Source organism: Colossoma macropomum, unplaced genomic scaffold, assembly GCF_904425465.1.
Source record: "Colossoma macropomum unplaced genomic scaffold, Colossoma_macropomum, whole genome shotgun sequence".
Classification (NCBI taxonomy): domain Eukaryota; kingdom Metazoa; phylum Chordata; class Actinopteri; order Characiformes; family Serrasalmidae; genus Colossoma; species Colossoma macropomum.
This window is the reverse complement of record NW_023494788.1, coordinates 33,135,200-33,207,288: the sequence shown is the minus strand read 5'-3', so window position 1 is coordinate 33,207,288 and position 72,089 is coordinate 33,135,200.

Below are 72,089 nucleotides of genomic sequence, written 5' to 3'. Positions count from 1 at the left end.
TTGCCTTCAAATGTACTTAAGTATCGAAAGTAAAAGTACTAAAAGATTAATTATGAATTTAATGTCCTATTATCATTTTTGTAACAAGACTCTTGCTTTATTAACTCATTTTAGGTGAAAATACTCTAGTGTCACTCTTGGTGAACCAATCTTTGTAATAGAATGTCATTAATTAGTCCGTCTATTAAAATTATCATAAGCACAAAACACTGAAGGCAAACAATTTCCATTAGCTAGAACTAAGTGGCTATGAAATAACTTTTTGCAAACAAGTAAAGTTTCAGTTTAAGATTATTTGCAACTTAGTTACAAGTTTAGGTTTAATGAAAACTTTAAACACAGGTTCAAAATGTGTTTTCCTTTACTATATTGCATCTGTAGGTCTCTGTTCATAAACATAAACTAACAAAAACAAATTTACTATAAAATGAAATAGTGTTTGTATAAATTCTGAGAAAAGGCACATGCCAGTCACAACTGCATATGTGTACATATTTCTATATTTACACAAATTTAGGTTAGTTCCATCATTTACGTAGAAATAGGCACTCCCAAAATTTTACGCTGCTGCACTGACGTTGAACCGTATGCTTGCACTGGGTAGGTGTGTCCAACAGGTCAAAACAAGCTCAAAACAAAGTGTGTACCCTGATTGGTGTTCTTGCTTCACGCTTCTTTTGTTTTGACATGTTACGTTTTTATGCACACATAATCCGAAAGGAACAACAGATTTCGCATAAAGTAGTGTAGTAAAAAGTAAGATATTTGACTTTGAAATGCAGTGGAGTGAAAGTAAAAAGTCGCCCAATATGGAAATACTTTAGTAAAGTACAGATACACGAAAAAACTACTTAAGTACAGTAACGAATTACATTTACCTAGTTACTGTACACTACTGCTCGCTATAAACACTACATTACATCACAGCACACCAAGTACCCATCAGCCCCTCCCCTGAACCCCCCCTGACATCATACTGACCATGACGTCACTGTGGAATGAAGGCCTAGAGAGAGAGAGGCAGGTTAGTAGAGCGCTATCACTGTAATTTGGTTCTAACATTAACTGCTAGAACCTTCACTGTGTTACATCACTACACTGTACTACAGTAATGTTAATTTCTGCTAGCACTCTACAGGATATGCAATGTTAAGTTAGTGCTGAGCTAACAGTGGTGTACACTAACTTTCCCACATTGGTAAAACTCGACTGATGGAGCTCTAGTTTAAACTCTATTGATAGCCATTATAATGTGTCATCAATGTTTCCATAGGTTCTTATTGACAGCGTATTTATAGAAAGTGTTATCCCAAAGAGTCAAAAGGAAAAAAGAGAGATGACAGTGAAAAAGCAGGCAAGAAATAGAAAGAGAGAAAAAGAGAAAGAAGAGACATTTTCCATCCAAAAAAAAAAGGTAAAGCCAGTCTGCTGACGTAGGTGAGCGTACATGATGACAGTGTGACGAAAAGGCCATTTCAAAACACTAACATTAGGAGGTTCATTTCTTAGGTGAAATGTCTCTCGTCTGATTGGAAAGCTGCAGGGAAAGAGAGAGAGAGACAGACAGACAGACAGAGAGACCTTTCCTACTTCCATAAATAAAATATTCCTGCTCACTCTCGTCCTGTTGAGCAGCCAAATGGTAATTCAATTTGCAAGAGCACCTCCGTTATTTATTCATCTATTTATTTCTTTATTTTTTTTATGATGTGACACGTCCATTTAATTCCCAGAGTCAAAGTTTTAGAGCAGGCCGTGAGCCGACGAGTGCATTTGTAATCGTGAATAATTCGGAGCTCAAGTGCGAGCTGTCAGGTGGGTATATACGGACAGCTCAGGCTAATATGAATCAGCTTCATTATTAAAGAATGAGAGCAAGTGTTTGAAGACAGAATCCGAAACAGAGAGCATGATGGAGAACCACAGAGAGATGAAGTGATCAGAGCTGGAGATGTAGAATCTCTGCTAACAAGTAACGTAGCAGTGCCAAATTCAGATGGCAATATTTAAAAGAGACAGTCTCTTTTTGAAAGACAACTATGAAGAGCATAAAACAGACAGGGTTAATGTTTTATACAGAAAGCTTGGGATTCACTTTGTAAATAACTTCTGTTGACCCATTTGCCACAGCTAAGATAAAGCTAATGGATCTCAATAGTCTGCAAATGGGGTTTTCAATGTTATGTTAGCACCAAGCTAAGATGCAGAGTAGCCTTCAAAAATTAGCGAGTGCTTGACTACAGTTACAAGCTAACCGTGATAAATATTTATGTTTTATAGTAGCTTTGTTCCTTAAGCACAAACATTGGAAGCTCATATTTAACATACTCTTTACTTCAGGCTTGTAACATTTTGGAAGTTGGCTCCTTCAGCAAATATTTAAACCTCCACGTTGGCTCCCCACTGTCATTTGGGGATTTTGCTTTGCCTTCCTGTCCAGAACAGTTCCCCTTAACTGCCATTTTTAATGACCTTTTTGATGGTGGAAATTGGAAGTGATATTTGATATTTTTAGCCTTCCTCTGCTTTGTAGACATCAACAGCTTTCTTATTTGCACATGCCACAATTACAATATTTTCTATTTTTTAACTTAATCAAATATAAAATAATTGCATCAACAATTGAAGTTTTCTTGGATAATTCGCTGCAGAAGATGTGTTTACTTCTTTTTTCCTATATTTTGGGTCACATGTTCACTAAAAATACACAGTAGACTGATACAAGTTCAGGGCTGTCATAGCCTACTCTAAATCAAAACATCAATCAACAGCCTATAGCACTCATCTGTCACTAAAATTGTATGCTTATACTGCATATACTTTGTATGTATAAATGTACATATTGTATATAAATGTACGAATGCTTATATTGTATTTAAATGCTTGTCCTGTATATTAATCTATATGAATAAATGCTTTCACTGTATGTAAACATATTTGTGTAAATGCTTATACTGTATATAAATGTATATGTATAAATGCCTATGTTGCATATAAATATATATGTGCATATGGACAAATGCTTTTACTGTACATAAACGTATATGTATAAATGCCTATGCTGCGTAATGTATAAATGCTTTTACTGAATATAAATGTATATGTATAAATGTTTTTACTTTATTTAAATGTATATTTATAAATGCTTGTACTGTATATGTATATGTATAAATGCATATGCTGTACATAAATGTATATGTATAAACACCTATACTGCATATTAATGAATATGCATAAATGCTTTTACCTGATCCCTTTGCATAACCTCACCCTGATATTGAAAAAATGTCCCTGCAGCAGTAACAGGCCCTTCAAATGTACCTGCACTGCTGTAGCACCCATGTTAAAAGTCTGGTGCCCCTACTTACTGTACAAAGTTCACTCTCTTTTAAAGGTTTCACTATTTCCTTTAATTCACAGCCACTGTGTGAAGTTTAATATGTTGTGACAGCTACTAAGGAATTTCAAGATGCAGAGTAACCTTTGCCAATTAGAGAGTGCTTGGCTACAGTTCCCTGCCAAAATTTTCAGTAAAATATATCTCGCCATAAATTCCCCACTGAATAATCGTGAAATGGCCGAGCAGTGGAAGAAGAGTCACCAGTAGACCTGAGCAACTGATGACAGATATGAGAGGAGCCCGATTCATCCTTTTCTCTGAGTGGTAAGGGAGTTAAATTGAAATGGTTCTCAGTGGTCTGCAGGGAGGGGGACTGTGAAGTGACCGAGAGGCTTATGGGAGGGATGAAGGGAACGAGGGAACAGGATTAAAAAAGCCAAGAGCATTATTAATAAGGCACAGGCCTTACTCCAGTCCCCTTGAGCTCTACCTCCATCTCTGTCTTTCTTTCTTCTTTCCCCTATCTCTCCTCCTCTGTTTTTTACCCATATTATTGTGATAAAATGAGAAATATTCATATTCCCTGCTGTTTTAAAATCATTTACACAAATGGTCCTAGCAGAACTGAACAGTGTCTCTGCAGATTAGAGTTTGAAATAGTCCCTGTGTCCACTGTGGGTTAAAGCTGGTGCTTAAACCAAAGTCCCAAAGTGCCTGATCTTTTTCTGCAGTGTGGCTCACATTAGCTTCAAATGGTTCTAGATTTCTTGGTAGAAAACACAGCTAGTGTTGATAATCCTTAATGCTGCTACATCACAGTGATCTAATCCTCATCACAGGTCAAATTAATTAATAAAGACAGTCTGATTCAAACCACACAACTGCAACTGAAAGTGCCATATCTACACACACCAAGCACTTTATGAGGGACACCTTTATACCTACTCATTAATGACGCAATTATCTAATCAGCCAATCATGTGGCAGCAGTGCAAAGTATAAAATCATGCAGATACGGGCAGCAGCTTCAGGTAATGTTCACATCAACCATCAGAATGGAGGAAGTGATTTTGACTGTGTCATAATTGTTGAAGGGCTGGTTTAAGTGTTTCTATAACTGCTGATCTCCTAGATTTTCACACACATCATCTGTACAGTTACTCAGAAAGGAGCAATAAAGAAAAAGCATATAGTGAGCAGCTGGTCTGTGGACAGAAACACGTTGATGAGAGAGGTCAGCAGAGGATGGACAGGCTGATTCATGCTGATAGAAAGGCTACAGTAACTTATAAAACCACTCTGTACAGTTGGAGAGAAGAAAAGCATGTCAGAACACAAAACATGTCCAACCTTGAGGAGGATGGGCTACAACAGCAGAAGACCATGTCAGGTTCCACTTCAGTCAGCCAAGAACAGAAATCTGAGGCTGCAGTAGGCACAGGCTTACCAAAACTGGACAGTTGAAGACTTGAAAAATGTAGCTTGGTCTGATGAATCTCAATTTCTGCTGAGGGTCACAGGTGGCAGGTTTAGAATTTAATGCCGCAGCTTACTTGAGGGTTGTTGCTGACCATGTGCATCCCTTCATGGCCACAATTTACCATCTTCTAATGGTTGCTTCCAACATGATGACGCACCATGTCACACAGCAAAAGTCATCTCAACCTGGTTTTGTGAACATGACAGCGAGTTCAGTGTTCTCCAGTGGTTCTGAATCCAGTAGAACTCCTTTGGGATGTGGTAGCACAGGAGATTTGCTCCAATAAAGTGCACCTGTAAAATCGTCAGGAATTGCATGATGCAGTCACATCAGCATGGACCAGAATCTCAAAGGAATGTTCTCAACATCTTGTAGAATCCATGCCATGAAGAACTGAGGCTGTTTCGAGAACCTAGGGAGGCCCAATCCAGTATTACCTTAAAAACGTGCTCGGAAAGTCTGAACAAACAAATGGTTTAAAGCAGAGATTGCCAAATCTGGACGTTGTACCCAGTTTCTGTTCTGGATTTTGCTATCACTGGTAGGTATGACTCATCAATCCATGACTGGAAACTGTAATCAAGGTCCAGATCTGAAAGCCTCTGATTTAAACAATCAAGGCTGTTTACAGAAAACATATATGAATATCTAGAACATTGATACCTTACAAAGTAATTGAAACAGGTCAGTAGTATTGACTTTATGAATTATGAAACATGTTTGATGTACAAACCCCAATGTATATACACCACTGTCTGCTTTTCAAAGTGGAGTTCTACTGAAGTGAAAAATGGCCTGATCAAAAGAAAATTTCAGAGGAGCTGAGACAAAAAGGTGTTGAAGCTCATTAGACGAGTTTTTCCAAAGACTTGGAACTCCATCAGTCCACAGTCAGGTGATAAAGTATGTGCTCACAAGCCTTCAAAAAGCAATACTTGTTGGGAGGTTAGCTTGGATCATGGAGAAAGACACCGTGTTCTGAAAAACCATGCCCATCACAACCTTGCACTGTTCTGTGGACAGACGAGAGTCTGTAATGTGTGTGTACACAGGCATGTGCACGGTTGTGGTGTTTTTCTGCTGAGCAGTGTGACAAGATTTGCATGAGAAATTACGTGACCACACAAGCTAGAGAGAACATGTAATGCTATGGAGGACAGACACAGGTACTAAGCCAAGGCCAGTTCAGATTTGTACCCACACTGAGCTGCACCACACTGTCCAGTGGAAAAATTTATTAGACTGCAGGGGGAGTTTGATCTCCTGCCCTTTCGCCCTCAGACTGTACAAGTGCCCTTTTGGTCAGCATCCATAATACTTGTGTTTTATATGGTCATTCTTCATTCTTCAGCTTAGTCTTGCCCCAGGAACAGAGCTTGTTAGTCCAAGAAACTGGACCAAACCAAGACCGGTAGGAATGATTAGTCAGTTTATAGTCCCAATCAGACCAGCACATTCAGACTTACTCAGAATATGAAACAACCCCTTCATGACATCTGTGTTCGTATATGTGTCATGTTCCTTTTCCTTGTCCATCTAAACATAAAAATGTTAAACATGGGTGAAGCCTCTTCCTCTTTCCAGTAGTGTGTGATCACCTGTTGTCACTCATGACATGTTTTTTTTGGACATGTTTTGGCCCTCATGTGATGCTTTTATTTTTTTATTATTATTATCATCATATTTTTTTTAGAAGCAACATCATGTGGTGTCCATGTAGCTAGTTAACTGTTATTTTTTTTATTGCAACCGTGAGTAATCATGTGACATCATGTGGTCAAAGAAACAGTTCCTTCATTTATTTCTTTTACCCGACAGAAGAGAGCGCAGCTCACTCCTGGGTTCTAGCAGTTCACTCTTCTGAGGTTTGTGAATTCACAGTGTTTCACCTCAATGAACTCTGAAGTTGAAAATTGACAAGTGTATTAAAAATAACCGCTACCAGAAGTGAATTCATCTTTCTGCGGTCCCATGCCTTTTTCACCAATGTGACCACAGCATAAAGTGAAATTTCACCAATGTTTCATAATTTAAATATAATTATGCTCCATTCTGGAGAAACTTACCGAGTCAGAATTGTTCACAGTGGTGCTGATAGGAACCAGACGTCCACCGCTAAAAGCTCCGTCACAGAAAGTTATTACATGAAACGGTTACATATTGGAGGCCTGATGCCTGAAACAGTTTTATGACAGTTTTGAGAGAAACATATTTTTAAGAAATCTATTCATGGCAGGGAGGTACATGCAGGGTGTTATATGGCAAAACAATCCTCAGAAAATGTTTTGTTTTCTGTTTACTACTATTAACATTACATATAAAAGTTCAGAAGACATGTAGGTATAGTGGTCATTTTGAATAGTAAATAAAATGTCTGTATTTGTGTTGTAGACATTGTAACCCCTGGTTATTAAAATCATTGTCTTAAGTAATTTTAGCAGTCGTTCATAAATAAATAAATAAATAAATATACGTTTTTTTCTCCATAGATGACCACACTACATATGTCTGGTTTTACTCATGTTATTGCTGCACATGTTCTGGTGTTAAGCATGTCACAGTAAAAATATTAGTCACATATGGATAAAGCAGTGTAATGTGTGTGGTGTGATGTGCTGTAGATTGCCTGGAGGTTTATGTGTAATCATTGTCCATTGACTGGTGCTGGAATGCTGTAGAGCCTTTTGTTAATGCATTCTGAGAAGAGAAAAGGCTTCTGCACTCATCTCTTGTCTGCTTGGACCCATTGATTTTGCCACAGGTGCAAACTAATAACTGTAATCTACATTCTGTGGTAGAGTGAGTGTGTGTGCGTGTGTGCGCGCGCGCGTGTGTGTGTGTGTGTGTGTGTGCACGTCCCATCTTCATTTTCTGCAGTCACCTGTCGGAGAAATCCTTTATCTGCCTGTAAGGAAATCAATACCTCAATGTCAGCTCGGATTTTCATTTGACATGGACAAACTAACAAGCTGCCACTAGAGAAGCGTTTCAAAAGAAATGTGACGCGGTGGACTGTGAGAATTACAGAAGGCTGCACTTACACGCCCATCCACTCAACCACCCATGCACTGGTCATCTGAGGTGTCATGCCTATTTGAAGTGAAGGGGCACATGACCACCCTAACTGTTAAAATGCAACGTGTTGTTTTTAAGGAGTAATTACAAAGCAACAAAAAGTATTGCACTTATTATTTGTGTTCAAGATCCACATTTGTATTTATTTAACTTGAAGGCCTTTCAGGTCATGAATCTTTGTAGATTCTTTGGGTGTTTTGTATCAGTTTAGTTACAACCTTTTGAATGTATTGTTATTCTGAATAAGTGAATAAATGCACGTATATGTTATTAAAACTTATTTAGCAGCCATACTGGTTTCCCTCCACTTCAAATCATTTAGCCCCTCTCAGCAACCTTTGGCGCCCCTGCTGGTTACTGCCGTGAGTGACCGTTCTATTTTATTCGCAGGCTAAGAAGCCATGAAGCCCAGAGGCTGCTTTACATCTCTAAAGCACACTGACCCTGTGGTGTCCTGCGTCTCCAGGCTTCAGGGCACATTAACCACACTGTCACTCTCTTCAGGCCCAAGACAGTAAACCTTCCGCATCGACTGACTGATGACCCGAGAGCTGTTTGGTTTGTGGCCCTCGACAGGTTAAGGTCAGGCTTTGGAAGATCAACGGTGGTCCCAGAGCAGCTTCTGGGAGATCTAAACGTCACATCATGGAGTGTAATCCAGGAGCCAAAGAGCAACAGAGACGCTTCTTCTGTGATACTGGAGGGTCCCGGGGGTTCCGCGGACTCTGACTGGGCTTTGACAGATGAGCCCTCAACTCATCTCAGCCATGGGCTTTACTTTAAGTCCTTTTGTTTCTCTCTCCTCTGAGAATCATACATCGTCCTATTTCTCTCTCTCTCTCTCTCTCTCTCTCTCTTTCCCTCTCTCTCTCTCTCTCTCTCTCTCTCTCTCTCTCTCTCTCTCTCTATCTATCTATCTCTCCCTGTCTGTCTCTCTCTATGTCTCTCACTCTTTCTATGATTGATATCTACACTGTCCTGTCTCGCTCCTGCTTAGCTAATGTTATCACATCTATCTCTCTCTTTTATCCTTCTCTTTTCCCCTGTCTCTCCTGACTTCTTCACCTATCTCTCTCTTTCATCTCTCTCTTCTCCTTTTCCCTGTCATTCCCTCTCTCAAACTATCTCTGTCTATATCTCACCTCTCCTTTACTTCTCTCTTTCTCTACTTCTCTCTCTGTTCCCTCTCTCACTTTTGCTGTTGGTCTCTTTTCTTTTTATGTCTTTCTTCTCTCTTTCTTTCTTTTCTCTCACCTTTCTTTTTCTTTCACTGTCATTCTCTCTCTCTCTCTCTCTCTCTCTCTCTCTCTCTCTCTCTCTTTCAATTCTCAACCTTTTATCCTCTCTTTCTCTCTCTTTCTCTCTCTCTCTCTCTCTCTCTCTCTCTCTCTCTCTCTCTCTCTCTCTCTCTCTCCTGTGACTGATATCTACACTTTTCTGTCTCTCTCTAGCTGATGTTAAATGCATGTCTTCCCACTGACACGGCCTGAGGGGCGGGTCGATATTTCGGTGCGTCTCTGAGACAGGCTTTGACCCCATCTTTAACCCCCACTATCCTCACTGTCCCCTGGGCAGGCCTGGCCGAGGTTCCTCTGTCCCCGTGGAGTTCCGGAGGTCCAGCTTCAGGCCCAACAGCTTCAGGGCAGAGAAGAGAGTGGAAAAAAAGACGAAACAAAAAGAAAAAAAAGATTTCACACAGCTAGATACGAAAAAGTAGTTCTGAAACTAAACTACTTTAATACTAAATCAAAGCATTAACTTATTAAAGACAGTTGCTTGGTAACTATAGCCTACCATTAACAAACTACACTGCTTGGTGGAAGACTTTTATTGCAATTAATGCTAATAAGTTCAATTACTTATTTAATATCGTTATAAATTGTTTTATATATATATATATATACATATATATATATATATATATATATATATATATATATATATATATATATATTTATAAATTAAAACGTATTATATTGTTTCATATTGTAGCCTCCTGCTACTACACCAAGAGACTCTGGAGAGAATAAAGAGCAGTTCTTGCAGCAGAATGATGGCCACTCCTGCATTTCGTCTTTGCTGACATTACAATATTGCATATTGTTTATTTTATAAAGGCAATAAGCTACTCATGGTTGTGCTTTACGGAGAACTTACCATGCATGTGAGGTACAAGGAGTTTATGGAGTTTTGGTGATGTATTTTTGCAGAATAGGTTTGGGGTATTTGGGTGACTATTGAGTTCTAGTGCTTGTTAGCAATGTCAACCTCAGTTTTCCAGTTCTAAACTAAAGAAAAAAGATCTGGACTCCAAGTATGTCTCAGCTGATTGAATATATCTGGAGTAAGTTGAAAATTGTGTAAATTCAATTTATAAAATTAAACTTCTCTTCCCTGTAATGTAACCTAAACCATTTTGGTTTTCTGATCTCATAGCCGACATATAAAACCACATAAAATGCCACCACCCTTCTCAACCCCCCTCCTTTAAATACTGAATGTCCAGTTTTACTCCCCAAACTTAGCAACTGTTGCTAAACAAATGCACCTGTGATGAGCTTCCAGAAGTGTACAATACTGTACAACATTGAGATTACTTGTAAATCAGCTATTTTAACTCTTTTCAGCTATGAACACTGATGCAACAATCAGCTTCAGCTCAACCTGTTCATCAAATCTGTCTGCTAATTTGTCTTCCAGCAGCTTTTGGTGTATCCCTGGAATGCAGCCAAATCATGGTGACATTTGCACATCCTACACCATCCTATAGTAGACGAACAAGGCTCCTCCTTCATTTGCATATTGGGAAACTGTTAACACTTTGCATAATGCCTAAGAACACCCCTTAAAGGGGAATTACACTGATTTTACTAAATTTCTGCATAAATTGTTAAGGTGTAATTAAGATGTAAACCAGATGTCTGATATGTTTAATGCCTTTAAAAGCTACCTCACAAAATGTTATTACACAAAATAGTTATGAATAAGTCTTGCATGTATTTCTGATTTACCTTCTTATCATTAAACATAGCATTAAATGTAAAAACTCAGAGGACTCGTGTATGTTCACAGGTTTTGGATAGTAAATAAAATGTCTATATTTGTGTTGTAGTCATGGACCCCTGGTTCCTATCACCACCACTGTAAAGAAGTCTGAACCATTTCACACCAAACCACACTGAATCACTCTCTTTACATCTTAATGACTGAATTTTGCAGAGATTTCAAGAAATCAGTGCAGTTACCCTTTAACTGCAGTAAAATCACTGTAACACATGGCCTCTCAGGGCTTATAGTTTTAATATAGATGACTACCTTCAGATGTGCATAGTGAAAGATACAGTGGTCAGTAGAAATTGAGGCACATACACACACACTAACACACACACACACACACACAAACACTAACACACACACACAAAAACACACACAAGAACAGAATTTAATTAATAAATGAGTACGGAGAAGCCTGGAGAGAGAGAGAGAGAGAGGGGCACTGACTCTCTTTTAAACCACTAATGGTATCTTCTGGCTTTATTAGCTGAGATTTAATCTCTGAATGAGCTGCTGGTTAGCTCAGAAAATTAACACACACTGACACAGTGGGCCAACTTAGGGTGAGAGAGGTAGAGAGAGATGAGAGAGTGAGCAAGGAAGGAAGGATAGAGAGAGAGAGAGAGGGGAGAGAAAAATAGAAAGAGAGCGTGAAAGAGAGAGAGAGAGAGAGAGAGAGAGAGAGAGAGAGAGACCCTACTGCCTAACACTATCACAATTCTTCAGGTTTTTCTCTCCTTTTGCTTTTATGAATTTATAAACGCATAAACACACCCGCTCTCACAAACAGAATGTTGGCCCGTTGCCCAGGGCTTAACGGACGGCACACAACACAAATGCTGATATATGCAGCATATCTGCCTCATTTTTTACCTCACAGATCATATTTCATATTCTGCAGTTAGGAGTAATTTGATTGGAGGAGCCTCTGTACTCTGTCACTGAATAACGCAGAAAGTCTTCAGCAGAATTCACACAAGCGCTCCAACTTGGCTTAAAGCAAAACATATTTCAAGATCATGTGGATGTAACAGGATGCAAGACACTGCAAACCTAACTGACCCGACGCTTCACAATGTTTTACATTTAACAGCAGGCAGGAAACGGCCCACACGCTCACAGAGTGAGACTGAAAGCACCAGGGACAAATTCCCTGACCACTCACGGACCCTAGCCTGTCCACACGCCGCACCTATTGAGTGATGTGTGATATGTGTAGGCGACAGTGATCCGTGTCGATATTCTGACAAGTCGAGGTCGAACAGGAGCCAGATCACAGAGAGGAGACTGTGTTTGTATGTGTACATGTTTTCATACACGTACAGAGACCACCTTCCATTTAGTTAAGTTCTGGTCAAACTGCCGTTAACCACAAGCTACACACCAAAAATATTCTAACTTTTTGTAGATGCTACATTAGTCTTTTATCCATCCAGGTACACTGGTCATAATACATGAAAGTTTAAGTGCAACCTGATCTTTTTTGTTTTGTTGTTTTTTTCTAGAGTACTGTATCATCAGCATACAGCTGAATGTTAGACTGAGTAAAAGCACTCTGCATATCATTAATATATAAACTAAGCAAAAGATGTCCTAAAATAGAGCCACGAGGTACCCCAACATCATAGGTTAGGCAAGGGTATGTTTCATTACCATCTTTACAGAGTTCTGCCTTCAAGATATGATTTAATCCAAGAAATCTGGAGAAAAGTTAAAGGTAGTTCATTTCTTGATCAAACCCTCATGATTAACTATCAAAGGCTTTCCCAAAGCTGAACACAGCTCCAAAAAAGCCTCCTTTATTCATATATATAAAGCACATTATGTATATAAGCACAATTATTATTATGTGTATATTCTCATAGATGCATGTGGATTGCATATGTGACTCCATGTCCTGATACTGTAGTAAAAAAAACCTATGTGTGTACATTACAGAGACCACCATGTCATTACTACCCTGACGGAAACCCAGCGCTTCCCCACACCTCCCTCCCCACTGAGGTCACTCCTGAGGTGGACAGTGCTCAGATCAATAGCAGCCTCCTCTCTCTCTCTGAAGTCGAGCACACCCTCAGCTGTTCTCTTCATGCGCTCCTGTTTTTGCTGCTCTTATTTCCTCCTCTGCTCTGGTTGAGATGCGTCTCTTTTCGCTGCTGCTGATAGAGACTGCCTCGCGGAGCGCGCTGAGGCTGTGTGTTCTCCATTCGCTCCCAGCTTATTTATCTTCTGTAATGGCTTTATAACTGGATATGCCTCTTAGAAGAGTCTACACCCTCTGCTCTCCAATTCTCCATCGCTTCATCCCTCTTCTACTCTTCCCTTAATCCCACCCCCTCCGTCCGTTTCTGAACTCATCTTCAGTGGAACCGCTTGAGGAACGGTTTCTGATACCACAGTGCCACCTAGTGGTGGACAGTGAAAAGAGAGAGAGAGAGTGAGAGACATTCAAACAAGGTGAATAAATAGACTGACAATAGGACAAGCTGGTAGCGGTCAATTTAAAGGCTTGTCCATGTGCCGGACACTGCAAGTGTCCAGAGTGTGGATTTTTCCATCCTTTTTACAAACACATTTGGATAGAAATGACAGTGTGGTGTGTTTGAAGGAAAGTAGGGTTTGTTCAGAGTCTGTTTGTGTTTCCTCTTCCAATAAGAACAGACGTCTTTTTTGTTAAAATGTAAACGCATCTGTTTATGTTTTCATGCCCCCACAGTCCATTCCCCAACTCCCTCTCTCTCTCCTCTCTCTCTCTCTCTCTCTCTTTCTCTCTCTCTCTCTCTCTCTCTCTCTTTCTCTCTCTCTCCCTTTCTCACTCCCTCATCAGTCACAGTTAAATGTTAGAGATGGTGGGTGATGGACGAGCCTGTCAGATTCCTTCAAAGCTCCCCAGCCCATGGGAGATGGCTAGAGCATAAACAGATGAAAAGGGTGGGTGAGAGAGAGAGAGAGAGAGAGAGAGAGAGAGAGAGAGAGAGAGAGAAAGGGAGAGAGAGAGAGAGAGAGAGAGAGAGAGAGAGAGAGAGAGTGAGAAAGAGAGGGGTGAGTAAAGGGTTTCCCCTCAGACAGCTGCTGACTGAGTCATCTTTGCATCTTCATCCACAACGTGTGAAATGCTAACAGATAAGTGTGTGTGTTGGAGAGAGAGGGTGAGCGAGAGAGTGAAAGAGAGAAACACAAACAAAAAGAGAGAGAGAAAGAGAGCAAGAGAATGAGAACAACAGAAAGAAAGAGATAAAGAATAAAAAAGAACAACAGAGACAGAGAGAGAGAGAGAGAGAGAGAGAGAGAGAGAGAGAGAGAGAAAGAGAGAGAGAGAGAGAGAGAAAGAGATTTGAAGAGAATGAGAGATAGAATAGAATGAGAAAAGCAAGGTGAGAAGAATAATGAGAGAAAAAAGATGGATACATAGAGAATTAGAAAAGGATGAGAGAGAAAGAGAATGAAGGAGGGAGAGAGAAAGGAGGAAAAAACAATAGCAGAGAGAATGAGATATGAGAGAAAGGTATAAGACAGAACAAGTGAAAGATGTAAAGAGGACGAGAGAGAAAGACAATAAGACAATGAGAGAAAAGGAGAACGAGAGAGAGAGAGAGAGAGACGAGAGAGAGAGAGAAAGAGAGAGGGAGGGAGACAAAAGGAGAATGAAAGAGAGTGAGAGAGAGAGAGAAAGAGAGAGAAAGAGAGAATTATCTAAGCCAACTCAAGCCACACAGAATGACAATCATTAAATCTGCTAATGGGCAGAACAGAGAGGGGCTTTTCACTCCATCTCGCTTTAGTGCCTGAAAAACGAACCTACACAGCCAACAATGCGCACCTGTACTGAGACTCTGAGTCCACTAGGAAACAACAGCTTCATATCCATCAACATTCACCGAACCTGCCACTGCACATGCTAATTAACACAGCGCTGAACAGGGCAAAATCCCATCATCCCCAGCACAGCTCACCACAGCTTACAGCTACACCGACCATGTCCTGCAGATTAAATCCAGTTATTTAACCACTATTCATGATGCTTTGGATTAAAAATACACATATAAAATAGCCCCCCCCACACCTCAACCCTCACCCTCACTCCCACCCTCACCCTCAGTAACTGCTCAGTTAACCTCTTCAGTTTTGCACTGGAGATACAAGGCTAATATAGCTAACAACCCTGCTTAAAAAACGGTTCTGCTTTCTAATGGGGATTGGCTCAATGGTTTCCAACAGAGACCACTAGTTACAAGAAAAAAAGTACAGCCTATGGGGTGTGGAGAGAGTGGTGCAGTAAGGCATTAGATGTTAGTTTTGTATTTGTTTACCGCTGCTGTTGGAAGAAAACCGGAATACCTCCATTTTTCAGTTTTTGACATAATTTGAAAATGCCTCTTGCCCTTTATATTCTTTGTACATTTTATGAAGAATAGACGAAAAAAAAAATGGCCCAAAATTACTTAGAAAAAAGTGATTCCGTTGACATTAAAACTAAAGTAGGTTTTTGTCCTTCTCCTGTAAAGTTATCATTTTGGGGATAATATTAGTTGTATAATATTAGTTGTGACTGGTTGACTCTACAGCAGTATTTGTGTAGTAACTTTTATACTGACATTAGGACTGTGAGACACTTTTAAGGAAGTTCAGGCCAACTGACTTTTTAACACTGACACTGTTTAATAATTATTTTATTTAGCTGGTTGAGTTTTGATCATTGGACTACATGACAGCAAAGAGCAGTCAAAACTGTGTGAGGTTCATGTAAGAGAGTTCAGACCTATGAGAGTTATTAAGACTTATCAAAAAGGACAGCTAATTGTTCTAATAAAGACTAAATGTTATCTCTAAAATTAATACCATGGCGTATGTTGGGAAACCAGTAAATTTGTGAAGGTAGAATGATATTTAAATCTACACCAGTTGAAAATCTGTGTAGCTGTAACATCAGGCAGGCCAGGGTCGCTTTATTTCATCACTGTGAAATTCAAATGACAGTTATTCATGACTATGGACTTTAGATAGTAATCTTAAGAAGAGCCCGACTCCCTAAAAGTTAATAATATGAAACTAATTTTAGTTGTCGAGTAGAGAGAGTCAGGATTTGACCTGCAGACTTTGAAGAGTTTTTATGTATACCCAAAAAGGGCTACACTTACAAAGTAAAATACAGTGTAAAATTGAAAATAAACTTTGTGTTAACCGTCTAGACCCCACAGCATTCTCTGCTGGCCGCACTGCTGCCCTCTTAATATAACAGTGACGGGCGGTTACATTATATACGTTTTATAAAATGGATAGTTCTGGTCCTAAAATCTGATTGGCTGAGCCGTGTTCAGAACCGTTATAAAATCCATGATATACCATGGATGTGACCGCCTCACAACAACTAAACTCTGTATAACTGCACCACGGCACGGAAAAACCCCTTGTGCTGTTAATGGATTAATCTTTGACTCTAATGCCAATCGCACAGAGCATTGAGTATACTGATGAAGTAAGAACCCATTTTTGTTTAAACTGAGGGGTTGAAAACTTAAATAGCCTACCCTGGTCAGCTAGATAACAGGCTAAAAGATAGCAAACATGCTAAACAACTCCAACATTAATATCACAGACTTGAATTAAAGTACTCACGATATGATTAACTTTAAAATGGCAATATAAAAGTCTAAAGAATGTCACCTGAATGTCTTACATGCTTCAAAAGTCCGTTCATCAAACCCAGGCTTAGTTCCAAGCAGCTCTGTACTTCCTAGCTAAATAGTGTGCTGAGTATCATTACGTTTAGAAATTCTAGCTTCTGCTGTCAAATAGTGCACTGCTTGTCGAGCATGAATGTGTAAGAATCCCAAAAGACCGTTTATTAGCGATATTTTGCATTGTTGGGGTGCAGGAGTACTTAGAACTAAAGTACTTAGAAACTAAACATTTTTGCATTAAACAGTGCTGTGTTACATATGTTCACTGTTACACAAAAAAAGTTTTAAAAATCATAAAATGTCTGCAGAATACAGTGATTGGTGAATGTTCTTCTCCTCATGCAGCGGTCAATGGCTGCTTAGCAACGATACCATACTCTGAAGGAACTACATTTATTGGTGGAAAACTTGTTTATGTCGATTATTATTAATAATAACTTAAATAATTATCTAAAACATTGTGTATTTTAATATATTTTATGTTGGTGACCATTTCCTAAAAGCAATAAGCCATGAGAGGCAGTGCGATTTTATTGCGGGTTTTAGGTATTCCACTTCACGTCATGCCAAAGAACACCCTTCCCTGATAAAATTGCAGTAACCCATGTCCGCTCGTGGCTTATTGCTTTATTAGATCATTCCATTTTTAGATCTTTAACTAAAATATTCCATTTTTTAATTTGCAGCAAACAGTTTTACTCATTATGAAGAATCCCCCAATGATGCTGAGACACAGCATTCGAAAGAGCGTTAAAGCTCCTTATCAGACACGGAGACAAAAGAGCCCAACAGATAGCAGCGAAGATATACAAGCAGGCTCTGAATCTATATCTTTTTAAACGTTTATTTAGTTGTGTTTTCATAGCTGTTTACTGAGCAGTTTATGGTTGACTGAGCACAAGGTCATATACTATCAGTGAAATCTTATTCAGTATCGATGACTTTAAGGCTTTATTCAGTGTTGGGAAATGATGTTGAACCAGAGTTCTGCCAGAAAGACTCAGGAGACAGGAGTGAATGAAGATAATGTTTTTAAGTTAGAGATAACAATTCAGTAGAAATTAAAGAGTCTTTAGCATAGGCCCCGTCCTCAGTCCAGGTCTTGGAGCATTGAGACCCACGCTGATTCCATAGAGATGGCAGTGGTGGAGCCTTTCCCCAGACAACCAGACATGTTGTAACATGACATGTTTTTCCATTTTATATTGATACAGATATAAAGTTGAATGATTCCTGGTTAGTAAACCTACAAAAACTTACCAGGCTAAACTTCATAAGAATATACTGTAATAGTAAAATGCATCAATACACAAGTCAGACTTTCTGCCAGGGGATCCACAAAAATGTCTACTACAGTCCGAACCCTGTGCTTAACATTGTTTGTTGAAGTCAGTTTGTTTCATATCTCTGTTTCTTAATTATTGGAATTATTATTTTTATTATTTTTAGTGCAATTACAGTGGCAGCAATACCTTTTGAGTCCTGAGCTCACAGCTGTGTGTTGGTTTTGATTTTAAATTAAAGGAGTAAGATGGGACATTTAGAATGAAATCAGCTTGTAATTTTATTTTTTCTAAAGATTGATGATTAAATATTTGTTTAAAACAGTAATCAATAAGCCCTCTAACTCTGAAAAGTGTCAGGAATCCACAGAGTGTTGAAGGATTATGTTGAAGTCTAAAGGGTTTTTTAAAATGATGACATCAGTCCTAATATGTAAGAAAACAGCAATGATGTTTTATTTTTTGTGTTCTTGCACATTTAATGAGAGTTCAATACAATTTTCCATTGTTTAGAATTTTTTTTTTCTGGAAGGTTCTGGTGAACAGTGTTCAGAGTGGCTTAGTAAGTTTCCTAAACTGGTGGCAAACAGAACCGAGAACAGCAGAGCTGTGTTTTTTGTGACATGCGTGTGGAATCTGTGAAGTGTCTCACTCAAGGCGAAGCGCCGCTGATAAACGGAGCGCATGACAGATTTCAAAGGCGTGAATAAGGCAGAGGGGTGACATACATCTGACTTATGGTGTCAGAGATGACAAATTTAGACTAAAAATACACACTCAGTTCTCCTTTAGTCTGCCTGTGTTAGCTAATTTCATTTGAACATGAGAGCATTTGACTAAAGGCTCTTATGAGAACGCACTCATCACAGCATGCCTGCATGGAACAGCTTTTTAAGAGAAATGACTGAGTTGTTCGAGAATTGAAAAAGTATAGTCATCTGCTCTGAATTGAAACATTGGGTGTTAAAATGTGGTGTGAAATCATTTGAGGAAACCTTTTCTCATCTCTTGCAAAAGGCAGATATATTGCTTCGTAATTGCGTTCCCCGAGTTCATCCTTATGGATCTGTGGTGGCTGTCTAAAGCTGCAGTCTCAGTGTAAAACTGAACTTACAATAGTCCACAACAAACTATAGAACACAGGATGGTTTTCTCTGTGCAATCAGAGCTGTACTGTATGCAGAATCTGCCTGCTTTAACATTTTACTCTTTACAGACACTCACACTGGCTGTGTTTACATGCAAAGATTTTTGCCAGTCTGATTCTGATTATACATTAAGACTAAGGTGTTTATATGTACGGCGAGAGACACATAAGCTGGACACCCGTCCCACCACTGTCTTTTTGTCTCCTCTGCAGACCAGTTCCTGCTCCCGCCATGTTGAATGTTATAAACTTTTGCTATGACATGAACACACATGCGCAGAACGTACTTACACATTCCGATTGGGAATGTAATCAGATATAAGTGTTTACATTGTTACTGTTCTTCTATTTAATGGATTATTTACAGGATTACCCACCTCGTTCATTCGGATAGAAATTGTATTCCAAATGGCCTCTATCAAACTAGTCTATTCTGATTTAGGTGTTTACATGGACGTGTTCTATTCTGATTGAGCTATTAGTCAGATTATTAACGGATTATTAGGCTGCATGTAAACATGGCTATTGTTCCTGCAGTGTGATCTGCTGTTAATGACGACAGAGCGATGAAATAATAGTGAAGATATGCATTTGATCAAGATGGATTCCAGTGTGTACCTGAGAAACCTGACTGTATAAATTTAAATGGGTAAACCAATCATAAAGAAGCAGATATAAAGTGAGGCATAATATTATTATTATCATTGCTTTCATTGTGATTAATGTAGATGTTAAGCATCTGTGTTTTCTACTTAAAATTTTTTTAATGAGGCAAATGTAAGAGTAACAGAGTGGATCCTCTTGTCTGTAATTTGGTCTACTTTAGCCACTGCAGTGTAAAACCAATGAAACCAAATGAAAAAGATTCAGTATCACAAAAAGCCCAAATCTGGAGCAGATGTCAGATGGCATTCTTCAGAGATGTTAGCTAGCAATGTTTGCTATCTAAAGCTGAACCCAGCACAGGATCAAAACATTTTTGTGTTGCCCCACCACTTTGGGAAGTGTGGCACCATCATTCCACAACAACAACACTGTATTGCTTTTTTTTTTATTGTGGAGCTAGTAACTTCTCAATTTGCACGCCTGTTATTTAACTAGCATGAACTAAACATGCAAATACAAAATCACATAATTAGCGTGTAGTCATGCAAACACTGTAAATGTCAAAAACACTATAAACGTCATAATCACTATAAAGTCCTGCAGTTGGTCCACTATAACAGAGTCTGACCGCCCCCATGAGAAGCGCTGACTCGTGTCTGTATCAGGTCTGCAGAGAGCGTGTTATGAGAAAAAAAAAAGAAAAATTGTCAAGATGGCTGCACAAGCGACCAAAGAAACCCACTAATGTGAGAATTTTCTCCGTTAAAAATGACAATAACCATTGTATTATCTTAATGTCATTTCAATATATTATGATCCAAATGCTAGTAGTGCTGATATCTCAGTAGCTTGCTAGCAAAATCTCTGGTTCTATTTAAGGTGAAACAGGAAAATCAAACAAGAAGCTGGTGAATATCTGACATCAGCTTCTTATCACTGAAGAATTAAGGGTGGGCCATAATAAATTATTGCCCCCCTCTTTGAAGGCATATAATTCCTTAGAAAGGCCTTGGAGCTTATATTGACTGTTTGGTCTCCTTTTTTCAGGAAGAAGAGACCACGTGGCCCAACCACTTGCTTTCTTTGGTCAAAGTTGAATTGTGAATGTGAATTCATGGGGTCAAAGTTGATGTGAATGAGCTTGGCAAAGACGGAAGCAGATTTCTGCCCCATTCAAATGAATGAAATGGGCTTCTTCGTCAGGCAAATTTGATCTGGACACAGCTTAAAGCATTTCTGCCTGAGATGTCCACATGGAAGGACAGAAATCTGCAGTACAGCTGTCACTGAAACGTAGCATGGAGCTGCTCTGACAGGGAGATCGAGGGATGGGTGTCTTTCATTTTGTGCGAGTGCTTCAAAGGCACGTTGGTGCAAGTCCGTCAGTTCAGAAGAGAAGAAAGCGGTGTGAATAAAAAGAAAGCAGGAGAGGTGAGGGGTCATGGATGAACTCTTTCACTCTTCCTCTCTCTGCGTGTTGTGTGCAGCACCTGTTACATACATATTCCAGCTAGAAGCCATGTTGGCTCTTATAAAAGGTTCATGGAGTCTCAGGGTTTAGTCTGGGGTCAGCAAGTAGCCATTTGTTTGAGGGCTGTGATTATTTAACAGGCTGACCATGACTTGTTTCATACGAGACAGCAGGCACACATGGACATGCAATCAATTCCCTTCTTTCTCTCTTTTGCGTATCAGATGGCAATGCATCATCTATTTAACCCTCTATTGCTCACATCATGAGAGTGATTTTGAGAGTCTTTCTTGCATAAAGTGAAGCTGATTAATAAAATCAAGAACATCACATTTTTTTTAAATAATGTGTGCAGGGGTCCTTTTGGGGTTTGTTGCTTTAAGGCAACATTGTGCAATAAAGGAAAGAAATGATAGAAGAAACAGTCTTATGAGAAACAATTTTTTTACCTACAGATTTGGGACAAAACCGATTAACTACTTAATTTGTTGATCTTTAAATGCTATGAATACTATGAATAATATAAATAAAAAAATAAATTTTAGTGTATTTTCAAAAAATGAATCATTGTGAAGTAATGTTTCGATTTCTTGCACACCAAACAATTATGTTAAACCACAAATAACAGTTAAAATAATATTATTATTCATAAATATACTCACCAGGAGATAAAAGTTCATGGGTTTATTCAAACTAATCCATTCATTAGTAACACTTTAATGTCATTAAACTTGCATCATGTCATTATAATGGAAAATGGGTTTGTTACCCTGAGGCGACATTGTGCAATAGAGGGTTAAAAATATTCTTGAAAAAGCACAGAAAAAGCCTTTGTATGTATTTGAAGCTCATTTCTGCTCTTAGTCTGCTAAATCCAAGGCCAGTCTTGTAAAACACCCCTGAACTCATGGGTCCTTTTTTTGACAACTGCTCTAATATACTTTGATTTATGACCACCACCATAAACCCATGTTTAAACTTTTAGGTTCTCAACTGTTTTTTCCTTCCTGCTCGCTCCTCCAAGGTTGAGTGAGCTTGCGAGCGTAACGCTACCACTTCCCCTCTGACTGTAATTGCTTATTTCAGAGTTTCAAGGATGCTGTTCCAGCTGCAAACGTCTGGTGTCCAAAGCAAGTTCCCATCGAGGTCACCATTCTCTTCTTTATTCAGAATATCACTCATATTCAGGGATGGCCTCTGTGTGTGGCCCCAAAACCCTACATGTGCATGAACTTACAGAGAAGAGGTGATAACAATGTAGATTTGGAAGGTTTTTCATCATTTGGTGAATGGAATTAGTACAATAAGGAACACAATAGATGGAGGATATTAGAGGTCATTTTAATATTTTGGTTTTGGCATCTGATTGAGGTTTTGTCTACATGAAAATGCTGAATGCTATTTTTAAAGATTGCCTCTATTGCATTGTAAACCAATGAGTTCCAAAGATAATGTATATATATTTTTTTAGTGTCCACATAAAGTACATTTGCAAAGTATTTGTAGCATGCTTCTAGCATTTATGAAGGAATATTTGTATTTTGGTAGACCAGAGAACCCAGTGACATTTAGAGAAAAAAAAATGGACAAAATGTATCGTTTTTTTTGTGGAATATGGTTGTTTATAACAGGGTGAGGAGGGGGCATTTTTTCACATTTCCCAAATGCAATGTGTGTGTGTTACTACCAGAAACCAAAACACCACAAGCCAATTATGCTAAAACAAATCCTTCAAATCAAACACTACAAATAAAACACCCTACACTAAACACTCTAAACCAAAAGTCTTAAACCAAAAGCTCCAAACCTGACCTATTATCAAATCACCTAAAACTCAACACAAATAAACGAAACATCTGAAACCCACTGCCCTAAGCCAAAAACCCCAAACCAAAAGCTCCAAACCAAACACCCTAAACCAAAAATCCAAAACCCACCACCTTAAACAGCCCAAACCTAAAGCTCCAAACAAAACACCCCAACACAAAACACCACAAATCAGACATCCTAAATCAAACAACATACCCTAAAGCACACATCTGAAACCAAGGATCCCAAATTAAACACCCTAAACACCCCAAGCAAAAGAACATAAACTAGATACCCCAAACCAAAAGCCATGTTTGAAGGACTTTTAAACATCATAACCTAAACACCCTAAACCAAATGCCTCAAACCAAATATAACAAAACAAACATCCTCAACCAAACATCCTAAACCAAAAACCCAAAACCCACCACCTTAAACACCCCATACCTAAAGCTCCAAACAAAACACCATAAACTAAACACCCTAAACCAATTATCCAAAATCCAGCACCTTAATCCAATACTCCAAATCAAACACCCCAAAACAAAACACTACAAACCAAACATCCAAAACCAAACATGCTAAGTCAAACAAAATACCCTAAAGCCACACCTGAAACCAAAGATCCCAAACTAAACACCCTAAACACCCCAAACAAAAGAACACAAACTAAATACCCCAAACCAAAAGCCATGTTTAAAGAACTTCAAACAGGACTTCAAACATTATGAACTAAACATCCTCAACTCATCATTCCCAACCAAACTCTCTAAACTATACGCCCCAAACGAAACATCACAAGCCAAGCGTCTAAGACACCCCAGGCCACAGTACTTCACCACAGGCTACAGAGATATCACAGCTTCTACAGTAAGAGAACACCGCCGGGAGAACAGATATATCCCTGTACACATCACTAAGTCTGGCTTAAAATTATGTGTATGCATACCCAAAGTTTCTGTACCTCCCTGTGTCAGAAACATTATTACCCATAAACCCTGCTCATCTTTCAGGTAACTCCTTCAGCAGGAGGCAGGCTGCTGTGATTAGATCAGCCTGAATCTGCTCTGTTCTGCTTTAGGAAGACTCAAAGAGCTCTATCACTTAAAGAGCCTAAACCACAGCACGCTATCGCACCAGAGGATGGAACAAGGAGTAGCAGTGAGACTGAGGCGTAAAAAGAGAGAGAGAGAGACCAAACCCATCGCAGTGCCCCGAGGAGCCGTTTTTCCGATGATAACAGAAACACAAACACATTTGTAATTGTTTCCACGGCGCTACCTTGTCCCGAAGGCCTGATGAAGAAAATCAGCATAAAAGATAATTAAAAAGTTGAAAACAGAGCAGAGCGCTCGCCTACTATTCTCACTCGATCTCTCTCTCTCTCGCACTATCTCTCTCTCCCCTGCAGTCACGTATATGGAAGCAGCGTTTCAGCAGCTGGGATCGCAAACCTGAATTCAAGCGCTTTGATGAATGGCATTTGGAAAGCGCGTCGGGATAGACTGCCTGTGTTTTAAAAATGCAATAAATTACGGGCCGTTCTCCGCCTTGTTCTAATGAAGAATCTGGGCTGCGCGTTATTACCTGAGCTCCGAGGGCTGTAATTTCATACAGCGAATTACATTGTTTGTGTATGTTTATAGAGCCCCTAATGTATTCTAATGAAAACCGAGGCATAACACAAAAATGTGCCAACACCTGATCTGGAGTAACAACGTTTAGTCTTTTTTTTTTTTATCTCTGGGAAGAGAAGAAGCCTCCTCGCTTTGTGCCCATTTTATGTGATTATAAAGTTGCAATGAAAAAAAGTGAGGACCAGAATTTACTTCAAATTCAAGCATAGACATAATTTCTACAGAAATATACAACATCGTGACAGTTATTGCCAAATGCAAGTAAACTGAAGGACAAAACTGCCTCAGTGAAATACATTTTATTTATGTGGAAATGATGCATGCTTTGAATCAAGTAAATACATCAATGTGTCATGTTTCTCAGTGTAGTGTCCATGGAAAATTCACTCTTTTTAGAAATAAAATAAATATTTTATTTTACTTGTGTATACATTTCCAGTCAAAAAGGTCAAAATGCTTCTGTCCAGTGATGGTTCGTTTGCTGCCCAGCTCACATCTAACTCTCTCAGCTCTCTGCTCACACACACATGTTTAAAGACACACTAACATTCACACAAGCAGCTACCTAGACTCACCTCAGCAGCCGCACACACTTTGTATTTACGTGCATTGGTGCACTGCAAAAAAATGGAATCATGGCAATTGAAATTGTCTTAAATGTCATAATATCTAATCATTTTAAGACTGTTGTAAGCTTATTATCACTTGCCACTCATGACTCATCACTTTCATTTATATAGTGCTGAGTCCCATTCTCAAGGATGCTTTACAATCACAAGGTACCAAATTACATAATCAAAAATACATAACACATACACACACCGTTCCCACAGCTCGAGGGTGGGATTCCACTGACCATGGTATAGAGTCATTTAGCTAGCCCTGAAAGAGTCACTGGGGAAAGTCTTACTTCGTAACTACGGTGCATCACACAGGCGGCTGGCCTGGGAAACCGCAAAGGCCAAAAATATCCTCAGCCGCTAAGATGCAGCATTTTCCTGCAGCTGAACACCACCAGTCCAGGCAGCCTCATAGCTGCAATGCAGCATCACCCAAGCAGCCGGCCCAAGCAGCCACGTAGCTGTGATGTAGCTTCACTTAGGCAGCCAGCTGGAGAGGCCTCGTAGCTGCAGCGTAGTGCTGCTCATGCAGCCGAACACTACCGGTCCAGGCAGCCTCACAGCTGCAGTGTAGCGTCAACCAAGCAGCCAGCCCAGGCTGTGATGCCATGGCAGTCAGGTCAGTCGTAGGCTAGGCACAATACATTATGAAATATTATGAGATTATTTAACTAATTTCTAGATTTCTTTGCATAAATTAAATTATTTCAGTGTATCAGCAGACAATGTTGCTTATTTCAAGTGTATTTCTTACAACAACCTAAACCATCTCCGAATATAGTGAGATAATTTATTTCACTAAAGACACCCAATTCAAGTAAAACAAGGTCTAGGTTAAATAATCTCATAATAAGATTACAGCAATCTCAAAATAACTAGATTTATGACAACTTCATTTGCCAAGATACTGTTTTTTTTTTGCAGTTTGATGACTTGAATAATTAAAACATACACAGAAAACAACCATGCAAAAACTGGTAGACACCAAAACTGCCCCCATCAGATAAACAGCACTTAAAGCTTTCATCTTTGAGAGAGAGGAGAAAATCTCTAGCTCTAGCAACAACTAAGACATTGTTCTGGTGTTCTCAGAAAAATGGACTGACCACCCCAGAGGCCAGGCCTCAACATCACTGAACATGTTTGATTATTGTTGATTATTAATGATCAACCAACTTCCAAGACTGAAATACATTAATAACAAATAATATCGCCATGATGAAAAGAAAATATAAACATTTCTGTCAAATGTATCATCATGGAGTTCCTTGAAAAGAACTTTGGAAATAGTTAAGCTAAAACACTCATATTACACAGTGTATTTTTTATTTGTTCATTTTTATTTACAGTGTTGTGAAAAAGTAATATGCTAATTACTTCTATTTTTGCTAATTTGTCACATTTAACCCTTGTGTGGTGTTCATGTTTTTGTTACTCAGCCAGTGTTTGCAGGTCTGGTGGACCCACTGCGTAATTAGGTTTTTAAATCAATACAGCCATAATCATTTATGTGAAAACACCACATGTTTACCCCAATAACAAGCAATAAAGATAGCATATGATATTTACCATTTGCCATTAATATTTACCATTTACCTCTGTTAGTTCATATCTATAAACAATAGTGCTATTCATTTTTTGTGAAAACAATATCAATATATGGGAGGAAAAACGTTTATTTTGAACAAATCTAAATGAAGTGATGCTAAGAAATTTAACACATTTGTATTAATGTGAAAAACGTCAGCATCATTGAACGGATACAGTATCCACATCAGTCTACACAACACATCAGCCCCATTGAACACATAGTCTATTCATGCCAGCCTATACAACACATGAGGGGCAGAATTTTACTGTATTTTACTGTGTTTTACTGTTTTACTGTGTATGTGTTGCATATGTGTTTCTTGCACATGATGCTTGTAAGCTGTGTCCTTCTGTCCATCTTGGGTCCACATACCTAACGGCACTTCTCTTTGTTGCTACTGGTCGTAACCTAGAATGATGAAAATGCTTAGATTAGGAATTTTTCTCATATTTTTCTGTCTCTCTGTGTCTCTCTCTCTTTCTCTGTCTGTCTCTCTCTCTTTCTCTCTCTCTCTCTCTCACACACACACACACACACACATTATAGGCAGTCAAGGTAAGAAAGTCAGACATAACATATACAACAGCATCTCATACTCACTTCAGGTTCTGCAGATGGTTGTTCTGTGGTTCTGTGGGCTGAAGGGACACCAGCCTCCTCCTCCTGAGTCCTGCTCAGGATGGCTGCAGAAGCTGGGCTTCTTGGGATGTGTTGTCTTCTCTGGATTTGAGGTCTCACCAGCAAGCCATATAGGAGGTGGACAGAGAGAAGGGACACAGCACCTTCACACTTTTATTACCTGTGGGTCCAGTGGACCTGAACACCGCATGTGTAATATAAATGTGTGGGGGATGTACAGTGTGAAGTCAATGAAAATGTATTCATTTATATGTTCCTCACAGAAAATGAACTAAGGCCAAAAGGTCTGAGGTTAAAATAATAATAAATGTTCTTTTGGTAAACACCACACGAGGGTTAAATGTTTCAGATCATCCAACTAGTTTTAACATAAGATAAAGACAACATGAGTAAACACAAAATGCAGCTTTAAATGATCATTCCATGATGAAAAAGTAATAGCCCCTTAAACCCAATAACTGTTTGTGCCACTCTCGGGAGTAACAACTGCAATTAAACATTTGTGATAACTGTGGAGGAATTTTGGTCCACTTGTCTTAGCAGAATTGTTTTATTCAGCTACTTTTTCACACATGGCCAGGTAGGGCTGAACAGCGTTCTTACCTTAATAAATGCAATCATGATTTTGTGGGTTAATTTTATCTAATATTAAAAGTAGTTTGATAATCTGAAACATTCACATGTGCCAAATATGAAAAAACAGAAGAAATTGGAAATATTTTTTCACAGCACTGTATTCTAACATTAGTGATTTTTGAATAAATAAACACTGTCCAGATTAATAATTTACACCTAATTTTCTCAGATGGTCTGATGCTTGGCTGCACAATGCTGTTTATTCTGAGATTGATTGATTGATCGATTGATTGATTGATTGATGGTATTGTTCTCTTGGAAGTTGCGGTTCAAAAATGGAGTTAACCAGAACATAATGTGGTCTGGAGTATTGATCAGCGTTATCGACTGAAGCTTTGCTGATATATTAACAGTGTGGTTTCTTGGTCTGAGCCTGAGGCGCTAATTGACATTAGACTGTGATTAAAGCACAGAGGCCCTCTGGTGTTATTACAACAGCAGATACGTGAGGGAGGCTGGAGTGAACTGTTAATGACTGCACCAATCAGACATGACCAATGTCACACTCATACGCCATACGTTTTCAGAAACGCCAGGAAAAATGGAAAAAGCCAGAAAAGCTAAAAGACAGAGTCACCAGGTTTATGGGTGCTAACTGTGAGCAATTTTAGCATTTTTGAGTTTTTCCTCATTATTCAAAAGCAACACATCTTCTGTTTTTAACTTGATTCTCTCAACCACTGAAATGTAAAAGTGACAGTGAAGGTGAAGTGGAAGTATTAGTTTGGTGAGGATGCTCTCTTGGCTCCTTCTTCAGCGTGAGTAAAGGACAACATTAAACTGAAACCCCATTATTATTTCGTGACTGAATTTTGTGATCTGTAGCTGCATAAATGAATGTGTTTGTGGTATATATTTCATAGGATTGTAATACTTATGAACCCTGCAAGTACTCTAATATTTCCTACAACCCTAATTCCAAAAAGGTGGGACACTGTATAAAATGGAAATAAATGTAAATAAAACAGAATGCAATGATTTGCAAATCTCATAGACCCATATTTTATTCACAATAGAACATAGAACACATGTTAGATGTTGAAAGTGAGACATTTTATCATTTCATTAAAAAATATTAACTCATTTACAACTTGATGGCAGCAGCTCATCTCAAAAAAAGGACAGGGCCACGTCTACCATTGTGTAGCATCTCCTCTTCTTTTAACAACAGTCTGTAAATGTCTGGGAAGTGAGGAGACCAACTGCCGGAGTTTTGGGAGAGGAACGTTGTACCATTCTGATGTGGGATTCTAGCTGCTCAACAGTCCTTGGTCTTCTTTGCCAGATTTTTCATTCATGAATGCGCCAAATGTTTTCTATTGGTGAAAGGTCTGGACTGCAGGCAGGCCAGTTCAGCACCTGCACTCTTCTTCTGCGAAGCCATGCTGTTGTGATGGATGCAGTATATGCTTTAGCATTGTCTTGCTGAAATATGCAAGGCCTTCCCTGAAAGAGACGTAGTCTGGATGGGAGCATATATCTATCTCAGTAGACATATCTATATATCTAAAAACTGTTTAGCATTGATAGTGTCTTTCCAGATGTGTAAGCTGCCCACACCATAGGCACTAATGCGACCCCATACCATCAGATATGCAGGCTTTTGAACTGTGCGCTGAAAACAAGATGGATGGTCCCTCTCCTCTTGAGTCCGCAGGAAACAGCATCCGTTTCTAAAGAAATTTAAAATTTTGAATTATCTGACCACAGAACAGTTTTCCATTTTGCCTCCGTCCATTTTAAATGAGCTTTGACCCAGAGAACATGGCGGCATTTCTGGATGGCCTCTTCTTTGCATGATACAGCTTTAACTTGCATTTGTGGATTGTGGTGAACTGTGTTCACAGACAATGATTTCTGGAAGTGTTCCTGAGCCCATGCAGTGACTTCCAGTACAAAATCATGTCTGTTTTCAGTGCAGTGCCACCTGAGGGCCTGAGGATCACAAGCACCCAATATTGACCGCCAACTGTGTCCCTTGTGAGAGAAAGTACAGGTCTTTTCACATTTGCTTTCTTCTATGCTGTAACCTATGTTGTCTTTTTGTTGGGATAAGGGGGACAGATAGTTAGTTCAGTACCAACATTCCCAGATTACCGCAGGACAGATCTGCACCTTATTGTAACAGGGAAACAAATTAACCAAAGGCTCGACTAAACAGGTAAGTCTTTAGCCAAAACTTAAAGATGGAGGCTGTGTCTGAGTCCCGAACACAGACTGGTAGGTTATTCCAAAGATGGGGGGCGTTGTATGAAAAGGCTCTTCCCCCTGACGTAACTTTATTAATTCTAGGTACTAATAATGAGCAGCACCTTGTGATCTAAGTGGGCGTGTCGGTTGATAATAGGAAATAAGGTCACTGAGGTACTGAGGAGCAAGGCCATTCAAAGCTTTATATGTAAGTAGAAGAATTTTGTACTCAATGCGGAATTTAACTGGCAACCAATGTAAGGTACACAAAATTGGGCTAATGTGGTCAAATTTCCTGGTTTTGGTGAGAACTCTGGCTGCAGCGTTCTGGACTAACTGAAGCTTGTTAAGGTTTTGGTTTCTAACCTGGATGTGATACAGGCGTCAACTAACGTTTCTGCATCCTGTAGTGACAGTGCATTTCTAAATTTAGCGATGTTAAGCAGGTGGAGGAAAGCTATTCTGGTAATATTGGTAATATGCTCATCGAAGGCCAGATCGGGATCAATCGTGACACCTAGGCTTTTTACAGACGTGCTTGGTGCAATGGAGAAACTATCGAGATTAAGAGTTAATGTAAGATTATTCCTAGCAGCTTTTGGACCAAGAAGAAGAATTCTGTTTTGTCCGAATTTAGTAAGAGGAAGTTACTTGACATCCAGTCTTTAATGTCTTTTACACAGTCCATCTTATTAAGTTCAATTTTGTCCTCTGGTTTAGCTGAAATATACAATTGTGTATCATTGGCATAGCAGTGGAAACTGATGCCATGTTTTCTAATGATGGTACCTAGTGATAGCATATATAAGGTAAATAATATGGGTCCTAAGACAGAGCCCTGTGGAACACCATACTTTACTCTTGTGAGAGCTGATGGTTCACCATTTACATTAACAAACTCAAAGCGATCACTAAGGTAAATATATCTTACCTTTGATGACACAGATCACTGCCGACAATGACGAAACAACTTTGTACTCTGTTGGAAGTTTCAGTTATTTCTTTTTTAGATTAAGCAGTGATTGGAGGAGGAGGATAAACTGACATTCAAAAAAACAAGGTGAGTGTGAAGATTATGATGATCAGTCATAACACAAAATTACACCGTGTCCTAACAGTGAGCTGGTGTTCAAATGTAGTATCACATCGTGTCACAAAGCCGGCAGGATGTTTACAGTGGACATGGCAAGTGTGTGACAAATCAAAACATAAACAAACCACAGACATATCAAAAGAGAGCTGCCTTACTGACACATCTGTCCAGCTGTTTGGGGCATGTATATAATAGAGCTTGTAACAGTAGTGCAGTAGTTTTGATGGTGATTCATTCTATTGGTTATTATTAGTAAAAATAAAGAATTAGAATAAGGCAGCAATGTTTTTTATTGATTTTCTGTCCTCTTGGATTTATGCTGAGTGCTAAAACTCTGATACACAGCAAGACAGTCTTTATTTTATGTTACAAATTGAGTTGCATATTTAATATCAGATAATTTTACTACTCAACATGTGCTGCTGTAGAGATTTAAATGGAGATTTAAATGGAGTTTTAATGGGTGTAAATAGAGAATCTACTAGACTGAATCATGGCTAAAATCAGTCACTCTGGACACACAGGGAAGGTCCTGATGGTCAACGTGATGTGTGAACTGTGTCGTTGTTTTAAGACATGATGTTGGTTCATGTTAACTGCTGTGCCACTATAGTAAAATTCCTACAAAAAGTCAAAAATCCGCTAGTGGCTCAGGCCTGACTGAAGTAGTCACTGTAAAACTGATAAAAGATCAAATATGTTACATATGAAATATGTTAGTTTGTTTTAGGCTTCAAATAAAATATGGAATGTCTTTTACAAGCTTCAAATATCTGTGTTTAATCTAGAATGTCTAGAAAATGTTGATGTGAATAGCAATTAGCTTAGTGCTAACAGCCTGCAAGAATCCCATAGAGGTGCTAGCAGAAATTAGTATTATCATAAAGCTGAGTGGTTTCCTTATTTTTTTGAGGTTTTTTTTTATGTTTATAACTGAAACTGAAGGTTCTGCTCTAATAGTCATAGTTTATCAATTAACACAGATAGTAAAATGTAACACACACACACACACACATGCACACACACACACACACACACACACACAGCTCTTGCAGTTCCTCTCTCCGGCTCACAATGTTCTTTACTAACCTGTCATTAGATTGCAGCTCCCAACATGTGGCATCTGCCCAAATAATCCCCCACTGTCTCTCTGTCTCTGTCTCTCTTTCTTTCTCCCTCTCACATTCGCCCTCTCATTCTCTCCCTCTCTCTCTTCATTTATTACTTCACTCTTCTCTCGCTTCAAATCGAATGACCTCATCGCGCTCGTAATTGCTGAGCCGTTTGCTGGCGGGTCGTTTTTGCGGGATGGGCCAGCGCCCCCTGTTTGCCCCTGTAAGGATGGCGATGGTTGCCAGGCACTGATTTGGTTTGTATCGACTCCCCTGCACTGCAGCTGTTAACATTTCAAATTCATTTCTTTATTAAAGCTGCCAGGGAGACACAGCAATGCACATCTCTCTCTGTCTCTCTCTCTCTCTCTCTCTCTCTCTCTATCTCTCTCTCAGTCTCTCTTTCTCTCTCTCCCTTTCCACAACACTGAGTATTTCAGTGTATTGCTGTTGACCTCTGACCTCTGGGTGAAACTCTTCATTGGTTTCTGAACCGTAGTGAAAGCTCCAGTCCCATAAACACGAGGCTCAGCATGTTTCTTCACAGAGAAACTTCTGCTGTTCTGAAAGAGAGATTAACAGCTCTGATACTTTAATCTTATCTTGCCTGGGGGTCTCATCAGAAATACACACATTGTCTTTGTCTGCTTTAACTCATTTAAATCTGCCCCAGAGAAGTTGGTGAGTGTGCATGTCCATGTTGGTCAGTAAAATGGATCAGCATGTGGAGTTGGAGTTTCTGTAATTTTAGAATCTTTTGTAATCTTCTGTAATCACTGTGTAAAAGAAGCTCCATGCTGCCTTTACTGTTGGATGAACTAAGATAGCTTCTGATTGAGCTTCTAAGAGCTTTTAGGGGGTGTGGGACTCAATTAGACATGTCTCCTGCAGGGGAGAAGAAAGTTTCCCGATGAAGCTTTAGCCTTCAGAGAGACGTGGTGTGGTGATGCTGTCCAAGCACTCCTGCAGGATGACCAGGTCTCATGTTCCAAAAACAAAGCCAGTCATTAACCATACAGCCTTGCTAGTGTACATGTATGAGTGAGAGTCTGTGAGCTAAGGTGTTTCCCAAACTTGGTCTCATGGTTTCCAAAACATTTCAGGAATTTCAGGTTCCAATTCACCAATTTAAACCTTACAACATTATAAAGTTGTCATTATAAGTCCTTTGAGCCATTCAGAGGTGTTGGGCAAATTCAAACTGTTGGGCAAATGTTCTCCTTCAGGATTTTCTGATAAAAAGCTGAATTCAAGGTTCCATCAATTATGACAAGTCATCCAGGTCCTGCAGAACCACAGCAGCTTCAGACCATCACACTACCACCACCATGTTTTACTGTTGGTATGATGTTCTTATGGTGGAGTGCAGTGTTAGCTTTACCCCAGATGTAACAAGACCCATGTCTTCCATAAAGTTTCATCTTTGTGTCATCAGTCCACAGAATATTATCCCAAAAGTCTTTGGGGTCATCTAGACTGTTTTGGCAAAGTTTGTGCCTTGCAGCTCTACCATGGATGCAGTTTTCACCAAATGTCTTTCTTATTGTGGAATTGTGCACATTGACCTTAACTGAGGCAAGTGGGGCCTGCAGTTGTTCATCTGGGTTCTTTTGTGACCTCTTGGATGTGTCATTGATGCACTCTTGGTGAAATTTTGCATCTGTATTTGAATTTCCTCAGAACATGGTATCATGCGGTGCTATTTGAGACCTTCTAGCTGTTTCACATTGCCAGGTTCTGGCAGAGATCATGTCTGGGTATGGCCAGTGAAATTGAACCCAATAGTCAGTTGTATTTGGTTAACTGGTTGATTTAGTGGCTGATGGTGCAATTACTTTTTTACATGGGGCCAGGTAGGGCTGAACAGCGTTTTTTCCCTCAATAAATAAAATCATCATTTAAAAACAGCATTTTGTGTTTACTTGGGTTATCTTTGTAAGTAGTTTGATGATCTAAACATTCACATGTGGCAAATATGCAAAAAAGAAGAAATGGGAAAGGGGCAAAAACTTCTTCACAGCACCGTATCTACACCAGCACGCATAACTTCATATAGTAACTGTATAGTCTCTCACTCTCTCTCTTCCTTTCTCTCTCTCTCTCTGTATCTGTCTCTCTCTCTTTCTTTCTCTCTCTCACTCTCTCTATCTCTCTAGCTGCTTTGTCTCTGGAGGAGTTGGCTGAAGGCCTCAGCATACGAATGGAGTTGAATCACAGCAATCGCTCCCCTGGGCTCTGAGCTACCTTGTATGTGTGTGTGTGTGAGAGAGAGAGAGTGAGAGAGACAGAGAACGAGGGAAAGAGAGAGAGATAGGGAAAATGGGAGAGCCTCAACCAATTGGATTTCCTGCTAAGAGCCTTTAGACGATGTAGGACTCAATCAGGCATGTTCCCTGCAGGGAAGAGGGAGGTTTCCCCAGGACACTTCAGCCTTCAGCCTGGGACACTGAGTCACTTTCAGCTCACTGAGAACAAGCCAGAGAGACGTTGCACTGCTGTCCGAGCCCTCCTGGATCAACAGGATGACTAGGCTGCTAAAACTAGGCCTGTCATTAACAGCTCAGCTTGACCATGTGTGAGTGAGTGTGAGGTAAGGCTTCATAACGACTTTTCCTGCTCCCACGGTTTCCAACACAGTTTAGTCATTTCACATTCAAGCTGACCATTTCAAACCTTATAACATTATAAAGTTATCATTATAAGCCAAAAGAGTCTGTAGTAGTGTGTCCACTCTTTCCCTTTACTACAGCATCCAGAATTGCTTTTAGTTTTTCAAAGTCCAGTCATCCCAAACATGTGCAATGAGATTGAGTTCTGGACAGTCCATTGTTCTGAGAACACCAGCAACTTCTTTGTTTGATTTGCAGATGTTCTTCTTGACCTATTTTCTCAGTGAGGCTTCTTGACAGCTACACATCCTTTCAGACCCATAGCGCTGAGTTGTCTTCTCACAGTGGATGGACAGAAACACCCGTGGATGTTTTCAACTCTGAAGCAGCTTGATTTTCTCCTCTCTCTGAAAGACAAAAGCTTTAAGTGCTCTTTATCTGCTGGGGACACTTTTGGTGTCTACCAGGTCTTGCATGGTTGTTAGGAGTTCCATTTTATCAATTGCTTAATAATTTAGAAAAGTTTAGTTTGGGAAGCTCCTGTTTTTACTTGTTTTGTACTTTTACTAAGGTGGAATATCTTATGTCCAAGCTCTTGGAATCTCCTGAGAAATAAACAACTTGCAATGAATGATCGTTTTTTACTGGACATTAAATAAATGCAGGGTGTTATGTGCACAGTACTGTATGTACTATTTTGCACAATGCTGTGTGTCTCATAGAAGGCTTGTAACTTCTCTACTGTCTCTCCAGGCCTTAAGTAGACCCAGTTTCTTGAGTCGCATTGAGTGGACACTAATGGATGTGGTTAAATATGGGTGAATGGAAAGTATTTCAATAAGTTGCAGACCTGCACAGACACGTAGAGACTATATAAAAGCTCCCATAAAATGTGGTGTGTGAGCAGCATTGTGTTTCTTTGCGGTGCCGGGAGGTTGCATTGACCACACAGTCTGGCCGTCTGCTCATTTGAAAGGAAGTGTCTGGACTGCGGCCAGATTTCTTTTTGCAAATTGTTTTATCTTTTTTATTTTTTTATTTTTTTACCACTAGAAAGAAGCGAGAGAGAAAGAAAGTGTGCAATTGCCCATGTTTGTTCATGTGAGCATTACAGATTCCCTGATGTTTACCTACGCTAAACTCTTTTACCCCTTTGAACCTCCTACCTCCGTTCAGGTGGGCCGTCTCCAACACCACGAAAAACAAATAAAGCTCCTTTTTGCACTGCAGGAGGAGGGAGTGATATGATTTTGCAGAAAAACAAAGAATAAACACTCAGTATTTATGTATTTATGGCTGTGATTGGGTAATCTCCCCCAAGCCTCAATGCTGACAGGACAACGAGACGAGCCACAGAAAAATGAAGACGTCTCAGCCGCCTGTCTCTGCTTCTCAATCGTCTGTCTGACACATACACACTTCCTGTCCGCTTTGTTTGTTTTGAGGTGATTTTTTTTTGAAGCAGGCTTAGAGGGATCAAATAAATGCAGGAAGAGCGCGTGGCTTTTATTTTTATTTTTTTGTTTTTGCCGAACCTGTTTTTCACTTTTTTCCTTTTGCAGGGATTACAGAGAGAGTGATGTGTGCGCTCACTGGCAGACACATCACAAAGCTAAAGGCTTAAAGGACATACTGGAGCCACGCTCACTAACACAGCTCACCAATCCTCACACTTTGTAGTCGGGTCTTTCTGTGGTTGTCTGCATGAGTGAATTTAACTGCTGCTGTGCCACCAAACTCTCAGAAAAAGGTACTGAACTGTCAGTTTGTTGGTAGCACCCCAGTGACATCTTCAATACCTTTAGTCAGGGAATATAATTGTACTATAATCCATTGAAATGATATTTTTAAAGGTGTATTGACTCCACACACCCTCGTCTCGTCTCCAGGCTTTTTATTTTATTATTCTGTTTAAAAGCATTAGCTTATGAAAAGGGGCAATTACATACCTTTCCTCTGGGAAAAATGTATTTATGGTACACAGTTGGACCTTTAAACCACTGCTGCATCTTTAAGAAAACAATTACATTGTATGTACCTTGATAAACGAACAGTGTACCTGTACAGGACCTTCTGACAGTGTAACCTCAACCTCAGTAACCAAAACATCAGTTTTGTTGGGGTGCAATTATGGCTACATTCAGATAAAAGCAGTCCAAAATTTAATGTTTTTTATGCAGCCTATATCTTACTTTAGTCTAAACAGGCTACACTGCTGAACTGACCCACATGCACAAAGAACAGTGGGCACTCATTCGCCGACCGTTCTTAGGAAGAAATTTCTTCTTCAAACCCATTTACGCAGTTTTCTAGAAGATTCTGACATTCACCAGTGTTTTCTTATTTGGGATTTGTTCATAGGTAAGAACAAAGTCTCCACAAAACCAAGAGCACAAAGGTAAGAACAGTTCTGCGCTTTAACAACACGTAATGAATCTGATGTACACCTTTCTTAGGACCTTTCTCAAGGAACAATCTTAGGAAGATGTTGGAGAACAAGGCCCAGTGCTCCACCCTGCATGCTCCAACAAACGCAGTAGAAGTAGATGCATTTATATACATTTTATTATTATATACATACATTTATATAGCATCTTTCTCAAACCCAAATAAGCTTTACAATTACAACGACACTACAATTCAACAATAAACAAAACATATATACCCACACTTCACAACCTGGCAGAGTGAAAAACTCTCCTGACTGTGATGTGTAGTCATCAGACCTGGCCCAGTCAAACCTCATTACTGCAGTGAAATGTGTCCCAGCTTGCAGCCCAGTCAAATTCTACTATACCGGCAAAAAATATATCCCAGCTCGTGACCCAGTCAAACTCCATTACTGCAGTGAAAAGTGTCCCAGTTAAAGTCTGCGATAGCTGAAATTGTGAAACAGCTTTTACCTGCTGTAAAAATGCTAGCTAATTAAAACAACTTCAGTGCCAGAGTCCGTGCAATGTCTTGCTTGTCATTCAAAATAAAAAAAATGCAATGTATAGCTATAGTATAAGATGTTCTGAAGTTGTTGCTCTAAGTGTGACTGAGCTGAACTGACTGTTCAGGCGGAGGTCACATCGCCACTTATCGGATTTGAGCACCGCATATGAAAGTGTGTTTTCTGCTGTTCACACTGCCACAAAAACCTGTTTAGGCCACTTTAACTGCAGTGTGAACCTATTCTATATAGTTCACTCAGTCTGAACTGAAGCAAAAAATGATGCATTGTAGTTCAGTCAGCTTTCATATTGACCTATTTGGCATCAACTCAAAAGATAAAGCACATATAGATAACAAGTCACAACAGATTAAGCAGATTTTATGACGTACATTTGGTGATATTTTGGAGCCATGCTGTACTCTGGCCTGACTGAGCTTGTAGGTATCAAGTATGTCTTGTTTTTTATTTGTCTTCTCATATTCTAAAGCAAAAAGCCACGAGATGCAGTGCATTACTGTGATTCTCCCACAATGCAAAGCAAGGTAAAGCCATTGTATCACCCAGCCTTGAGTGGTTTACTGCTTTTATTGTGAAAATATGCCACATTAATACATTATAGAATCGAGGTACAGTTATGTGTGTATATGTCAAGTTTCAAATATGAAACTATTCATTTTTATGGTTTCCAGTTAAAAGCTGATGAAGAGATGATAAAATATATTCATGTGTCAAAACAATGCCAACAATTCTGTCTATGCAGGTAGAAAAGAAGGAGAGTCTACCTGGCCCCACGTAAAACAGTGACTATGGGTCAGTTTGTGTTTGTTCTGTATAGTCCTCTTCAGGGGTTCTATCCACTTGCACCAAGGTTAGTACGGCAGTTTTCACACTTGCTTGCACCAAGGTTCATTTTAATAAACCAAATCTGCCAAGTGTAAACATGTCCTTACTGTTTTAACAAGCTGCAGTCATCGGAGAAAAATAACATTTTTTCTTGTGAAGAGCAGCCAAATGTCCCCACAATGACAAAATGTTCATGCTTTTATCATCCTGGAGACATTTGGGCACAACCAAAAGAGAAATACAGAGAGAGAGAGAGATAAAGATCTATGAGTAGGAGAGGGGGTGGAAAGATAAAAACGAGTACAGGGTGAGAGGTGCAGGCTGTTGTGCCATCTGTTTGGCACAAAGACAACACATAAACATTTACAAGTACCAGTGCATGTATTTGTTGGAGTTTGTTAGACACAATCTCAGTTCTGCAACCCATGCGTTCCTTAAGGATGTCTGGACGCTGGACATTTTCACTTTGGAACTGAATATAGTGATGTCGTCTGTCAGTAGACAAAAGTCCAACCCACAGAGCCTCGCCCTCAGATAGAGGCTTATTAGTAAGAGGTGTGAGCTAGTGGTCACTATTCACAATGAGGTCTTCAGTATCTCTGAATAAAAGAATGGCATATATTAATAACTGTATGATCATTTTACTCAACTCAGTTGAAGAGATTTTGCTGGTTTCCAAATAAGACATATTTTCCAGCTTATCAACAGCAATATTGTGCTTTTATTTAAGATGTGAGGTCATACATAGTCTATGATACACATGAATTTATACATTTGGATGATATGTGGTGGGGAACCCTCAGGGCCTCCAGGGTTTTCTACAAGCTTCAAATGTCTGTCTTTAATCTAGAACAGCCATAAAAGACTCACCAGTGTTAACTAAGCACTAACATAATCCTAGAAATCCCTTAGGGGATTAGCAATATCATGTTTTTTGTTGTTTTTTTGACTGGTTTCAGACATTAATGGCCTGAACTGGTATAGGTATGTCATGTGTAGTCATGATTTTTAACTAGATGAAATAATCTAGATGTAATAATAATAATAATAATAATGATAATAATAATAATAATATGTATTTGTATAAGTATATGCATTCTGTTCATCACACACACACACACACACACACACACACACACACACAGGTCCTGTAATGTGAATGAGGAGAAGGTGGGCACACTGTTAATATTAGCTAACTGATATAAGGCTGAGAATCACCATAGAATTAAAGTTGTTTGGAGTGATGGAGAGAGCGAGAGCTTCAAGTGATTCTCACTCTAAAATCTCCCCTTTTTACAGTGATCTTTCTGTTGCTTTGAGTAAAGTGGGCACAGATCGAGCGGAGGGGGAAACTTTGAAACAAGCAAAGAAGTTCTGTTGAAAGTAACCTTTCCATCCAGCCCTATTGCTGGAAAACCGAAGTCCAGTTTTAGAAATTCTTAATATCTCTTGTTAAAACAGCTTTACTGATGTGGACGAATTGTTTTAGTGTTGAAAAGTCTTAGAATCACAAAAGTGGAATGTACAAATAAATTAGTAGATAAATGTTCTCCTCGTCACTACTTTCCAAACCCGCTGAAACAACTTCAGCAGCTGTAAACTTTCTGCATGCTATTTCACATGTGTCTCCGATGTGGACTGAATGAAGAATTAATTGGTTTCCGGTTTTCGGTTTCAGTCCTTAGTGATTTCCTGAGTGTCCACTGCTCAGTTTTACACAGAATGTGGACGGACACATGAATCCACCAGTTCCACACGGTGAGAGGCAGATGACGTGTGTTTCAGCCCCTCTTCATAGTCTCATAAATCTGGATGTGAGTCACTTATGATCTCATGATAAGATGGAAAGGGCAACTCTACAGATTCAGACATAATAATTATGCAACGAATAACATATATATAGAAAAATAACAATAATAACTAAGTGATAAACAGAGGCCTGGTCACCTGACACTTTGAAAGCTTTACTTATTCGTAGCAAAAGGACATCAGAGCCGTGAGGGGCTGTTTATCCGAGCTGTGCACGCTGTCTGCCTTCACAAACTAATGCTGAAAAAATCTTCGCCCCACTTAATTACCCTACAAATACTGTCACCTCAGACACATTTCTGAAGAATGTGTGTGTGTTTGCGTGCATGGGTGTATGTGCATAACAACTCCCACCATTTAATTGAGCAGTGTGTCTGTTTATGTATGTGTTCATGTGTCTAATAAGCAAGGAAAAGGCTGGCGAGGCTTAAAGTCACTGTTAATTTCTTCCGTTTGATGAGAGAAAGAGAGAGAGAGAGAGAGAGAGAGAGAGAGAGAGAGAGAGAGAGGAGGGGCAAAAGTCACATTCACTTTCAGTAGCCATCATGTCTGTGAAGCAGACACCTGCTAGGATTTTTCAAATCCATAATTCATGGTTTGTTTTTGTTTATTTATTTGTTTGTTGTTCTCTTTTTTTGTTCCTGAATGTGAATTCTCTTTATTTTAAACCACCACTTGTCTGGTGCATGACAGCACTGAGCATGTGCGCAGACTTCAAACACACAAACGTCATGTTTAAACACACCACCTTCAAAATGACAGCACAAAACCACAGCCTGAAGTTGGGAGTCACGCGCCCTGTCAGACTACACAGGTGAGAAAACACGTAAAAGTGTCGGAAAGAAAGAAAGAAAGAAAGAAAGAAAGAAAGAAAGAAAGAAAGAAAATAGCACTGGGCTGAGAAAAAAGAGAAAGAGAGAGAGAGAGAGAGAGAGAGAGAGAGAGAGAGAGAGAGAGAGAGAGAGAGAGAGACTGGGAGAAATCCAGAGAAAGAGGAAACACTCTTTAAAGAGATTAGCATTAAATCTGGTAGGTGTATGTTTGTGCAGAGCTGTGTATGATTTAGGTTTTAATCCAAATTCAACCAAATTAGCATGTGAGCTTTCCATGTTCCACCCACAAGTACATTTACAGTATGGAATAAATAAATAAATGAATGAATGAATGAACGAATGAATGGACAACTATATTTCCTTCACTTTTGTTTTTCAAACAAAGGAGTATGAAGAAATATGTAAAAATGATTAAGCTTCCAAAACTCAATCAATCCTCGTTCCACATATGGAAAGAGAGCTGTCAAAACACCCTCTTTAGAACTATTTGTTTTCATGATGTCATGAGAACCAACTCATTTACATATGTCCACACAGCCTGTAGAGGTTTAGCTTTGACCATTAATGCTGAAGTTATAAGGACAGTTTCTCCTCTGATTGATTTTTTTGTATGAAAGCCAATACATGGCTCAATATGTTTTACTTTAACATTTATGGGTGTGTTTATATGTTGATACTTTTTAATTTTCACTCCATAAATCCACTTAACTGAGATTTTAAAGTACTTTCATATGAGTTAGAACTTTAGTTTTTTCCACGCCTGCCAGCTCAGTAGTGTACAATTACTGGACTCAACGTTATGTAGTGAATCTAAACCTTAATAAGGCTGAAATAGATTCTATAAAGCTTTTTGAACCTAGCAATAGTTGCTAGGAAAGAACATGGGCAAAGTACAGAAAAACTGCATTAATATCCCACGATGCACTGTATGTCCTGTACTGAGCCAAAATACAATCTTCCATTGTAGTCATTCACTCATTCATTCATTCACTCATTCATTCACTTTAGTGTTTGCTACCCAGTGGCCTCACTGCAGAACCACCTTAGAATGACCCATGCTGTTCATTATGATGACGCTGTAAACTCTTGGCACGCCTTTTCACATGTGTCTCCGATGTGGACTGAATGAAGAATGAAGGGTTTCTGGCGTGATGGGTCAGTCCTTAGTGATTTTCTGACTGTCCATTGGTCAGTTTCACACAGAATGTAGACAGACACACCAATCCACCAGTTCCACACAGTGAGAGTCAGATGACGTGTATCTCAGCCCCTCTTCATAGCCTCATAACTCTGGATGTGAGTCACGTATGTGTTTGAACCAAATTTCTTCACTGGATTATCACACAGATATGAATAGAAACACAGAGAAACATGTGCTTTGACACGCTGGCATGTTTGTCAACCCCAATATGTTAACATGTAACGTAAAGCCTCCGTTTTTAATTCAAACATGTTTGGTAATGAACAGCAATGGTTGCAGCTGTCTCCATTGTGTGAAATAAATTTGACAAAATAGCCAATGAAAATAGTAACACGTGATGACATTGAGCAATACTGACATGATCCATCTACTGACTGAGTTCAATTGACAAGCCACAAACAACAAAGATGGCCTCAGAAAATGGAGCTTAGCAAAGCTTGTAAATAATTTTTCTTTGCTGGTACCTAGTAAGCTTCACTAGCCTTAGCTACAGCTAATTTTAGTATGGCAGCTGTTTGAACTTTTTTCAAGCATTTGTTCTGCTTTGTTAAACAGTAACATTGCAAAAAATGTTAGTAAGTCAGAATATGATATAAGATCACATGCAAAAGTTTCAATAACCCCATTCTGATGACATCTTTGGTATAATTTTATGGTATAATAATAATTTGGTATAATTAACATGTTGTCTACAGGGAATAAACTTAAATATGCAAATTTCAATACTTATTTCTGAGTGTAGCATATTATATTGGGAAAAATAATACATAAAATATAAATGTGACAACTTTTGCGCAGGCCACAGTTTTATTTTAATATTTTATTATTCCCAATATTTTAAGTGAGCAAAGAAACAATAATGTTGCATTAAAATGAGCAGAAGTGTGTTGAAAATCTCTACTTAGAAAATCAACAAAACACATAATTTGATGTGGGCATGTAAACTTTTGGATAGGCTGTATGAAAAATCGTAGCTGCTAATCTTGCTGACCAATGGATTAATAGAATGTGTTGCATGCAACTATGCTTTTGAGCTGCTTCATAAACCCTTTAAGTTTGGAAATTATGTTCTCTGCAACTCAAAAGCTTCAACTAGTTGGTTCTTTATGTAAAGCCATCCTGAGGAGACTCAGCTAAGAGGCTAAATCCTCTTCCATTTGGTAATTTTGTTAAGTAAGTCTTTCCTGAGCTCTACATGTTCACAAAGTGCATCTCAAGGACCAAAACCACAGAAAAAGCTGGAAATTTCAGAGGCTGAACAAGTGAGGAACATGGTGTCCAATAGGTGCCGGTCTAATGCAGATTCATCTCTGCCCGTCCTGAATCCACGTCCCACTGAATCTATCAGCTCACTGTTTGCTTTGTAATGTCCTCAGGTTTCATGGGTTAATGAACTGTCATCGTCACAGAGACTTGTGAACCTGCTTGAAGGTTACCCGGGCGACGGCGCGCTGAGCCAGTGTCATCTTAAGTCGCCGCCGATGTCAGTCAGAGTGAAAGCCATTACCCAGAGGCCTCTGGGAGCACGCCTCCTGCCTCGCCAGGTAAATCGCCCGTAATTGTGTCGCCTGCCCGACCGGAAACAACTTTAGCCCCCGTTTATGCCTCCGCACACGCACACAGCAGCACTGCCGAGCGCATAAATGCACACACACACAATCACACACACACACAACTCAATCCTCGTTTAGAGCTCAGTCTAAGAGTTTTAGGAGGCAAACACACTCAAACCCCAGCTTTTTCAGAAGACTCAACACTGGTGTTGTGGCCATAATTTCCATACTTTATTCAGTCCCACTTTATATTAGTGTCTGTAATAACTGTGTACGCACTTCAGTACAGTACAGTTCTTTTCCTATTTGACGCAGAAACAATAGACCTCATTCACTAACATCTTTGTAAGTTTTTTTCTTAAATGTGCGCTTCAGAAAACCCCTAAGATAGAAATTAAAAACTAATTATGTAGAAAATACCATATTTAAGTTTAGGATATATTCAGTTCTTTTCACTTTAAAAACCAACAGAACATTTGACCCATCATCTGACACTCTTGAATATGACATGCACAAATTTCAAGTCATGAAAATGCAGTCATACTGGCTACTCTGACATTCTGATTGATCTGATCTGATTGTTAAATTCCTGATTGAGGCATTCTGTGATTTGAAGAATCAGTCTGTGAGGTCTGTCTTCTTCTCCCATAACACAGTTACTCTATTGAACAGATTTTTTAACAGATGTTTGTAGTTTGGTTAAACTAGTCAGCGGTTTTGGGGAAAATAATGAAGCATAAACTTCAGCATGTTTAAACAACTGAGACAAAAAAAGGGGTCTTTAGGTTCATGTTGGCAGACCAAGGCTCGAGGATGACGGACATGGACAGTGTCTAGAAGCAGAAGTATGTAAGCCACAAAGATACAGGGTGAAGGGCAGTGTCGACTCAGAAACTCACACACACTCGTCCTCAGTGGCTCTGCTGTTTGTGCTACGGCAGGTGTTTGTTGATGAAAGTGGACGCAAAAAGCAAGACAGACCAAATACTGAGAGTTACGAAATATAAACACTCGACATCAACCAGTAACACGTTTCCACACTGAAGAGCTGCAGTGTGGGATTTGAGAGCATAAAATGGCAAAAGGTTTACAAAGGCCTGAAGTGTAGATATGCACAGATGCAACACTGAAACATAAAACTTTAAACAGCACAGTTGCATGCAAAAAATGAGAATTTTGAGAATATTTTTTTTCTTTTTTCTCTTTTTTCCCCAGTATGTTCAGCTCAGCAAGTAAACAGAGATTGTGCACTAAAATGTTTGATAGAAAATTGCCATATTTAAGTGGGTTCTCTGTAGAGGATGTGTTAACTTATTTTTGTTTAAAAAAATCAACAAAGCATGTTATTTGAATGGCCAAGACTAAAATATGCATACAGCTTCTTTTTACAATAGTGATCAACAAAAATGTATTTCATGTAAATGCTTTCTGGCATAATTCAGCAAGTGCCAAATTTATATTAAAAGTGTGTTTTGAGTTCCTTTCTAAGCATAAAGAAACGTGTTTAAGTCACTCTACAGATGTGGCAGACAGAGATTAAGCTGAAAATCGTTGGAGTTTTCCTTTAACGTGACCACACATCCCAGAGTCTGGCAGAACAGCGCTGGCTGACATGTGAGATGTGTGAACATGATGTTCTCCATAAGGCAGCAGAGCTCTTCACTGTGTATTCTTACAAAGTGTCACATTAGTGCTGATGCTGAGAGAGAGAAAGAGAGAGAGAGAGAAAGGGAGGGAGAGAGAATAATAGACAGAGAGAAGTTCCTGTTCCGTCCTGTTGTTCTAGTGCTCTCTCTCTCTCTTTCTCCCTCTCTCTCTCTCTCACAGCTGATGTGCAGAGTACAGGTGTGACAATGCTGACAGTTTTATTACCACATCATCAGTTCAGTGTCACTTTCCCACTTTCCCTCTCTCTCCATTGCTCTCGTTCTCTCTCTGTGTTAAGAATAACTTTACTGGCATGATCATATTGACCATATTAAGGTGATTACATTAGACCTATATCATACAGTATTGTGCAGAAGTCAGAGACCTTTTCAGCCAATAAGATTCTGAAGGCATCAGATGTAAGATAATCCACTTGCAAAAAGAAGAGGGAAGTTAAAGGAAAACAAGTGAAAAGTAATGTTTTCCAAAACTACACAAAAGATTATTAAAAGATATAGAAAAAATGGGGCTTCTAACAACCACCTGGAAGACCTGGTAGATACCAAAACTGTCACCATCAGATAAACAGCACTTAAAGCTTCCATCTTTGAGAGAGAGGAGAAAATCAAGCTGCTTCAGATCTGAAAACATCCACAGGTGTTTCTGTCGATCCTTCCACTGTGAGAAGACAACCCAGCACTATGGGTCTGAAAGGATGTGTAGCTGCTAAGAAGCCTCACTGAGAAAAGGAGACAGACACATTAAACAAAGAAGCTAAACAATGAACTGACCACCCCAGAGTCCAGACCTCTACATCGCTGAATGTGTTTGGATTACTTCAGAAAATCATCAACCAACTTCTAAGACTGAACTTTGGAGCTTCAGACTCTGATATTATTTTTCAGTTTTGTGGCTTCTGTATGATCTTCTGTTAAGTATATGTTGTTCTGATGCTATTTTTACAATTAATTAAACCACAGTGCTGCATTATAATATAAAGTCAGCTTTCCTAAACTAGTCCACTATCAGCTTGTGTCGCAAAAACAAATGTGTGTCCATTCTGTTCATGACCCAAACTGAACTGAGACTGCAGTGATCATCTAGTAGAACAAACCCCCAGAGGACAGGTCTGTCGGCCATTTCCTGATGCAGTGAATGTGCTTGTATTGGTGTTGAAGTGTGTTTAACAAAGTCTTAGATTTAAAAACTAGTGGAACGCATGAATAACTTTCCAAAAGCGCTGCAGCAACTTCAGCAGCTGTAAACTTTACATGTCATTTCACATGCATCTCCGATGTGGACTGAATGAAGAATGAAGGATTTCCGGCATGATGGGTCAGTCCTTAGTGTCCATTGGTCAGTTTCACACAGAATGTAGATGGACACACAAATCCACCAGTTCCACATGGTGAGAGGCAGATGACGTGTATCTCAGCCCCTCTTCATAGCCTCATAACTTGGGATGTGAGTCATGAATGATCTTGTGATAAGATGGAATGGAAAGGGTGAATCTACAGATCCAAGAAATGTTTGAACCGGATTTCTTTGCTGGATTATCACAAAGATATTAATAGAAACACAGAAACATCTAATCTTAAACCCCCAAGGGTAATTGCAGGTTGAGAGTGGAGATAAATGCACTGTTCAGTCTTTAGGCCTCGCAGAAAATCATCCTGTGACTGACACAGCAATCAACATCAGTGCTTTTACTGTCAAGCAGCAAACCCTGTTTCTAAGCACCAATCAATTCATTCATCAATTTAGATTCGTTACCATTCACCGCCATGCAAAGGAAGTAGGTGTAATTGTGAATGTCAATGGCGCAAAGACCATCTTTGCCATGACTAATGTTAAATGAACTTAAACTAAAGAATATACAGGGAGATTCACTCGAAAGAGGCCCCGAACATTCTGTAATATCTCTCAGTAAGACAAAGCAATCTGAACGAAACAACATGCAATGTGCTCCTCAGTATATGGAGCTTCGAAAAAGCCAGGATGCCCCTGCACTAGAGCGATGAGGTAGGTGCCGGACAGCCGTTGAGACGTTTAACCTCCGTATGCAAATCCCGGATGCATACCCCTGTACCCCTTCATGTATCTGGCAGAAAAACAGAGACCACTTCCAGCATTGCATGTAATGCAATCAATTACACATACGTCAAGGCATGTAGCATATTTTTTGGTTCAGATTGCTTCATCCTAACAGGAGTTACAACAGAATGTTCGGGCCTCTTTCGAGTGAATCTCCCTGTACAAATGAAAATGAAATATTTAAACAAGAAACAGCTTACCTGCAGTGCCACGCGTTCTATTCAAAACAGTACAACAATACTTTGAAACAGAAAGCACATATTTGATCCAAAAATTTAAAAAACATGAATTAAAACTGATTTCTGAATTTAAAACTGATTGAGAATTTCACCAAAGAATGAACACAACAACACCACCAGAAATCACCATATGAAATGAAGAAATTTTAACAAAAACAAAAGATCTTTTACTCGTCACTAAAATCAAATAAAGCACGAGGCCCTAACAATACTTAAACATACACTCTTAAAAAAGATGGTTCGTCAAGGGTTCTTTAGTAAAGAAAAAGGTTCTGTATAGAACTATGAACACATTTTGACTATGTTATCATAGAACATCTGACTGTCTTACATATTTTAAATGGCAGAAATATTCATCACATAAAAAAGGAAGAAAGATATTAATTTTCCATTGATGTTTGCAGAATTTCATTCAAAATAAAAGAGTCTGTTACAGAATACTCCAAAAGGGAGCAGGGGGCAAAGTCTATGACATCATAACAGTGAAAGTGCAGTGACAATTGACAAGAGAACAGCCTGAGTTTTGTGAGCAGAGTTATGCTGTGACTCAGGGCTCCAGTCTGAGTCCAATAACGTTTAGCATCTCTCAGTAAATTAGCAGTTGGAATAGTCTAGAGAATCTCTCTCTCTCTCTCTCTCTCTCTCTCTCTTTCTCTCTCTCTCTCTTTCTCTCTCTCCCTTTCTCTCTCTCTGTCTCTGTGACTGTGTCTTGTTCTGTTCTTTTCTTTCCCCATTCGTTTCTCTTCTGATTTCATATCTCTAACAGCTCATCTACTCAGCTCAATTCAATTCGGCCCGATTCAAACTTTTTGTCAGTGTGACTGTATTATAAGTACAATATTGTCAAAGCACAGCAGGGTATAAAAATAACCTGTTTCCTCTGTTCATAGTTCTTCTGTTTAGTGTCAAACCAATACATCCTATCTTCTGCTACAGTCAGCCACGACATCGGCTCGTCGGTAGTTTTTGTTTCTCGTTGTTTTAACTCGAACGTTCCCCTCTGTTGTGGATGAATGAACACGCCAACCAGACGAGGTTTTACCAGACTACCGTCATGGCTTTCCCCTTCATCTTCAATTCTCTCTCTCTCTCTCTCATTGTCTGAGGTGATGATTTTTTTGTCTTTGTGCTGCTGCTGTGTAATATAGAAGCCATTGTCAGGAGCCTCAGTGGGTGTGTATGTGTGCGAAGACTGCAGGGAGGTCTAAACGCATATCATTTCCTCTCCAGTCAGTTGTAATAGACAGTCGATATGAAGTCTCTCTCCTTCTCTCTCTAACTCTCCCTCTCTCTCTTCATCTTTCTTTCACATTCCCTTCCAGCTCACTCACTTTAGCTCAACCAAACACCAACAGTGCCCCCTAAAGGTCCCATGTAGTGATTCTGCTCCTTTTTTGGAGGTTAGAGAGGAAGAAACTGATATTATGTGTATCATATAGGCTGTATATCTACCGCACATCTACCAGAACCTTTGGCACCACAAAACTGGAACTGCACTTTTTCCATTGACCATTAATTCAGTACAGTAAGTTCTAGTTTTGTGGTTTTGATTCTTGCTTAAGATTGATACCAACACGAGATTGGTTACACTTGCAGCTGAAGCCAGTGACAATTTATCAAATGATTTAGTTTTTTTAGAGAAAGATAAAGTCATAAGGCACTATTACATCACTAATAAGTGCACCAGAATGTAAACTAAGATGCTGTATTGATTGCTTTTAGAAGTATTGCGTTGTACGGAGTTCAATAAGAAGACATTATTAACAAAGAGGAACCTTCCAACCAAATCTAATGCATTTTTAGGACCAAAGACTGGGTACAAACACTCTACAAAAGACCAGTCAGTCGCTGTGTCGTATTAAGATACTCACCATCATTTTTCAACCTTTCAGCTACAAGCTGCCAGGTATTTTTTTTAACCTGGACACTTTAGAGCTTTGCCACAAGCATTATGCGCTTTTTTTATATACATACTGTTGCCGTCATGATGCATCTTTTGTGGACTGCAACCATGGAGCTCTGATAGATCAACCTAATTTTGAATGAATCCACACACAGAAACATAGAAAATCAAGCTGTTGTCAGTGAAACATTTTACATCACATTACAGTCTGTTAGCTTTGGATTTGATATGAAAGACTACATGTATGTGTTCATTTTCAAAACTTGATATTTGTTTTTTCATCCATAACAGTCAGACTTGATGTGAATCGGCCTCTATTCTAACTGGAGCATTGGAAAGGGCGACTCATGAACCATATTTCTGTGCTGTAGTATCACAAAGATAGATAAACTTGTATAGAAACATTGAATTTGATGCACGGGTGAGTTCATGGACCCCAGAGGGTTAATGTTGGAAAGCAGCAGATGCTGATCTCGAAGGCATTGTGCAAACAAAGACATGCAATTTAAAGTTTGAGCGCAGATGTACCTGCAGATTGCAGTCTAGTTATACAGTTATTTATGGAGCTTGTGAGCAAAGTGGATGTCCAAAAATGAGCTTCGCTGTTAAACTGCATATGCAGCAAATCCTCAAAGCTGACATACAACTCACACAAGTCTCGCCATTTTTTAAATTAGACCCAATAAAACCAATGTTGTATAAGCTAAGACTCTATTCCAGCATATGTCTTCTTTTACTAGTATGCCGTACACCTCTGGGTATCTATTTTGAAATAAGCAAGGCCAGATTCCCATTAACTTAAATATCCATCTGTTTTCCTTGTGGACATCTGCCTTTCATTTTTATGCAATCACTGATGATTTAAAAGTTAAATTTATCCTAAACACATGTATTTTGACAGTTACTGACAGTTACAGCAGTTATTATCTGCTGGTAATGAAGGAAAACTGAACATGTGCTTTCCAGACCTCCCTGAAGAAGCTGTTCAGGAAGTTGTTTTATAACAAAGGCTTAGAAAAAAAAATTGCACAAAACATGACTCAACATAATACCCCTAAACTGGTTAGAACAAGATAAAAAAGTTATTTCCGGTCCTTTTGCATACATTTATATACATTGGACTAAAAAAATTAAATAGTATATTTGGAAAGCTATCAACTCTGCGGTTGTGTTTGTATTGATAAGGACGTGTTTACACACAGGCTATGAAAGCTTATTATTTCTGATTTTGTAAATTACTAAAACATATAGTTGTGAAATAGCCCATAGTAACATACCTGGAATTTTATGATCAAAATCAGTCCAAATGCAGTGTTTGGATACCCAGGTGTCTTGTTGAAGTGAAACACATCTTCTTAAAGGAACAAAATTAATTAACATATTTTTCTTAATTTGCCAAGTTTAACGTAGTGGGGAAAAAAAGGCATAAAATGTGCTATAACCTTTTCACACTCCACATGTTGTTGTTCAATGTGTTAAACTCAGCAAATAGGTTTTTGTGCATTAACACGTGCAGAAATGGGTACAAACTTTGAAAATCAACAGAAAATGTCAGCAGCACCCAAACTTTTTCACACAACTTTACACCAACGAGCCAAAAGATCATGACCACCTGCCTAACATGCTCTTGGTCCTCAATATGCCACCAAGACTGCACCAACACCCCAAGGCCTGGACTCTACAAGACCTCTTGTGGTATGTGGCATCAAGACGTTAGTAGCAGTTCCTTTATGTCCTGTCAGTTGTTAGGTGGAGCCGCTGCGGATCAGACTTCTTGTTCCGGCGCATCTTACAGATGCTCGATTGGATTAACATCCAGGGAATTTGGAGGTCAAGGACACCCTGAACTCTTCATCATGTTCCTCTAATCATTCCTGAACAGTGTGTGCAGTCTGGCAGTGTGCACTGTCCTGCTGAGAGTTGCCACTGCCATCGAGATGTCTATCTGGTCCACAACGATATTTAAGTAGATGGCACGTGTCAAATTGACGCCCATTAGAGTGCCTGGATCAGGGTTTACCCGCGGGACATCGGCCAGAGCATCACTCTCCCTCTACTGGTTTGTTTTCCTCCCTCAGAGAATTGTGGTGCCAACACTTGCCCAGGTAAACAACACCCACATACCCATCCACATAACCAGACCAGGCGACCTTCTTCCATCGTTCTGAGGTCTGATGCTTGTGAGCTCATTGTATGTGCTTTCGCCAGTGGACACTGGTTGGCACGTGCACTCTGACCAGTCTGCAGCTACACAGCCCCCTATGCAGCAGGGTGTAACGCACTGTGTTGTCACCATCATTAAACATTTCAGTGATGTGCCACAGTAGCCCATCTGACAGAATAGCCTTTGTTGACCTTGTGCGTTGATGAGCTTTTGGAGTCCAACACCCTGTTGCTGGTTTGTCCCTTCTCAGACTGCTGTCTAGAGGTCCTCACCACTGCTGACCAGGGGCACCCCACAAATCCTCCCCTTTTGGAGATGCTCCAACCCAGTCATCTGGCCATTACGATTTGGCCCTTTTAAGGTCACTCAGGTCTTCACACCTGACCATTTCTCCGACAGTGAAGATGTTGACTACAAGAACCAGCTGTTCACTTACCGTCTGATATGTAATCAACATTATTTGCTTCATCTGTGAGTGGCTTTAATGTTTTGGCTTGTGAACATTTGCCATATACATTGTCTAGAATGCTACACTCAATGAAATCACATGAGCCGTGATGTTGAAACATTAGAGTTTGGAGGTTGGATCAAAATAATGAACTAGTGGTTAGAGTAAAGGATGATTAGAGTAAAGGATGATTAGGTGCTTGGGTGCATTTTTATTCCTTGCAAAATACCTTTTGTTTCTATTTTTATTTGTGTGCATTGAACTGGTTCTAAACTGGTTCAGCAATGCAGTTTCCCTTGAATATGAAGGAATGGTTGGTTGTGTACTATTTGTAGTTGCAACTTTGAGATTAGTCTTTTTCCAGGCAGGGAAGGAATAAAAGCTGCAATCAATGGCACCAAGAACAAGTGATAATGGGCCAAATACGGCACCCTCCGCCAATCCGAAATTTCAAACAATTGTGGAGAATACTCAAGCATTATCCAAATGTGTTGCAGAAAGACATGCAAAACTTTCAATCTCCGTTTACTTTCAGTGAATAGTGTCTGGGGCTGCTGGTTGGAATGAATGACATGTTTACCATTTCTCAAATGTAGAGGAACAGAAACACCCAGCATAAACTTTCAGGGTGGAGATGCATTCTCTGTTATATAAAGTCGTCTGAGACAGCATTATTTATTCACTGCATTTTTCCTCACAAGTAATCACAGTCAATTCCCAGTGTCCTTTTGTAGTCCTTCTCCTATTGCCTTCCCACATCATCCACACAAATTCACAGCCCAAACACACCTCCATATATGGGTGTTACCTGCTGTAATCCAACTGACCCAGCTCATGAAAGACTTTATAATGACCCAATGAGTGATCCAGGTGTACTGCATCATTGAAAAATGTAAAAAGGCAGGGCCAGGGATTGGGAACTTTGATGGTTCCCAATGGCCATCTTTTACATGGTAGTGAAAATCAGACTCTCTGGTCATTACTGGCATGTTTTAATATGACAATGTGATACATACCTAGTAGCTGCAGCAATATATTGGTGGAAAAACTAATTTAGACAATTTTTCCCCAAGTGTAACCAATCAGAAATGATAGAGTTGGCGTCTGAAGTTTGCCTTCATGCATCAATGTCAGAACAAAACCTTCTCTGTCTTTTTTAAATTTATTTATTTAAGTATGTATTAAATTATACAATCAGAAATGGTTTAAACATTTCTTACAATGAAATCTTGTTACATTGACTTGCATTGGAAGTTAAGAGTGTTTTTCCTTCTCCTGTTACATTTTGGAGATTGTCCTAATAGTGAATGGTGCTAACTGGATGCCTAAATCAATGTGCAAGGGTGGACAAAATTACAAAATCACTATATGAAACACTCATTGGTGATGTTTTCAGGAACACCTATCTTGTAGGTTCATTTATAGAAGCTACAATCTTCTCTAATCTTTCATCACTGGTCAGTTTCTGGGCACTGTTGGCAGGATGTTTTCGGTTGGTGGGCTATTCTCACTGTAACAATGACATTGTGGTGTATATTATGGAAAGCCAAATTCTCCTTCCTGTTTGGAACAAAAGAGTTTAATATAGCATGGTAACATATCAACATATCAAAATGGTTCATTCACTCACCAGTCCTTAAACTCTGTATATGGAAATTAAATTGAATTATTTGTTTTTGTGATTGCATGAAATATACCTGCCTGTTCCACCTATATGCATTTAGCCCTGCCCATTCACACTAAAGTGAAGTGTTTCAGCTTGGACCACTTTTTAAATGACTTTAGCACTACTGTTTATTGTTTTTATTAGTGTTACTAATGTTTCACTAGTAAAAACTAGTGTTTTTAAGCAGGAGAAATGTAAAACAACAATGTAGCTCCTATAAACAGTGAATATGAAACAACATATGAAACAGTCTATGTAAACAATATTTTTGGGGAGAATTCACACAAAAAAGGTTACTATTATTATTAATTCTTTTCTGGTTAAATCTGTTACACAAGAACATTAAATGTGTTTTTTAATTGGATGGTGAGAAGCGGAAAATTCAACCAACTTCTGAAACAGAACTTTGGAGTGTGGAAAAACATCCTTGCAGATTTCTTTGACAAAATTGAAAGGAAATCTCCCAAAAATAATGGAAGCTGTCATAACGGAAAATGGGGCACAATAAATACTGAACAGTTGTGGAGGCCCAGGCAGCACAGCACAATGTTCATTCAGCTTCTGAAGATCTGGATCGTTTCTGCTGAGTTGAATCAGGAATGTCTGAAGCAGGAAAAGCATTGAACTGGACAGTACTATGGTCCTCCAGGGACTGTTTTTGGAGCTCTGAATTAAAATGACAAAAGTTTTTGGCTCCCTAATGTGTCACATAGCACACTGCAAGATATGTGAAGATGAACTAGAGTGTGTTTTCCCAAGGTTTGCTGTCAGGGCCTCGCAGTGCTGTGACCGAACATCATTCTGTGTGAAGGGGATGGCGGTGGTGGATCACAGAAACCTCAGCCACGCTCAAAGCTGGACTTTTTCCATTCACTGCCGCGGAATATGGAGAATACCTCAGAGAGAGCGCGTGTTGTTCGAGTATTCATCGCTCAGGTTGCCTTTAAGGTCACTGCAATCTTTTGACATCAATGCTGTCATTCAGCAGCCTTTCAATGTGGGTAGAGCCGGATAAACACTGATCCTGAGAGAATAACACACATTCACACACACACAGACACACTCACACACACACACAGGAAGGGTGCCACATGCTGCATTCGTCACCCTTATCTAACCAGTCCTTTTTTCTTTTCCCTCATTCGCCGGTGAGACTTCTTAAGGAAAAAAGAACTACAGGTTCACATTCACCGTGGCAGCTCCGCAGAGGCTTTCAGTTGTTCTAGCTCAAATACTCACATCCTCACATTTGTGTCACTGTATTCTCTTGATATATATTAAAAGAGTGTGTGCTTTCTATCAAATGTCGTCCTCATACAAAACACACATACAAAGCTTAAAAAAATCTAATACAATATGTGTCTCTTGAGTGGAGCAGGAATGTCAGCTTGATTGTCACTTAAACACCTTTCACAATTACTGTCTCATTTCCATTCCTGAATTTGCCTGTAAAAGGTCAAATTTACATACATGCCATCATGAACAGCTCATATTTTTAAGGCTGAATTCACTGCTGTCAAAAGAAAACCTTATAACTTTTTTTTTATTATTACTTTACATCATTTAAAAACGCCAGCTTGTGTGGACATTTCATGACATTGTGTAGACATTTCTTAAAAAATGAACCAAATAACAATTTAAAATTATTTTTATTTCTTTTAGATGCAATGCATCACTTGGAATTGGCTTGTGACTCACTCACTCATGTTTAGTAGTCTAAAATGTCTCCACAAGGGGATGCTGTTAGCAATCAAATAGTGTTTGATGCTTCACAACAGCATTGTTTCATATTACTAACACTAGGTTTCCTGAACAGGATTAAGTGTAATCCATGACCAGAGAGTATTCTGAATGGAGTTTCACCATTGAAAAAACTATGTATTCCAGGACTAGGCTTAATCCCTGCCCATTAAACCAAGTCATCTTTATCTTAATTCCACTAGAGCCACATGGGGACATCAGGACAACCACCATACACCCCTGCCCCCTGCCTTCTGCACAGATTTTGATTGTTTTCCTGTTTGTTTGGCATTTGTTGTAGAGATGAGGACTAAAGATAGCAACTTGGTCTTGAGTTGCATTTTGACTGTCTCACATCTTCACATGGACTTGTTCTTAACTGACTAACTCAGACTTTGGACTATGAAGAACAAACAACAAATTAATTCTACAGATTCTACAGCAGCAAAATGATCTGATCTGGAAGTAAGATCTTTCATTCACTCAAGTTGAATAGTGCAGTTTTACTGTTCTGTTCAGTTAACTTCTTGTTAAACAAATATTTTTGATTTTTTGTCTTGTGTTTACTTCAGTATATGCCTTTAAAAAAGACAGGGAGACAAAATAAATGAATCAACCCTTTCATTCCCTACCTTAGGTATCTCATTTTCCCAGTGTTACTGCAGTCACGAGCAGTCATTACTACACTGCCATTCTCCTATAGCTTGTAGCAGCATCAGGCTTGATACAGCTTCAAATAACAAGCCTTTCATTTCATTACTCTCCACCCACCCACGATTTTTTGTCTCTTTAACAATCCTCCTCACTCTTCCCTGCGGGTTCAGTGCGGCTCTGGTTGTTTTAAACATATTTGATGAGGGCACTGTAAGCCTAAAGATAATGGTAAGCAAATTATGCTCAGGAGTGCTCTGGCACGTAGCTTAGTTTGGATAGCAAGTACATTAGCTAGCGCAGTAAACTAATCTAACTGAAGATTTAGCAAATTACAGATCATACTCCTTTAAAACTTACTAAAACTTCAGCTGGATTAGTTATTATGCTAATTAGCAAACATACTTGCTGTAAGTTGTTTTGCCTCTTTCCTTTAAACCCTGAAGGTCCTGCATGCAGCACTTTAGCTTCATCCTTTAGAATGAGGGTTTGTCTATAATGTAAGGCTTGTTTTTTTGAATTGATAATAGGTTAATAGATTTTTACTTTTGTACAGTGCAGGATGTGCAGCTAATAACAAGACTAAATTAGACATTCTGTACTAAGGACTCAACTTGCACTAGTATAAACCCAGCTGTGAACATCTCTGCTTAATTTGAGCTGATGATTTATTTGATCATTGTCATCACATCAGTGGGAATGACAGCAAAGTATATCCTTATTTTTGAGATGTGTTTTTACAGAATATCCCACAGCAGTGCGGTGGGAAGAACACAGTAATGCACCTTGTAAGATTAAGACTATGCTAATACATATAGATTTGTTACATGGAAATAGCACAAGTGGGGCCTGTTTTTTTTGTTTTTCTGAGGGCACTGTGAGCTTTAATGTGACGGTTGCAAAATATGCTCAAGAATGGCCTGGTGCTTTAATATGTTAGTCATGAAGGGTACTGTAGACATAAGAATGTTTTCTTTTCCTTTATAAAGTTACTAATTCAGAGATATAAGGTTTACTTATGATAGATGGTAATATACAGTCTGTGCTGACAGGCCACTTTATCAGAAACCTCACCTTATTAGAAGGTGAATGATAAGCTGTGCATGACAACAGATGAGCTTCAGTTTGTAATTGCACACCTATATAGTGGGTCTGTAAGGTGGAGCTCAAACAGTGACCAATGAGTGGAAGTGTAAAGTAGGAGTTTCTAACAAAGTAGGTGGTGAGTTTAAAAGAGATGCAGAGGAGAAGGATAATATGGTGTCTTCATGATTTGGCTTGTTGATCATGAGTTGTGCTGCCCAGACATGCATAACTAGCATTCGTCTCAGACTTGGGCTGACAGGCGGATTGGCTAAACACAGTATGAGTTCAGCAAGCTTAATTACATACCAGGCATGAACACTAATAGCTGATTAATTGTACCATTTCATGTCAATCCACCACTGATGACCAGCTGTTTGGAGGAATGCTGGCATGGAGGACTGTCAGCGCTTTAGGACAGGCTGATATAGCCGCACTTGCTCTAAATCTGCAGCCAGCTATACAAGCACCCTCAGCTGACCGAGTCAACTTAGAGAAGTGCAGAAGGAAGGATTACCCAGGGTGCTGTTATTAACCTTCTGGGGTCTGAGGGCATTTTCATGATTTTTGTATTATATATCAACATGTTCAGAACAATCTCAGCTCTGTCTATAATGAGGCCCTTTTGATCTGGAGCTCTGTGTACAGAGATAATTCAGCCCTAAAGCAGTAAAGCTCTCGTTGTTTTAAACTTTTACCTCTGGATATGGGTGATCTGATTTTATAAAATGCATGGTCATCTCATTTTGTTTATGTACTCTATAATCTTCCTGATGTTGTTGAATGTTGAATGACTAAGGAACTTTGGCCATTTAAGAGTTCCTGAACACTCAGCTGGACCTGACAGAGATGGGAACAAGTCACTAAGTTGCAAGTAACAAGTAAGTCTCAAGTCTTGACACTTGAATTCTAAATCATGTCCCCAGTCAAGACAGTCAAGTCTCGATTCAAGTCCCGAGTCAGTACAGGATAATCTGTAGTCGAGTCCCAATTCAGTACAGGAGAGTCTCAAGTCAAGTCCTGAGTCAGTACAGGAGAATCTCAAGTTGAGTCTTGAGTCAGTGAAGGTGGATCTTAAGTTGAGTCCCGAGTTAGCGCAGGAGAGTCTCAAATCGAGTCCCGAGTCAGTACAGGAGAGTCTCAAGTCGGGTCCCGAGTCGGTACAGGAGAATCTCAAGTTGAGTCCCAAATCGGTACAGGAGAGTTTCAAGTCAAGGCACGAGTCGGTACAGGACACCTAGTCGGTACACCTAGTACACCTAGTCAGTGCAGGAAAGTCTCAAGTTGAGTCTCAAGTCAGTGCAGGTGGGTCTTAGGATGAGTCCCGAGTTAGTGCAGGAGAGTCTCAAGTCAAGTCCCGAGTCAGTATAGGAGAGTCTCAAGTTGAGTCCCGAGTCAGTACAGGAGAGTGTCAAGTAAAGTCCCGAGTCGATACAGGAGAGTCTCATGTCAAGTCCTGAGTCAGTGCAGAAGAGTCTCAAGTCGAGTCCTGAGTCGGTACAGGAGAGTCTCAAGTCGAGTCCCGAGTCAGTACAAGATAGTCTCAAGTTGAGTCCCGAGTCAGTACAGACAATTCTCAAGTCGAGTCTCAAGTCAGTACAGGAGAGTCTCAAGTCAAGTCCTTAGTCAGCACAGGAGAGTCTCAAGTTGAGTCCTGAGTCAGTGCAGGAGAGTCTCGAGTCCCAAGTCAGTGCAGGAGACTCTCAAGTCGAGTCCTGAGTCAGTACAGGAGAGTCTCAAGTTGAGTCTCGAGTCAGTACAGGAGAGTCTCAAGTCTCAAGTTGTGTCCTGAGTCAGTACAGGAAAGTCGAAGTTTATTTCTTATTCACCAGCTTCTTATTCTAATTTTCCTTTCCACCTTAAATAGCGCAGCAGTTACATTCCGGTGCTGAACTTCTGCGCCATTTAAGGTGGAAAGAAAAATTTGAATAAAAAGCTTGTGAATAAAAAGTCAACTTTAACTTTGTGGTGAGCGCTAAGTAGGGGTGGGAATCTTTAGGCACCTCACGATTCGATTCGATTATGATTCAGAGGGCTGCGATGCGATTATAAAACGATTATCGATGCATCTTTTTTCTCTATACAGGATTTCTATCTTCCTACTGTCTAAAAACTTGGTAGTTTTAAAGCAAAATATTTGTAATGATCCATAATGTAAATGCATTATGGATCATTACAAATACTTTGCTTTAATTATCTAAAATATCTTTCATTAATAAATCAAATGGAAGTGATGTGGCAAGTGAACTAGAAGGCTCTCATTCAGAGACGCTGCTGCCACTCATCTGCGATAAAATGCGCTGTTACCCTGAAATAAGACCCAGTGGCAATGGGTGTCCACGCAGCGCGTTACAGCCATCCTTCCCGTTTTTTTTTTTTGTAATTTTATAATTTTGGTTTTGGTCTCGTTGGGGAGAGAGAGAGGGGGGGTTATTTTCGAGACTGGACGCTGAATCTCGGCTCCAAAGTGTGCAGCATAGCGCGAAAGCCCTGGTTCTCAATGACTGAGAACAGACACCAGACAGCAGGTCACACAGACCCGAGGTCTGGCCTCACCAGTAGCGAACGAAAAAACAGAGATTAAGATGAACATTGGGAGGACTTATTCGCATTTATAAGCAGCGCGGTTGGTTAAATCTGCAACGAGAGACTGTCTTTCTCTAAAAAGTTGCGAACATGAACTCGCTTCTCTTTCGAATTTTCCCGTTCCACCTTAAATGGTGCAGCAGTTACATTCGGCGCCTAAGGCAGAATTTAAGGTGGAACAGGAAAATAAGAACGAGAAGCTGGCGAATGAAAAGCGACTTCAGCCTCGTAAAACAACCGGATGCTGAGACATTTTACAAGAAACTCTTCTAGTTTTGAAGGTTTTCTGGTGGAGACTGTAGCTAAAGCTTAAAGCAGAGCAGAGTAAATCTGCGCTCTCATTTATATTTTTAGCCCATACTAGGACATTAACACATACTGAGACATACTGGACATTAAATGTTGTGGCTCCCAAGGTGGTTTGACTTTGTTGAAAGGCAAAATGTCTCTTCTGAACATTTGTGTTGTGACTCCTGATCTAACCTGGCTTTAATGCAGAGGCTGCTGGTCAGATTTCTCACTCAACCAGTTGTGTTTTTGTTATGTGCCGCCACAGACTGTCCAGGCACTGCACTTCCACACTTCCAGTTCCGCCTTTTGCGTTCCGTCAACATTACGTTATAAATTAAATATTTAGAAAATCGATTTTTGACATTTGTGAATCAATTCAGAATCATTCACATCTGCATCGCGATTCATCTAAGAATCGAGTTTTTCCCACACCCCTAGCGCTAAGCCTGTTTTACCTGCAGAAGCTGTTCAAATCTGGTCATTAGAGAGATCTTTTCTTTGCTATCATGAGAAAAATGGTCAGTTCACCAGTAAGAGTTTAAGTGCTGAGTGAGGGCACATTGATGCACATCTGACAATGTTACAGATTTATGGCAGGCAAGTCCCGTCTGCAGTCTGACTCTCCACACTTCTTCCACTTTGGGTCTTCAGTCTTTTTTCAAATCATTAGGGTTCACGTCTGAGTGAGAATCCGAGTCACTGGTGTTCAAGTCAAAATCGAGGCAAGTCTCAGGGATTTTAAATATAAATGTATATATAAATATAAATTTCTTTCAATAAAAGGTTAGATTTCTGTCATATCGTCAATGCATTTTGAGCTAATTAACCACAAAAACATTTTGATGACATTCTTGACCCCTCTTTTTCAAAGGTGCCAATAATTATGGAACTAACTATACTCATAGGTCTCCCATGCACTGTCCAGCTTTGTCTGCAAAAGCTGTATTTGAGTGATTGGACTACAACTGTGGATCCTATCACAGTAACATAGCTCACTGCAGCTGGACTTCAGCCTGACCTGCTGTGAGTGGTACATAAAACATAACATAAAACAGGAGCTCATAGAAAACTGCCGTTGTTGACCAGTTAGTGTTGTCTGAGAGTTACTAAAGATACAAATTGGAGTCAACTTATGAAAAGTAGAGCTGACGTTAAAAGGTCAGACCTCAGAACTGGCAGTCCACTCAAGATCTAATGGCCATTGATGGTCACGTTAATACCATATTGATGGAGAAAATGTGGGCAGAGAAATATCACCACAAACTGCTTTCTCTGCTCACTGTCTGTTCTGTATTACAAGGTTACAGGGCTTTTTTGACATTGCAGGAAAGAATTATTTGTGTGCATGTATGTGTGTTTGTGTGTGTTCACCCTCAATAACCTTCAAATGTCCAGCTCATGTTCTCTACTCTCTCTCTCTCTCACTCTCTGTCTCTCTCTGTGTGAACCATGCTGTGCTGTAAGCTCCAGGCCGGGCCATTATGGTTGTTTATCTCACTAATCTATTTATGACACATCACGGCTCTTCCTCTTTCCCCCTTCATTACCCTCCACTCAGCTCACAGAGGGAGGCATGGAGCATCACATCGCCATAGCAACAGCACTCCTACCCCTTACCCCCCAGCTAAAGGGTCAGGAAGTTGGGTCGAAGAGTGATTAATCGACCGCTCTGCGTGTCAGTTATGACACTCCTTCTGCATTTCTAAGCATTTATTTTTCATGCTATTAGAGTCAGAATGGGACCATGTGGTTTCATAAAACCAGCGATTTCAGTCAGTATCAGTTCTGACGTTTAAAGTGTTTAAATGTTGAACTTTTCTTTCAGAAGTTCTTTCTGCAAACATTCCAGAGAAGATGAGACAAACAGAAATGCACCTTGATTAGTGTATTCTACGTTGTGGCAACGAGATTTGTGGCCACTGTAATTGCTGTATTTCCACTCATATGCCACTCTATAAGGTCCACTTCCCTGATACATCCACTACAGAAGTGTACAGTTACTGACTGCAGTCCATCTGTTGCTGCACAATTGATCAGCCCCTTTGCTCCGTTCAATGTTGTCAGTTTCTGACTGCAGGGCTGCTGTTTGGTTGGGGTCAGTTCTCCTGCTGGGGTCACTGTACTTCTTCCTGCAGAGTTTAGCTCCAAGTAATATCAAGCATGTCCACTTGAGTGAAACGAGATCATCTCCTCATGCTGATTAGCTGCTTCAAGAGCTCTAATTTCAGGAAAGTATGACGGACTACAGTCTCTAACTGAACACCAGCATCATCCTGATTTCATTTCTTCTCATTCCATCTGTCTGTCTTTCCTGAATGTGTGGAGGCTTCACTCTCTAACTGGACATGAGCAGGGTGGAACTACAAGGTAAGAGTGAAGTGAGTGAATGTTGAATGTTGTCTTTCCTCCCTTTTTATCTTTTCTTCTCTTATTTCCTACCTTTTATCTTTCCTTTGTTTTTTCCTTCTTTCCTTCCTCCTGACATCTTCCTCATTTCCTTCCACCTTCTTTCTTTCTTTCTTTCTTTCTTTCTCTACTTCATTTCATTTCCCCCTTTACAACCTTCCTTTCTTTCTTTCTTTCTTTCTTTCTTACTTCTACTCTTCTTTCATCTTCTTTTTTCCCTTCTTCATTTTCTTTCCTTCTTTTCCATCTATCCCTTCCTTCCTTTCTGCATTCATCCCCATGCTTTCTTTCTTTCTTTCTTTCTTTCTTTCTTTCTTTCTTTCTCCTTCCTTCCTTCCTTCCTTTTCCTTCCTTCTCTACTTCCTTCCTTTTCCTTCCTTCTCTACTTCCTGATTTCCTTTCCCCCTTTTCCTTTCTTTCGTTCTTTCTTTCTTTCTTTCTTTCTTTCTTACATTCTTCTTTCATTTTCTTTTTTCCCTTCCTCATTTAACTTCCTTCTTTCCTTCTATTCCTTCCTTTCTTCATTCCTCTCCATGCTTTCTTTCTTGCTTTCTTTCTTCCATTCTTTCTCTGTCTCTATTTCTTTCTTTAGCTTTTCTTTCCTTCCTTTTCTTACTATCTGTTTTTCTCCTTCATTCTTTCCTTCCTCATTTCTCTCCTTTGTCCCTCTTTCTTTCTTTCTTTCTTTCTTTCTTTCTTTTTTCCTTCTTTCCTTACTTCTGCCCTTCTTTCTTACCTTCATTCCTCCCTTATTTTCTTTTCTCTATTTAATTCCTTCCTTCACATCTTTTTTCGTTCCTCTTGTTTTTTTCTTCCTTTTAATTCTTCCTTCCTTCCTCCTTTTTCTTCCTTTCTTCCAGTCCTTTCTTACCTTCTTTCTATCTTTTTCTCCTTCTATTATTCCTTAAAACTGAGGGCTGAAAGAAGCACCTGGGCTTATTTCCTCTGCTCTTTTGCTGTCAGCTCATTTCAGAGGTAATGATCCCTCGTCTTCACTTTAAAAGGAGAGACGGCGAGAGAGCGAGTGCAGCGCTGAGGCTCACGGAGGGAGGCGGCTGCTGAAAAGACCTCATTCTGTTTGGAGCTGCATACAAGCACCTCCGACCTTATTTCCCTTCCAGTCTATCCAGAAGACTCGATTAAGTTAAACCAGAGAGAGAGAAAGAGAAGGAGAGAGAGAGGGGAAGTGCTATGGACATGATGTCCTCTCTCCTTCCCTAAGTGATCCCCTGCTTTCCCCCCTTTTCCATCCCACGCACCCTCTGCAGATAATAGGACACCTCTGACTTACCAGCGGAAAAAACAGAGAGAGATTTAAGCAGAGTCGGGTGAGGGGGGTGTGCACACCCCTGTCTTTTAGTACCCTAAAAAAAAGGAGTTATAAGAGGTGAGCTATAGGACAAGGAAGAGATGAACAAAAGCAGTGTCTGTTAAGCCTTTAAATGGGACAGAGAGAGAGAGAGAGAGAGAGAGAAAGAGAGATAGATAGATTGAGAGAGAGAGAAAGAGATAGATAGATTGAGAGAGAGAGAGAGAGACTCCATGTCTGCATATGAGAAAAAAGAAACAAAAAAAATCTTGTTCTACTTAATCTGATAATTAACGCTAAAATTACATCTTTCTGCTATTAATTTACTTAACTGTCTTAAATCGTTAATACAGTTAAACCCATAAGTGATTGGACAGCGTTAGATTTTTCGGGGCCCAAGTACGAAGGTGCTGTTTTACTTTTTTTTACTGCGCCGTCCAGCATAATGGACTTGAAATGAAACAGTGATTATGAGCTGCTCTGCTGTTTCCTGGCCAGCATTGTTCATTAATGCATCATTATTTTGTGGAACAAAACATCCCCAAAATAATACCTGTACAGGAAAAGAGAGAACACCCTTAAATTTTAATGAAAGTTAATGTCATACAATTTTATTCCATTCCAATTTTGGACCATTTCTATTGATCTATTTATCATGAAATGCTCACAAAGGGCAGCTGGTGTTTTCAAATTATGTAAAAAAATAAAAACAGCAAAGATGAAGATTAAAGGTTTTGGTCCTGACAGTGAGGACATGCCCAGGAAAGTTTACTAAAGACTGTTCCTGACCTGTCTGTTTCATCTGTCTCTGCACTCAGGGTGTGGTGGAGAATGCTCATGGGTGTATGCAGTCATATATAAAAGTTTGCACGCCCCTGGTTAAATGACATGTTTTGTTAATGTTCTGAGTGAAAAGATGACGTCCTTTACAGGAAACACACTTTTTGAAAGTGAAATTGTTTCAGTGCACAATTTCTGTTTCTATAGCATAAAAACATAAAATATAAAATGTGCCCTAACATTTACAGAGGCTACATTTTATGTTTTATTTTTTTCAATATGTTAAATTCAGTAAATAAACTGTGACTGTGCATTAAATGTACAGAAGTGTGTCTCTGTAGTGAACATACTCATTTACTTTCACTAAAAGTTTTAAAGTTTTATTTTATGATTAATATAAACTAATTTCTGTTATCTGATCCATTATTCCATATGCCTGTAGCATATTTCAATGCCAGAAAGGTCAATTACAAAGTACCGGAAGTGGCCAATGGTGGCTGATACTGGGAGGCCACCCATCATTCTAACGGTATTAGTATCAACGTAAACAAAAATGTTGTTATTGAAAAAAATATTTTCTTTGAAAGCCAAACAAGTTTTAGACATTGATCTAAACATATGTTTCTCCTGACAAACATCAATTTGGTTGAGTAAAGTGCTTTCATTTACTTACAGCTTAGATGACCAATATTTTGTTTTGATGTGACTGATAACCTACACATTTTCATAATTTAACATTTTAAAATAGCAAAATACAATAAAAAAAAAGCCTGGAGACAATTCAGCATCTATTGAATTAATGTAACTAAAACAATGAAACTGTAACAGAACATAATACATTTTTATTCCCTAACTAAAGGTACTGAAGATGTACCCTTGAGGGAACCACCCAACAGATGACAGGAGAACCGCCCCAGTGACAGTTTAGTATGTAAAGGTTCTTTTTTTTTATTATTTGATTTGTTCTGTTGTTTTTTTTTTTTTTTTTTTGCATATGCTAATGTTAGATCTCAACAAAGCACCAAAAAAAAATGCTCACACTTAACTATAGGGCTCTGTGCATAAGATTACATGACACCTACATAAACGTGTCATTGAAACTGACATAATCCTACATAATTTCTTATAAATGCTTATTACACTATGTTATACTATATTGTTTTTCACTATAAAGGTTACCAACTTTAATCAATGTTAGCTAAAGTTGCCTTTATGACACATGATGCCTATTGGAATAAACATTTATGTAGAGTCATGTCAGTTTTCATGACAAGTTTATGTAGGTGTCATGTACCCTTATGAACAGCATCCTACAGTGAAGCGTTACTGAAAAGTGAGCGTTGGGAAAGCAGATCATCATGAGGCTGAAAAATCAGAGCAAATCGGTGAGCTTAGCAATAGCAAGCAATATGCCAGACCCCCGAAGACCCCAGCAGTAAATAATCAAAGAAACCTTTCAATCATAAAGAAAAAATCATTTCCAGCAGTTCAAGGATGTTCTTTATGTCTGAAATACAAATATACCAGCATGAGTGCAAGATTCAGACCTCGGTAGGCCTTTAGGAACAACAAAGGCCAGGTCATGGAAAGAGGAGCTGCTTGTGATGCAAAACAAACATGGAGCCTGTTTGGCTGCCAGTGGAATTGACATGTTTGTCTTTATTGATCTGATTGTCAATGGCAGCAACCTGGAGTGAACAGAGGCATCTTAACTGCACCGATTCAAAATACACCTCAAAACGCACTGACATTACAGCAGAGCGGTGACCCAGAACACACTGCTGAAGAGCTATGCTGTTCTTCAGGGTCAGAGAGACGAAAGGTTTCGACTCACCGAGTTGAGAAGTGTTTGCAGGAGGTCAGAAAGCAAAATGACTTTTGAACAAGGTTCATCTTTTCCCGCCTCAAACTTGATGAAGGACAAATGAAGGGCTATTGAAGGGTGTAGGTTTTGCTATGGTGTAGTGTGTCTGTTGAATGTAAATGTTTATGCCTGGAATTTATGGCATAAAAAAGTTTTAGTAAAGTAAAGCATGTAGTCTGGGTTATGAACTTCAGCTCTCAACTGCAAAGGATTTGCAACCTTTACTGAATATGATTATGAATTTTTTTTATTTGACCAATTCTTTAAATGATGGAGTGGGTTCGGGGAAGGGGAGTATAGTTTGATTTCCTTCAAACAGTGCATGAAAGCATGCGTTCCAGACTTTAAAGCGACATTGCAGAATAAAACCAGTATTTACTATGTTAATTGGTGTGATACATTCTGTAGCACATTGTAAAACTGATTTTGCCCTTTTTGTGGGTTTTCGTCCCTCAGCGTTCTCTCCCTACAATTCACAGCAAATATCTAATACAACCACAGACCAGTGAAGTTCTGCATCATTCTGTAGTTGGCATCATGCCCATATTAGGCTCTCCGGGTCTACAGTGATTTTGTCTATGGTGTTTTTTATAAATGCCACATTAGACAAAGCTTGCTGGTTTGCTCAGGGTGTTTAGGTGACGTTGTCAGTCTCGTGACGTCACTTAAATACGCTGCAGTGGTGACAGTATTCTAATATATTGTGGAGTCAAATTTTGACTTCTTAACAACTTCATAATTCAGAAGACCCAGTGATATTGGGAAAAAAAGTGTAAATAGGACAAAGCATTTTGGGTTTGTGTAGCGGGACAAGGCCTCAAAAGCACCTAATTTCCCACTTACCGTAAGACACGGGTATTTTAATTAAATTCAAGTGAGGGCTTGACCATGGTCCAGGAAGCAGAACCGAATTGAAGTTTTTCATATGCACACCGTGACAGAGATGGCTGTAATAATGGGTTATTTATTGATAGAGGTATATAAACACAAAGCAATCCATTACAAAGGTATATAGGCACTAAATACTGGATTACTAGTTATGGAAAGAAACCAGAAATATTGAATATACTGAACAAAAGTACTAAGATTAGCTGATTTTCCTAATTATGTGGCTTTTGAGCAGCAAGCAGAACAACCCTAACACTAGTGTAAAGCTGGCCTAAGTGTCAATAACGAAAAGCAAAATCACAGTGAGACTGAGACCACAAAAGGGCAGTGCGAGTGAATCTACGACCTGGATGCCTCAGAGCTGCGGTGATGCGCGTGTCGCGTTGAGGGCAAGAGAGGCCGCTGCTGGCATGGCTGGAGCAGCGTCCGTAGGTCAAAGGTCAAAGCTGCTGGACGCCTCAGAGCCGTGTTGATGCGCGTGCCACGTTGAGGAAGAGAAGCCGCTGCTCACACAGGCTAGGAACGGTCTGCAGGTCAAAGGCAAGGCCGCAAGAGGTGCAAGCCCTGGATCAATGCTTTGGACCGGACCCCACTGGCAAGGCAGGCTTCCGGCGACGCTTGGCGGCCTCTCCGGTGAGGAGCGCAGTTTTTTTTCTTGGCGATGGAGGCAGGCGGTGGTCGGAGCAGGCTCTTGATGTGGATTTCAGTCAGCACTGTTTTGCTTCTGTTTCTGTTCTAAAACTAGGCTCTGAGCGGCCTATCATTTGCAACTAGACTTTCAAAATAGATTGACGAAACTTGAAAAACAAACGCAGCTAGATGCAGCTCTTCAATAATCTAACCTTACAGTTACAACACTTTAAGATTACTGAGTAAATAAAAGAAAACGGATTAAGACACAAGACAAACAACTAACATTTAAGATCTGCAGAACTTAGCTAAAGTGCAAGACGAGGAGAACGGGCTTCTCTACTTGGAGTTTCGTTAAGGTTACATGTTGGCTGTCTCGCTCCCTTCAGGGCCAACTTTCCCTGTCTTTCTGTTTCTTCTTCTCGTTCTCCTGACTGTTTCTCTTTTTTGCTGGCTTTAAAGAAAGAACTTTGAGGGGCGGATCTAAGGCGGGGAAAAGGTTTTGGTTGGTTTGTTAGGTTACATATAATGAATATGCAATTTCTTTGAATGCTGCTCAAGTGTCACATAATCCTTTGGAGATTCTGGGTGTGGTTACACTTAAGTAAAAGAAACTCAGAAGCATGCGATTTCACATATAAAACATTATTGTTTCCATAGTGACTATTACAAATGACTATGGAGCTTACAGATTATTATACCTAAACCTATACCATAATATGGTTATGTACAATTAGTTGAATCCTTAACCGTTCTAGTCGTATAAGAAGTAGGAACTATTTAGACAAAAGAATTAAATTGTTAAGACAATTTCAAGGTTATACATCACACTACCATTCCTAAACAACGCTTACATGAATGGTTACATAAAAACTCAGAATAAAATAAGGGAGTATGTAATCATCAATAATTCTGAAGATATGTTAGCAGAAACTCTATGATTAAAGTATACATCGTCACACAAGCTACAAACTTTAGAATCCTGCTTCTAATAACACTATAAGAAGACTTGCAAGAAAAGCAGATATATAAGATTAACGTTGGTCACAAAACATATGGGTTGCTGTGAGACGTGTCTTTAGCAGTCAGCCATAAATGTACTATTTGTCCTTTTAAACATCCTGCCGCATGCAGATGCAGATCTCACTTTGCTCAAAAAGTTCTGATCAGTTTATGAATTAAAAACAGCAAAGCACGCTACATTAGGAACATTTTAATTTACTACAGAGCACAAAAGCTATGATATTTGATATATGATATATGATATGCTATTATTTTTCCCATAAAGAACCTAATATGGAGTATTAAAGGGGAACTCCATATCCGATTTTGCTAATTTACTTAATCATTCAACCGTTAGATGTAAACAAAAGCATTCAGAGTGGTTTGGTGTGAAATGTGCCTTTCTAGAGAAATTTACAAAAGTGTTCACCATTGTAGTACTAGGAACCAGATGTCCGTATGTCTACACTACAAATATCACCATTTTATCTACTATTAAAAAAAGACCAGTGAACTATGTGTCTTATAAGGTTTTATAAGTCATGCTGATAATAGTAAAATAGTGCTAAATTTGAAAAAATACATTTTTTGAGTACTATTTTTTTCTTACAACGTCCTGCATGTACCTCTGCCCTGGACATTTGTGTTGTTTGAGTAGGTGGTGTTGTGTCACATGGTCAGCAAAACTCAGAGCTTGTGTTAGTAATGTTATTCATCAGAGGAGCTGTGATAGTGATAGTTGCACCTCGCTGTCCTACCCTGTAAACTGGTGAGCAGGGTAGCAAGTAGTTTGTTGTTGACACCGTCAATTTCCATTCACCCTGGGTTCTTCGGGCTTAGATTAAACAGCCGCATGTTTCCACCCAATCCCCAATATAAATTCACCCAAGATAACACGGCATAGTTAAAATTCCATGATAAATATTATTTTCAGTTTAAGTAAACAGTAAACAATCATACTGATAAATACTTTTTGTACTGTTCGTCATCAATTAGGTGAATACAGCTTCCATACAAACCTTTTTTTAAACTTTTCACTTTCCGTAGTTCCAGTGTTGCTTGGCATTGTTATCTGTTCAGTGAATGCGCGCACCAGAGGACCTGATTAGTTAAAGGGAATGTGAATTTGAGGAGGAACTGATGTGGATACAACATCTGCGTTAGCTATGTTGGACAGCTGAAGCGACAGGCTAGTAACTACAAAAGCATGTTAGCTTGTGCGCATTGAGAATGTGGTTTTGACAGGAAACATGGAACTAATCCTGGAGTAATATTTTTTACCAAAAATACGGTTTAGGCCAAAACTTCATAACAAAACTATCAAAAAACAATGCCTCAGGTATCAGGCAACGCATTTATAACTGTATTGTGTAATAATTTAACAGGACGTAGCTTTTTGACCCAAAAAACAATTGTGACTTGATAAATTTCTCTAGAAAGGCACATTTCATACCGAACAATTCTGAATGATTTTGTTCACATCTAAACCATTGAATGACTAAGTAGTTTTGCAAAATCGGTGGAGTTCCCCTTTAACAAAATTTTAGAGGTCTATCAGGAACCCTAATTACCCATGATTGACCTCTGATGTACAGTCGAATTTCTGACATTTTATCTGCCTTCTGAGCTGCAGGCTTCCTTCTTCCTTTTGCCAGCGAGTGAGAGTAAAAAAAAAAAAAGTCTAGCCTTTCAACTTTAGTCCAGCCTTTAAACCTTTAATCTAGCCTTTAAACCTTTAGTACATCGTTTAATCCTTTAGTGTAGTCTTTGAACTCTTAGTCTTTAAACCTTCTGTCCAGCCTTTAAATGTTTACTCCAGCCTTTAAACATTTAGTCGTCTTTAAACTCTTAATCTAGTCTTTAAACCTTTAGTCCACCCTTGAAACCTTTAGTCCAGCCTTTAAACCTTTAGTCTAGCCTTTAAACCTTTAGTACATCGTTGAATCCTTTAGTGTAGTCTTTGAACTCTTAGTCTTTAAACCTTCTGTCCAGCCTTTAAATGTTTACTCCAGCCTTTAAACATTTAGTCGTCTTTAAACTCTTAATCTAGTCTTTAAACCTTTAGTCCACCCTTGAAACCTTTAGTCCACCCTTGAAACCTTTAGTCCAGCCTTTAAACCTTCAGTCTAGCCTTTCAACCTTTAGTCTAGTCTTTAAACTCTTAGTCTAGTCTTTAAACATTTGGTTCAGTCTGTAAACCTTTAGTCTAGTCTTTAAACCTTGCTTTGGAGACTGTGGTGAACCCTCAGTAGAATGCGAGCCGGTGTGTTTATAGCAGATACAGTTTATATATTTTATTTTGGTCAGAGTCTCTTTAACCTTACAGTCATTGTTGCTTTCCTAATCCAGTCCAGTGAGAAAACTGCAGCACAAGCAACAGAGAAAATGTCAGTTGCACTTGGGCTGCATTTTATTCAGCAACAGCAGGAGTGAAATCTAGGATGAATT